Source organism: Trachypithecus francoisi, unplaced genomic scaffold (assembly GCF_009764315.1).
Source record: "Trachypithecus francoisi isolate TF-2019V2 unplaced genomic scaffold, Tfra_2.0 Lachesis_group7, whole genome shotgun sequence".
NCBI lineage: Eukaryota > Metazoa > Chordata > Mammalia > Primates > Cercopithecidae > Trachypithecus > Trachypithecus francoisi.
In genome coordinates, this window is record NW_022681472.1 from 32539100 (window position 1) to 32611188 (window position 72089).

At 38.2% G+C, this 72089-nt stretch overlaps 1 protein-coding gene, 1 long non-coding RNA gene and 1 pseudogene across 2 annotated transcripts; 1 reads left to right on the forward strand and 2 right to left on the reverse strand.

Moving 5' to 3' along the window:
• Window positions 1-14403: 14403 nt before the first annotated feature.
• Window positions 14404-32246, reverse strand: PEX2 (peroxisomal biogenesis factor 2). The gene is made up of 3 exons (XM_033202297.1): window positions 32032-32246; window positions 18119-18262; window positions 14404-16517 (listed from the first exon to the last, which is right to left on the reverse strand). Exon 3 carries the CDS (start codon window positions 16498-16500, stop codon window positions 15583-15585), a length of 918 nt encoding a protein of 305 aa, XP_033058188.1. The 5' UTR covers window positions 16501-16517; window positions 18119-18262; window positions 32032-32246; the 3' UTR covers window positions 14404-15582.
• Window positions 32247-32709: 463 nt separating this feature from the next.
• Window positions 32710-39908, forward strand: LOC117078810. The gene is made up of 2 exons (XR_004435169.1): window positions 32710-32992; window positions 39129-39908. It is a non-coding gene; the product is annotated as an uncharacterized LOC117078810 (long non-coding RNA).
• Window positions 39909-45998: 6090 nt separating this feature from the next.
• On the reverse strand, window positions 45999-46350 carry LOC117079042 (annotated as a pseudogene).
• Window positions 46351-72089: the final 25739 nt, after the last annotated feature.

Consider the following 72089-nt stretch of genomic DNA (forward strand, 5'->3'; position numbering starts at 1 on the left):
GTATTTTTGAAGCAAGTAATTATAATTTCATTTAGTGAAAAAGAACTGAAGTATTTTATTATTTCTGGTGACTAGAAAGGCACTCTTACAAATTGGTGTGGATTTAAAATAGAGGCTGTCAGGAGAGGATGATATTTTCTGTGTATGGTGAGATATATTTACCAAGGAACCATTCTGAAAACCTCAAGAACAGTAAAGACTTAAGTTCCAATAATTCAGAATTGTGACTATTTACTTTATATATTTTCTTGAGACACAGTCTTGCTCTGTCGCCAAGGCTGGAGTGCACTGGTTCGATATTGGCTCACTGCAACCTCCGCCTCCCAAGTTCAAGCGTTTTTCCTGCCTTAGCCTCCCATGTAGCTGAGAATAAAAGTGTGCACCACGAAGGCCCACCTAAGTTTTGCATTTTTAGTAGAGATGGGGTTTTGCCATGTTGGCCAGGCTGGTCTCGAACTCCTGACCTCAGGTGATCCACCCACCTCGGCCTCCCAGAGTGCTGGGATTACAGGCGTGAGCCACCATGCCTGGCCAATTGTGACTATTTATATTAGGTCTCAGTGGAGATTCAAGTTTGCATTGTCTCATTGGCAGCCAAACCATAACAATACTCAGAAATGTCAACATTTTTGTGTTGATATCTGGAAGAAACACAAAATCCTAGATTCTTAGTTGTGGAAATACAGTTACTTTACACGCTTAGGCAGTTGACAATATTCAATATTCATGTCACTTGTTCAGATCTGGTGTATTGGCTCTAGATTTTTAAAGTAACTAAAATACATTTTTTTTTTTTTTTTTTAATTTAGAAACACTGTACAAATATTTTGGAAAAGGAAGTAGGAACTTTTATTCCTTTTTGCCTACATACTTCTAAGTGATTAAAATGCACATATTACACGGAGTCAGATATTTAATATGTAATTTAAGACATATGAAATAATTCAGACTTTCTACAGTTGTGATTGGCTATAAAGGCAGGCTTTATTTAATGCAAAAATAGGTACTATAGTAATTTAGAATCTTTTACCTCCTAAATTATCTCACATCAAAAGACTTGTTTACGACTTGTGAAGATGGTTTATCTTTAGATTAACTGAAACAAAACTGGCCATGAGATTTTAAAGAAATAACCTGTTTGGGTCTTATTAAAAATAATTATATGCTCATTGTAGAAAATTTGGGAAATACAGAAAAACATGAAGAAAATCAAAATTTGATTACCGAGAGGTATTTGTTGTTAGTAAGACATATTATGTGCCTATTTATCTCATTGGTGAGATCATATTGTACTTAATTTAGTATCCTATTTATTTAATTTAGTATTACATTATGAGGACTTTCTCATGTAATTAAAAATATTCATAAATATTTCTGCATGAAATTCTTTCCCGTTGTATTTATATTGCATTACTTTAGTCAACTAAATTGCTACACTCTTTATTTCCCTATTGTTGAGCATTTATGTTGTTTCACATCTTTCTTTATTATGAATAGTCTGGCACTAAACATTACCATTTCCTTCAGATAGATCTCTTGAAGTAAATAAATATAAACATGTCCACATCCACCTGATTTTGAAAATCAGTTTTACTTAACTAAGTATATATACAATTTATTGGTTCTGAGGTTTCACCATAGACATAAGTTGAACCTGGTAATGAGAATAACTAATGAGAAGGGAAGTGAACTACCTACAGAATACTACACTTAGGGACCTCCTGGCCTCAAGAGTGACTTCTCTCAACCTTGTTTGACTTTTTATAGTTTCCAGAATAACAACTCAATTCAGGATTAGGTAAAAGACATTATACAAAATGGTGCTTACTTTATTTTTTCCCCAACATTTTAAACCCATAAGCTTTTTTTTTTTTGGAAAAAAGCGGAAATAAGAGACTACCTGGAAACATGAAGGCATATTCTCATATTCTGTCTTGTTTCATGATTTACATACTCTTTGAAAGATAAAAGAAATAGATATAAGAAAAGTTGATTTTGCTCCCCTCAAGATGGGGGATTAGAGACTTTTAGTACATCTCAGCCACCTGGAAATAGCAAGACAGTGCATAAAGACCAACTCTGTGAGCTTTAATTCAAAAAGGGAAATAGGAATCCATCAAAATTGTGAAGGACACCCCAGATTCTATCAGTGTCCAGCTGATAAAAATGAGTGACCCCCAGTATATGAAAGAGGCAGAGGGCCTCCCTCTGAAACTCACCTTTCCACTGCAGATTCAAGAAACCCAGGCCAAGGGAGAGTACTTTGTTTCTCCCAAAGCCAAGAGCTAATTTGGGGAAAGGCTTGGAGACTTTGTGAGGAAAAGACATTGGGAAAAGCTGCAGGCATTTTCCCACACCCAGGACTGACAGCAGAATGCCATTTTTGATCAGGGTGCATACAAAGTCTCAGTCATTCTTTGGTGACCTAGCAGCACAGCCATGCACACATTGTAGTATCAGGCCAGAGACTGGAGCACTTGCTCTGGAGCAGAGTAGGGACTCCACAGCCAGAATTGTGGAAAGTGCCTCAGCAGGAGGTACTGGAATTATGCTCTCCCCTGTTGCAGGCCTGAGGTGGGAGGAGATCTGGTACAGCTGCAGTTTCTCCTGGATGAGAAGACTTGCAGCCAGGGCCAGCTTGGCAACCTGGAACTAGTCTGCCTGTGTTACTGCTGGGTGCCCCTCCCTGCTCCTTTGAGATTGTGGTGCAGTGGGGCCTGTTCCACTCCACCCCCAGGCAAAAATCTAGGCATCTGGAGCACCTACTTGCCTGGACCAGTAGCTTGGCTATCCCATCCTTCATGGATGTAGATTGTGGTGGAATAGGGCCCTTTCTGCTCCATCCCCAGGCAGATCTCCAGCTATTCAGAGCACTCCCTTGCCTGAATCAACAGCCTGAGCTGTCCCACCCTTCCAATGCATAGATCATGGTGTGGGGGGTAGTGGTGGGGGCCATGTTAATATACAGGCAGATCTCCAGAGATTAGGAGCACATGCTCCCCTGTTCAGCAACTTAAACTGCCTCATGCTTTCTAGGCAAAGATCATGATACAGTGGGGCCCTCCCTGCTCCACATATAGGCAGATTCCCAGGCATTTGGAGTATCTGCTCACCTGGACCAGAAGCCTGAGCTGGCCCACTCCTCCTGGGCAGAGACTCTGGTACAGTGAGGCCCTCTCTGCTCCCTACCCAGGCAGATCTCCAGGCATGTGGAGCACCCACTCTCATGGACAGGGAGTTTAGGCTGCCCCTATGCCCTGTGCAGAGAACCTGGGGCTGAGGAAGTTTCCAAGCTCCATGCCTAGGCATGCCTCTGGGCACCTGGTGACTCGTCAATAGATTCTCCCTTGGTCTTCTGCATGTGCATGCCATCAAGGGGGCTGCAGGCAGACCTGTCTAGTCCAGCCCCGCCCATCTTGGCCCCCACCCCTTTGGGGCTAAGGAGGGAACTCAGATACCTGTGTACTCTGTGAATAAGCCCACTGCCTGAGGCAACAGAGCTTCTCCAGTATACAATGATCAAGTATATATCCAGCTGTGTTGTTCCAAACTGGCTCTTACCCATGAGCACTATCTACTGGCTCTTAGGTTGAATTGCACAGCCCAATATAAAACCTGACAACAGAAGTGCCTAGTAGGGCAATAGAAGTAAAGCCAGAAGATCCTACACAGCATTCTCTACAGTGATACCACTTAGGGAGAGCAGGAAAGGGAAAGTAGGGAAAAAAAAAATTTATAGGGCAAGAAAGAAAAAGAAAAAATCTTACCCCCACACAAATAACTACAAAAATTAGAAACACCAATGTCTCCAGATGAGAAGCAATCAGCAAAAGAATTCTGGCACCATAAAAAAAAAAATCCAAATGCAGTGACATCACCAACATTATCTCTCCAGCAATGGTCCCTAACCAAAATGGAAACTCAGTAATGACAGATAAAAAATTCAAAGCATGAATTACAAGGAAGCTCACCAAGATCTAAGACAAGGTTGAAAATCAACACAAAGCAACTTCCAAAGCACTCTAGAAAATGGAGAAGGAAATAAACATCTTAAAAAGAAATCAATTAGGCCTTTTGGAATTAAAAACTCACTTAAGAAAATACAGCTGAAAGTTTTAATGCTAGACTAGACAAAGCAAAAAAACAAAAACAAAAACAAAAAACAAAAAACAAACCAGAAAAAAGAAAAAAAGAATTTCAAGGCTTGAAGACCAGTCTTTTGAACTAACTCAATCAAATAAAACTTAAAAAAAAAAAAGGCCGGGCGCGGTGGCTCAAGCCTGTAATCCCAGCACTTTGGGAGGCCGAGACGGGCGGATCACGAGGTCAGGAGATCGAGACCATCCTGATTAACACGGTGAGACCCCGTCTCTACTAAAAATACAAAAAAAAACTAGCTGGGCGACGTGGCGGGCGCCTGTAGTCCCAGCTACTCGGGAGGCTGAGGCAGGAGAATGGCGTAAACCCGGGAGGTGGAGCTTGCAGTGAGCTGAGATCTGGCCACTGCACTCCAGTCCGGGCGACAGAGCGAGACTCCGCCTCAAAAAAAAAAAAAAAAAAAAAAATTTGTAGATGAACAGTCTTCAACAAATACGAGGTTAGTTAAAGTGACCAAACCTATGAATTATTGGCATTCCTAAGAGATGGAGGAAAAGGAAACCTAGAAAACATATTTGAGGGAAGAAAAATTCCCCTAATGTTGTTAGACAGGCAGACATCCAGATACAAGAAATCCAGAGAATACTTGTAAGATGCTACACAAAATGAACACTGCTAAGGCATATAGCCACCTGACTGTCCAAGGTCAAAGCTAAAGAAAAAACGTTAAAGGCAGCTAGAGAAAAAGGTCAGATCACATACAAAGGGGACCCCATCAGGCTAACAGCAGACTTCTCAACAGAATCCTCATAAGGCAAGAGACATTGGGAGCCTATTTTTGGCATTCTTCAAAAAAAAGGATTTCCAACCAAGAATTTCATATCCTATTATACTATGTTTAATAAGTGAAGGAGAAATAAAATTTTTTTCCAGAGAAGCAAACACTAGTGAAACTTGTTACCACTAGACCAGTTTTTTCCAAGAGATCCTTAAGAAGTTCTAAAAATGAAAATGAAAGAGCAATACCTGCTACCACAAAACATACCTAAATACACAGCCACAAACCTAAAGCAATCACACAATAGAATCTACAAAGAAACCAACTAACAACTACATGATAGGATCAAAACCTCACATATAGATATTAACCTTAAATGTAAATGGTCTAAACACCCTACTTAAATGGCACAGAGTGGCAAGCTGGATAGAAAAAAAAACATCCATCTGTTGTCTTCAAGAGATCCATCTCACATATAACGATATCCATAGGCTCAAAGTCAAGGGTTAGAGAAGATCTATCATACAAGTAGAAGAGAAAAAAGACCAGGGCTTACTATTCTTATATCAGATAAAACAGACTTTAAACCAACAATAGTAAAAAAAGACAAAGAAGGTCATTACATAGTGATAAAGGGTTCAATTCAACAAGAAAACTTAACTATCCTAAATATATACAAACCCACCATTGGAGCAACCTGATTCATAAATCAAGTATTTCTAGACTTATATAAAGATGCAAACAGCCACCCAATAATAGTGAGAAACTTTTAACACCCCACTGACAGCATCAGATCATCGAGGAAGAAAATTAACAAAGAAATTCTGGACTTATAACCAATAGAACCTCATAGATATCTACAGAATACGCCACCTATCAACTACAGATATACATTCTTTGTTATCTGTGACAGAACACACTCCAAGATTGACCATATGTGCAGCCTTAAAGCAAGTTTGAATAAATTTTAAAAAATCAATATAATACCACCAATCACACTCTTGGACTACAGTTGACTAAAAAGAGAACTCAATACCAAAATGATCTCTCAAAACCACACAATTAAATTAAACAACTTGGAAATTAAACAACTTGTTTCTGAATAACTTTTGGATAAACAACAAAATTAAGACAGAAATAAAAAACTTCGTTGAAATAAATGAAAACAGAGACATATCATGCCAAAATATTTGGGATGCTGCAAAAGCCGAGTTAAGAGGAAAGTTTATAGTGCTAAATGTCTACCTTAAAAAGTTAGAAAGATCTCAGATTAACAATGTAACATCAAAACTAGAGGAACCAGAAAAACAAGAACAAATTAAATCCAAAGCTAGCAGAAGAAAAGAAATAACTAAAATTAAAGTGAAAATGAAACTGAGACTCAAAAATCCATACAAGGAATAAATGAAACCAAAAGTTAGATACCTGAAAGGATAAACAAGATTGATAGGCTGCTAGCTAGATTAACAGCCTGCCCCTCTCTCTCTCTGAGAAAGATCCAAATAAGTATAACCAGAAATGACAAAGGGACATTACAACCCATCCTACAGAAATACAAAAGATTCTCAGAGACTACTATGAAAAACTGCACACAAACTACAAAATCTAGAGAAAAGGGATAAATTCCTGGAAACATGCAGTCTCCCAAGATTGAATAAGGAAGAAATTGAAACTGTGAACAGACCAATATCAGTTCCGAAACTGAATGACTAATAATAAAACAAACAAACAAACAAACAAACAAAAACCCTACCAACCAAAAATAGCCTTTGATCAGACAGATTTACAGCTGAATTCTACCAGATGTACAAAGATGAGCTGGTACCATTCCTACTGAAAGTATTTCAAAAAATTGAGGAAGAGGGACTCCTCCCCAACTCATTCTATGAAGTCAGCCTCCACCTGATTCCGAAACCTGGCAAAGATATAACAACAACAACAACAAACTATAGGCCAATATCCCTGATGAACATAGATGCAAAAATCCCCAACAAAATTACTAGTAAACTAAATACAGAAGCATATCAAAAGTTAATTCATGATGATCAAGTAGGCTTCATTCTTGAGATGCAAGGTTTTTAAACCTATGCAAATCAGTAAATGTGATTCACCACCTAAACAGAATTAAAAATAAAAACCATATGACTAACTCAATAGACACAGAAAAAGCTTTTGGTAAAATTAGACATCCTTTCATTATAAAAATCCTCAAGAAGGAAAATACCTCAAAATAGTGAGAGCCACTATGACAAAACCATATTCAACATCATACTGAATAGGCAAAACCTGGAAGCATTCCCCTGAGAACTGGAACAAGTCAAGGATGCCTATTCTCACCACTCCTGTTCAATACAGTATTGGAAGTCCTTGCCAGAGCAATCAGGCAAGAGAAAGAAAAGACATCTAAATAGGAAAAGAAGAGTGAAACTATTATCTCTTTGCTGATGATACAATTCTACAATTAGAAAACCCTAAAGTCTCTGTCAAAAGGTTCCTGGAACTGACAAGAGACTTCAGCAAAGTTTCGGTATACAAAATCAATGTGCAAAACTCAGTAGTATTTCTATACACCATAACATTCAAGCTGAGCACCAAATCAAGACTACAATCCCATTTATAATAGATGCAAAAAATAAAAATAAAAATAAAAAACCTAGGAATATATCTAACCAAGGAGCTGAAAGAGCTCTACAAGAACTGCAAAACACGGCTGAAAGAAATCACAGGTGATACAAATAAATGAAAACACATTCCATGCTCCTGGATAAGAAGAATCAATGTTTGCTAAAAAGGTCATACTGCCCAAAGCAATTTATAGATTCAATACTACTCCTATTGAGCTACCAATGTCATTTTTTAATAGAACTAGAAAAAGGTATTCTAAAGTTCATAGGGAACAACAACAATAAAAGAGCCCAAATAGCCAAAGCAATTCTCAGCAAAATGAACAAAGCTGGAGGCATCACATTACTTGACGTCGAACTACATTATAAGGTGATGGTAACCAAAAGAACGTGGTACTGGTACAAAAACAGACACATAGACCAATGGAACAGAACAGAGAGCCAAAAAGTAAAGTCACACATCCACACTAATTCTTTGACAAAGTTGGCAACAATAAACAATGGGGAAAGGATTTCCTATTCAATAAATGGTGCTGAGAAAGTTGTCTAGCCATGTGCGGAAAAATGAAACTGAACCCCTACCTTTCACCATATACAAAAATTAACTCAATATGGATTAAAGATTTAAATGTAAGACCTCAAACTCTTAAGAATCCTATAAGAAAACCTAGGAAACACCATTCTGGATATCAGCTTTGGGCAAGAATTTATGACTAAGTCCACAAAAGCAATTGCAACAAAAACAAAAATTGACAAGTGGGACCTAATTAAACCGAAGAGCTTCTGCACAACAAAAGAACTGTTAACAGAGTATGCAGAAAATCTACAGAATGGGAGAAGATATTTGTAAACTATGCATCCAACAAAGTTCTAATATCCAGAATCTATGAACTTAAATAAATCAACATGTAAAAAAACCCATTACAAATGGAAAAAAATATATAAACAGATACTTCTCAAAAGAAACTATACAAGCAGTCAACGAACATATGAAAAAATATTCCAAATCACTAATCACAGAAATGCAAATCAAAACCACAATGAGATATCATCTCACACCAGTCTGAATGGCTATTACTAAAAAGTCAAAAAACAACAGGTGCTGGCAAGGCTGTGGAGAAATGGGAATGCTTATCATACATTGTTGATGAAAATGTACATTAGTTCAGACCCTGTGGAAAGCATTTTGGAGATTTCTCCAAGAACTTAAAACAGAACTCCCATTTGACTAAGCAATCTCATTAGTGGGTATATACGCAAAAGAAAATAAGTCATTCTACAAAAAGACACATGCACTCCCATGTTCACTGCAGCATTATTCACAATAGCAGAGACATGAAATCAACTTAGGTGCCCAGCAACAGTGGACTGGATAAAGAAAATGTGGCACATATACACCATGGGACACAATGCAGCCATAAAAAGGAACAAAATCATGTTATTTGCAGCAACATGGATGCAGCTGAAGGCCGTTTTCCTAAGTGAGTTAGTGCAGGAACAAAAAACCAAATGCCACATGTTCTCACTTGTAAGTGGGAGCTAAACAATGGGTATTCACAGACATAAAGATGGCAATAATAGACACTGGGGACTACTAGGTGGGGAGACACAAAGAGGGTGCGAATTGGAAAAAAAAACTATTGGGTACTATACTCCGTTCCCTGGGTGACAGGATCCACTGTATTCCAAACCTTAGCATCATGCAACATATGCAGATAACAAATCTGCACATGGTACCCCCTAAACGAAGTAAAAGTTGAATTTTTTTTTTTTTTTGACAGAGTCTCACTCTGTTGCCCAGACTGGAGTGTAGTGGCATGATCTCGGCTCACTGCAGCTTCCGCCTCCCGTGTTTATGTGATTCTCCTGCCTCAGCCTTCCGAGTAGCTGGGAGTACAGGCATGTATCACCAAACTCGGCTTTTTTTCTTTTTCGTAGAGATGGGGTTTTGCCATGTTGGCCAAGTTGGTCTTCAACTCCTGGTCTGAAGTGACCCACCTGCCTTGGCCTCCCAAAGTGCTGGGATTGCAGGTGTGAGCCACCGTGCCCAGACTGAAATTACTTTTCTACCAAAGAAAAATATTTGCTAACTTATTTGTCGTGATGACTATAAATGTACACTACATAGTAGTTCTAGCTGCAGAGGACCACAGGTCATCAGTTCTTTATACAACATGGCCAATTGGTTTGGCTAAAAGGCATGTTTAGAACTGTTTTCTTGCTGAAAATATCTTGTCTTAAACAGTAACACTTACTGAATGTTTTTGCTAAAATTGAATGTTTCAAATAAATCAAACTTTTGCCTTTAAGTGCCAACCCATTTTGAAGGCTTCTCAAACAGAGCAATACTAATTTCTCTGCCTTCTTAACCAAACCATACAGAACACAGGGTAGATTTCGTTGATGATTCAAGGTCATTTTTTAAAACCACAATTACCATTCACGGTTAGTCCTCAGAGCCTGTGTGTCCCTACTCTAAATGATACCAGATTAAAGTCTTTTTTAAGTTTTTCTTCTTTGATATCAAGTTGTTCATTATTGCTTGTTATGGTAAACCATGCTTGCTTTTACCAGTTTTCCTCTTCTCTTTTGTCTGTTATTTTTAATCTGTTGGTGAAAATTGTTTAGAATTATATTCAAAATAAAGCAGCCTCTAACTGGGGACTTGAGAAACTCCCACGAGTATAGTTTTGGTGATAGAATCTATTAAAATGTACTTAGGTTTCTTCAAGCTTTATTTCAGGTTGCAGACCATTTCAGTGATACTGTTAATAGGAGTAACAATCATGGCTCATGTTGACTATCAGCAATAGCCTTTGACCTGGTTTTCTTGCTTTGACTCATACCTCTGCACAAATTATCCAGAGTGATCCCTTAAAAATGTAAATCTGATCATGTCACATCTCTGCTTAAAATCTTCCTCTGGCCTCCTCAGACCTGGAATAAATTCAGGTATTGTCCCCTTGGCTTGCATGACCTCACCTAACCTACCTCATTTCCAGCCTCTTTCTGGTTCACTGGGATTTTTTGCGGTTCCTCAAAGAGGTAACAGATTCTCATCTCAGAGATCGGGCGCCAGCCATTTCCTTATCCTAGCTCCCCTTTTCTGCTTGGCTTTCTCCCTGTTTCCTTCAGATTTCTTTTTAAATTTCACCTCAGAGAGGCCTTCCACAAGCACACAATTCAATACAGCAACCCCTTTCACTCCCCATTTCTCAGTCTATTTTCTTCAGAGTACTATTAACATTTGAAATTACCTTTATCATCCCTCTAAGAAAGTCAACTCCATGAGAGCAGGGGTTTTGTGGTATTCATGAATGCATTCCCTGAGTACAGAAAAGGAATGTTTGCAAGGGCTCAATAGATATTTTTTGAGAGAATGCTTTATTTAATTCCCATTAGAATTCTAAGAGGTAGACATCATTGAATGTCCATTTCATAGGTGAACAAATTGAATCTTAAAGAAGTTAAATAAACTTGTCCCAAATCCAGTCACTAAATACTGAAAGCAGGGGAGCTGAGAGCAAAGTAGTAGGACATACCTTGTGTGAGCTCTGATTGATAGCTGAGTAATTTAGATATGATCACTGAAGTCGCTTGGGTACTTTAAATACAAAAGTAGCAAGCTTGATTTGAGAGCAAGTGCATAGGAGAGAAAACAAAAATGTTAAGCGTAAATGTTTTTATTTTCCCAAGGAAGAACATTTGTAACTGATGGTTACCTACCTGAGGCTAACATGGAAACATATCATGTTGCTAAATCCCACCCAGTTTTCCTAAAGCTTGAGCCTGGAGGCTGCTGGGGAGTAGAAACAGTTGCACCAAAGGTAGAGCAACTCTTCTGGCAGTATCCAGAGAGGCAGAGACTGAATAGAGTTCCTGGGGGCTGACATAGCAACTTGGCCAGGAAGTCTGGTATCTGCAGTGGGGCAGAGATACTCAAGAGACACCTGGGTGTATCAGTCAGTCATAAATCTATTGTTTATAAACTGAACACTACCTGGCATTAGTGTGTTGTCAAGTGTATTATATGCAAGAAAAACAACAGAAAAAGGCAACTATAAAGGAAAAAATGGACAGTATTAGATGTGGTACACACCAAGATATACCACCCAGTTCCTTCTGCAAGGATGGACATGGTGCCCAGCTGTGGAGTGTGGTCAGTGGACTGCCTCCAGCTGTTGGATATGCTTCCGCGACAGAGCTACCATGCTTGAGATCACAACCTTCCCAGAGCTGCCCACACCCAGTGACTGAGAGAAGTGTAGGTAAAAAGGCCTATTTACTTTGGCCTAATTTAAACATTCTGACAGATGACACTAGCTCAGAGCTCTCCTCTGGGTTGGCCAACTTTTTTCAGGCCTGCTTTAGAGCACTCCCATTTCTTCTGCCTATTCCTGCTTTTTTGCTCTTTCCCTTCACAGGTATGGATCCGTGAGAGTTACACATAAAAATCTCTTGTACTTCAGACGGCTTTCAGTGCCAGCTTCTGCAGAACCCTATCTGTGACCTTAGGTTTATTCAGCTAATAAAACGTTTCTATTGCTACACTAGAACTAAAAGGCTCTGGCTATCTAGTGATGAACAAAACAGTCATGGTCTCTGAACTCATGGGGATTATCACCTAGTAGAGGTGGCAGATGTTAAATAAAAATGAAAAATAATAAAAACTTATTTTCACTAAGTGCCATTAAAGTCTATGGAAAAAAATAACCTCCTCAATACTCACAAGTCTATCAGCTAGCATATATGTGAAGTACTGTTTTCATGTTAAGATTTTGACAATACGGGTAACAACCACTTAGAAGTTACTCTATCACCACCCTGGCTAACACGGTGAAACCCCGTCTCTACTAAAAAAAATACAGAAAACTAGCCGGGCGAGGTGGCGGGCGCCTGTAGTCCCAGCTACTCGGGAGGCTGAGGCAGGAGAATGGCGTAAACCCGGGAGGCGGAGCTTGCAGTGAGCTGAGATCCGGCCACTGCACTCCAGCCTGGGCAACAGAGCGAAACTCCGTCTCAACAAAAAAAAAAAAAAAAAAAGAAGTTACTCTATCAAAATAATATAACAAAATTGTTGATACAACAAAATTTTGTTGACTTTATTAATCCTTTCAAATCTGCAATGTTGAGGAATCATCCAGTTACTTATGAATGTCCTTATCAAACTAGATCACTGGTAAAATGAGACTGCATGTGGACTTTTGAAATGAGTAAGGCAAATGTAGACTCTAACTAGTAGAGATCTATCTGCCAGCATCCACTCTTCTAAGAACACCTCAGTTTCCTGTGGTGAACAGCCTCCTCCAGGACTCCTTTCGGTTCATGTGGTATATGGGAGGAGTGTCACCTACATTTAAGTAACCAGGAACAGTATTTTCCATCCCCTAGCTATAGTGGTTGGTTCAGGAATGTGCACATAATCCAAGGCAGACCAGTAACAGTGAGCTCCTGGACTTTAGCTGGAACCATTAGGCAAGAGTATCTCATGCCTGTGGGATCAGAAAACTAGCAGAATATAAGCCTTAAGCTTCTAGCGGCCATCATTCTGTGTGAGAATGAAACTGACTCAGAATAAATACTGACAACAGCAAAGGAAAGCACTACTATTATATCCTATTTAGTATGTGTCAGGTATTGTTTTAAGAGCTTTATTTACACTAAACATGTAATCCTTACAATGTACAGATGTGCAGAGATGTGGCACATTGTCCTAGGTTATATACAAGTGGGATTTGCATTCTAGCAGGATCTGTGTCCCTCATGCCATGTAGACTCATCATAAAAATGAGAGCCAAGGGCTAAAGCCTGTCTCAAAGAGAACCATCTGAGCACCTACATCCAGATTGGGCCTGCAGTGTGCAGCTGGACTCTTCACTTAATGAACTCAGATTCATCATTGCATTATTCACAACAGAAAGTGAAAAGAACCTAAAAACTCTATGACGGTGGTTAAATAATAACAGGAATAGGAATACGATGGCATATGCATAGCCTTTTGAAAATATATTATGGCCGGCTGCAGTGGCTCATGCCTGTAATCCCACAACTTTGGGAGGCCAGGGTAGCAGGACTGCTTGAGCCCAGAAGTTCAAGACCAGCCTGGGCAATAAAGTGAGACCTCATCTCTACAAAAAATCAGCCAGGCATGGTGGCATGGGCCTGTGGTCCCAGCAACTTGGGAGGCTTAGATGGGAGGATCACTTGAGCCCCAGGAGGGAAAGGCTGCAGTTAGCCATGATCGCACCACTGCACTCCAACCTGGGTGACTGGGTGAGACCCTTTCTCACCAAAAAAAAAAAAAAAGACGTTTGTATATATTTTTATTTTATTTTATTTAGAAACGACCTCAAACTCCTGGGCTCAGCCTCCCTAAATAGGGAGCCTGAGATTACAGGCATGAGCCATTGTGCTCAGCCCTAAAATATTTTTGAAGAATATTTATGCAGATGAAAAAATGCTATTTTTCAAAAATAACAAAATTGCATATTCATTATAATTTTGTAGATAAGAAATGTATGTGCAACAAATCTACAAATACAGCAAAATATAGTGATGATCTCTCTCAAAAAATTGTGGGAGAGCTGATTTTATATTTTTTCCTGAATTGTTGATGTTTTCTACAATAATGTTTTAAAATTACAGGAGGCAAAAGAAGGAAAATTCTTAAGATGTAAAATACTCTTAACTCAAACTACAAAACTTCTTCGGTATCTTACGCTAAATTGAATCTAAATTAAACTTACAGTTCATTCAATCATAGAATGTAAACTCCACGAAGGTAACTTTCTTTTTCCTGCTTAATGTAGTGTTGTGCCTCCAATGGCTACGTCAGTACCTGGCACCTGAGTGCTCTTCAATGAAAGATGAAGAGAAAAATGAACTGGCAGTGTATTTCCACCATACTAGCAAGACATTTATTTAAAAACATTTAAAAACTGTTTTTTAAAAAAATTCTAGTTAAGACTTGATATAATTCAATGTTCAAGCTAATAATTCTATATAATTTTAAGAGTCTAAATTTATTTTTAAGTAAAAAAATGCAGAGAAAAGGAGTGAACGATACAGAATTATCTTGATATGCGCTGCTGTATTATTACCATGCTAAAGACCTCTTTTGTTTCAATAAAACTATCAATATTTACTGAGAATGAGAGCTCTGAATCAAAGGCAAGAGAAAGAGACCTGTAAATAGTGCTCTTCGTACTAGTTGCCCCCAGTTGTTCCCAGGCCTCACTTCCAAGCTGCCTTAAGTAATTTTTACTTTCTGAATATAAAGAAGCCAACTGTGGAGGGAGGGGTCAGACAGCTGAGGACTGAACTTCTTAAAAATTGGCTTCGGAGAAAAGCGTAACATTACAACTGAGGTGCACTGGCTCACGCCTGTAATCCCAGCACTTTGGGAGGCCGAGGTGGGTAGACCATGAAGTCAGGAGATCGAGACCATCCTGGCTAACATGGTGAAACTAAAAATACAAAAATTAGCTGGGCATCGTGGCACGCACCTGTAGTCCCAGCCACTCGGGAGGCTGAGGCAGGAGAATTGCTTGAACACGGGAGGCGGAGGTTGCAGTGAGCAGAGATTGCACCACTGCACTCCAGCCTGGGTGATAAGAGCGGGACACGGTCTCAAAAAAAAAAAAAAAAAATTACAACTGAGGCATCAGGTCTTAAGGTTTAAAACAACAGTCTTATAGTTGTCACATTATCATATTATGTCATCTCTGAAAATAAATGCACACTCATCCCAGAGTCTCCAAAATCTTTATCTTTAGAATCCAACCTCGTTTTAAGTAGTAGTAAAATGAAGGAGCATTGTTAGTAGTCACCTAACTAAAAAAAGCTGTCCATTATTCTTGACATTAAAAACTGAATGCAACGATTTAAATAACATTTCCATAATGTATTTAGAATCACATGGTTTCTAGTGATCAGAATTTAGTCATGACTGGAAAGGAGCAGAAGACAGTGGCTAGGCAGCACATTCCTTATAAAGGATACATAAAAGGTTTACTTAGGATGACTAATATTCAGAATTTAAACATGGTGCATTTTTTTCCTCAGAGGAAGCAATTTTAGTTTCTAAAGAGCATTTACTTCTGACATCTCAATTCCTGATTTCAGTGGCTGCAGACTGTGCACTTCTGTGCCACACTTAGGGCAAGTAAAGTACATGTCAAATAAGAAACTACTCTTAGCACAGAAATAACAGAAAATATGCTCACATCCTATGGTGTGAGGCATGGTGGGCCACTCTCCACAAAGAGAGCATTCTTTGCCACTGGTGGCTAATGTATTGTCACTATTAGGTGCACCAGTAAGAGGGATACACCATGAAGACAGCTTGGCTTTCAACTTCTGGACACTGATAAGTGGTAAGAGAAAAATCAGAAATTCAGCAAAACCATGCCAGAGAAGTTCCCTATTCATGTATTCAAAGCCAACTTCACGTATGTTTTGAGGCTTGCAAAATACAGAATGAATGCCTAGGAGACGTTCTGTCAAAGTTGCAAACTTTCCCCTCTGAAGGAAAATCAAAAAATTAATCAGTCCACCTAATTTCAAAAGTCCAACCACAAAATTCACACACTGCTTGACTTTCCCAAATGATGCTAAATGATGGTTTCGAAACAAATCATAGCATCGTTCTTCTAACCACCTCCCACCAATTGTACAAACAGCATACCAGATTTTTTGATTTTTACTGGGTGGCTGATATCTCAGGTTAGGGGAAAAATCATTTTTGTACTGAATATTCAAAACTGACTGTCCCACTGTGGCATTTTTGGAGTAGATGGTGAATCTCCACAAGAAGAGCCATAAGCACGCTTTCACCTCTGGCTCAAAGCGAGCTAATAGCCCAGGTTTAAATCCATGAAAGCACTGAGTAAACTGGGACCAAACTAGCTGCTCCAGGGCCTTGTTTAGTTCAAGCGCATCCAACTGGCTTATTCTTAGCACTCTGTTTGCACTCTTTGCATTCTCTTTTCTGGAAGCCATGTCTTCTCTAAAGGTCTCTAGGAAAAAACACAATTGAAGAACATTAACAAAGAGTTGCAATCTTGTACAACCCCCTCAACTTATGCCTGGAACTATCATACACAAATTACACAGGCTACATAAGAGAAGAGCCTTTCAGTAGTCTAAAACAGTACAGCGGATAATCATTTCTTACTTGAAACTTCTGTCTCATCTCTCAGAGCCTTTCTTTCTCCCCCTGCCTTTTTTATTATTAATTTCTTTTTCTTTTTCCTTGGCCCTCCTCATCAAAGAAATAACAAAACAAAACAAAACAAAACAAAACAAAATCTGTACCCTCTTTCCACAAATATACTTCTAAGCAATACTCTTTGGTCAGATATTCTAGCAGGGAGATACTAAAATCCTGAAGTTAACAGAAAGGAGGCTGAATAACATGACTAATGAAGAGATATTGGAAGGTAATAAATACAACAACTATATAGAACATTGTAATAGATGGTTAAGTCAAGACTTCAGTTTATTTTCCAGCACTTCTACTGACTCCAAAGGTGTTATTTTTCAGCAAGTCATTTAATCTTTCTCAAATACATTTTATATGTGTAAAGGAAGTTAAAAAGAAAAATAAATGAACAATACATGGTTACTATTCTATCACACTATTGCAGAAAATAAAAGTATGAAGGAACAAGAATGCAGAAATATCATTATTAACGTACTAAAAATGTATACATCATACAGTACTCTAAGAAAGCTATGATATAAAAATATATACCACAATAATGTCATAAATACACTAAGGAAACAAATTGGTGCTAAAGGCAAAAAACCTTAAATGAAATGTAAGAGCTGATTAATGGTTAGCTAGGTACAGCTTACTGATTAAATACACATATATCACTGATTCAATACACATATACGCATTTTGTGCAAGCTGATATAATTAAAACACCAAGTCACTGCTATAATCCAGTATACAAACCAGTTCAGATATTTTAAATATTATTAACTGGCAAATCCACCCATTACCAAAAAAAATACATCATTACATTGCACACTTTGAATATATACCATTTTTACTTGCCAATTATACTCCAATAAAGCTAGGGGGAAAAAAACACAAAAAAATTAAAATGGGCTATCACCACACTGGGCTTGGTTATCATGTCTAGGCCTTTAAAAGGCCAATACACTAACAGAAAGAACAGTTATTGAAGGAGGCATGGATCCTGCCGGAGCTCACCGCCACGCTCTGGTCATGTATTCTTTGACAAGTCATTTCCCTGACCCTGACCTATGCCTTGGTTTCTTCACTGATAAAACAAAGGGCTGGAGATAAAACAACTTTCAAAGTCTTTTCACATTCTATTCTGTTATGGTTTTTAGTAAAAATATGATAAACACAATTTATTAGAAGGTAAAATAAACTTGTACTTCTTGAAATTGGGAGTATCTTTGACAACCGAAGATGTTTTCGAGAGGGAAGTTCTAAATTTACCCATGCATCCTAGAAGACTTAGTGGCAGAAGACTACATGTTTAACAAGTTCAAGTCCAAGAAACAAAAATGATCATTGAATAATAGGTTGTTTGGTGCTATTTTTCTCTCAAACCAGATATACAACAGGAATGCTTCTCACCATAAATGCCAATGATCTTCTGGGCAGATCTCACGGTTTTCCCCTTCCTGCAGCTCTCTCAAGACTGGACAGCCTATAGCTATGGCAGTGGGAATTTTTGCTCCAAGTTCTTCTGTGAAACCCTTGCCTCATACTTGCCAGAAGCTACACACAAAAAAGAATAAAGTTAGAAAGGGAGTTCCCTTTCCTCACTCTACAAATCAAATCCATTGCCAAGGACTGCTGATACGTGGTCCAAAATTTTTCCTAATCCATCTGTCACTCCCTATCCTCCGCAAACCTTTTCCTGAATTCTGGCTGCTCTCTTCTCTCATGGATTCTATCAAATTGGTCTACCTTACCTTCTGCCTCCTTCAGTGCATTCCCCACAATGCCAATGTTCTAACACACAAACCTCCCCAAATCCACTCCCAGCTTGCTTTCCTTCTTTACGCATCATATTGAGTCAAAAAGTATCCCCTTTTTTTGTTCACCGGTAGACTTCACTGTCTTTTCCCTTTGTGTGGAACAGTCTGTTTCCAATCTTTAACTGAAAACTCATACTAAGTTTTTAAGTACTGGCTTAGACATCACTTCCTTCTGACTCCAAATTTGGGTAGCTGCCCATCGAGTTGTTCCCTTGGCATGCTATTCTTTCTCTTTCTTGGCCTCTATCTACTGTACATAAACTACTTATAAATTATTTATTTCCTCCACTAGAGGATAAGCACTGTTGTAAAGATTATTTGAGCCTTATCACAGTTGAATCAGAACAACTATCTCAGTTCCTGGTATACAGAAGGCACTCTATAAGCACTAGATAAATGAATAAATGAACAGGATGAAAGTCTGGGATGTGTGAAGGATAGAAAATATAAATTCCCATCTATTACCCTTTAAAACTATTTCAAATTACCATATCCAGAAAGATGATTATTACTAATTTCACTAATTTCAACATGTTTACTGTGCATCTGTTATTTACCTGTTAATGTGAGAGCTAGTGATATAAAGGTACAACAGACACTGTCTCAACCCTTGTGGAGCCTATAGTCTACTGTGGAATGAGAGAGAAAAGTAAGGGTGTGCTATATAAAATAAACAAGTGATTACAATAAGGTGTGATCAGTGATCTGCAAGGGAAAATTCAGGGCACTATGGTTACAACTATACTTCAGAAGGTCAGAGAAGGCTTCCTGGGAAAGGAAATACCTAAGCAGCCACCTGAAGTATTAGCCTGTCAGCCTGGTAAAGGAGGGTAAGAATATTATTGCCAATGGTGGGAAGAGTAGGTACTAAGGACTAGAGGTGCACAGATGAGATAAGGCTGGAAAGAAGCAGGAGACAGGTCCTAAAGGCCCTAGAAGCCAAGCTGAGGAGGCTGTATTTTATGAAGAAAATAATGGGAAGCCCTCAATAGTGGTACGCAAAGAACTAATAAGATTCACATTTTAGACTGCTTGTTCTGACCACTCTGAGGAAAGAATGGATTCGAGGCTGAGAGAAAAGCTGGAAACATAGAGACTAGTTAACAGGTTGTTAAAATGATCTGGTGAGAAACTAATGATGGCCTAAATTAGAAAAGTATCAGTGGGGACAGAGAGAAAAGGGTATCTTTGAAAGCGATGAGGTGGTAGAATTGACACCATCTGGAGAGAAATAAGCCAAGAAAAACTGACTTAAGTAATTGAGTGATAGGGATCCAAGTCCCTGAAACAAGAAATACATGAGGCAATACAGGTTTGAACAGAAAGATAATAAATATATGCAATGTTAAAGATCTGAGGCTCCTATGAGACATCTAAGTGGAAAAGTTCAGTAGGCAGTTTTATAAATATGACAGAAAAAATCTGGGTAGAATTTTAGAAGTCTGATGCCCCTCTGGTAAAACTAACCTATTTTAAATCTACTTGATCTATGTAAGTGCTAAAATCAAGAAGGCAGTGATTCAAAACAAGATAGATCTTGTCTATTTGTAACACATTCAACTTTCTTTGTAACAACATAATCTTATTCTGTTAGTTTTTAACTGCTAACATATATTTGTCTATGATAAAGATACATATATCTCTGGACTTCTAATCCGTCTAAACTGTGGTCTTCACCATCACAGTCCTGTGGTCTCTCCTCCAGTCTAGTGGTTTTCAAACTTGTGAGTTCATCGGAATCACATAAGAAAACAGACATACCTCAGAGACACTCTAGGTTAGGTTTCAGACCACTGCAATAAAGTAATATCACAATAAAGTAAGTTACACAACTTTTTTGGTTTTCCAATGCATATAAAACTTGTATTTTCACTATACTGCAATCAATTAAGTGTGCAATAGCACTGTGCCTTAAAAACAATGTACATACCTTAATTAAAAAGTACTTGATTGCTAAAAAATGCTAACAACCATCTGAGCCCTCAGTGAGTTGTTATCTTTTTGATAGTGGAGGGTCCTGCCTTGATGTTAATGCCTGCTGACTGATCCTGCTGAAGGCTGGGGTGGTTGTGGCAATATCTTATGACAACAACAAAATTTGCTGCATGGATTGACTCATTTCATCAAAGATTTCTCTGTAGCATGCAAAGTTTTCTAAAGGATAGCATTTTACCAAAAGTAAACCTTCTTTCAAAACTGCAGTCAATAGTCTCAAACCCTGTCACTGCTTTATCAATTAAGTTTATGGGATATTCTAAATCCTTTGCTATCTTTTCAACGTTTACAGCATTTCCCCAGGTGTAGACTCCATCTTAAGAAACCACTTTCTTTGTTTATCCACAACAAGCAACTCACTGGGTGGAGTGGCTCATGCCTATAATTCCAGACCTTTAGGAGGCCAAGGGAGGATTGTTGGGCAACATAGGGAGACACTGTCTCTATAAAAATTAAAAAAAAAAAAAAAAGTAGCCAGGCATGCTGGCATGCACCTGTAGCCCTAGCTACTAAGGGGAGGCTGAGGCGGGAGAGTTGCTTGAGCTCAGGAGATTGAGAGGCTGCAGTGAGCTGACTGTGCTATTGTACACGAGCCTGAGTGACAGAGCACATGATCTTCATTTCAAAAAAAAAAAAAAAAAAGAGGGGAAGCAACTCATCGATTCAAGTTCTATTATGAGATTGTAGCAAATCAGTCACACCTTTAGGCTCCACTCTAATTCTAGTTCTCTTGCTGTTTCTACCACATCTGTAGTTATTTCCTCCACTGAAGTCTTGAACTCCTCAAAGTCATCCACAATGGTTAGAATCAACTTCTTACAAACTCCTGTTCATGTCGATATGTTGACCTTCTCTCATGAATCATGTTCTTAATGGTACACAGAATGGCGAATCTTTTCCAGAAGGTTTTCAATTTACTTTGCCCAGATCCATCAGAGAAACTGCTGTTGGCAACTACAGCCTTATGGAATGTAGTTCTTAAAAAATAAGATATAAAAGTCAAAATTACTCCTTGATCCACAGGGTGCAGAATGAATGCTGTGATAGCAGGCATGAAAACATTAATCTCCTTGTACATCTTCATCAGAGCTCCTGGGTGACTAAGGTGCATATCGATGAGCAGTAATATTTTGAAATACTTTATTTTGAGCAGGTCTCACCTGTGTGCTTAAAATATTCAGTAAACCATGCTGCAAACAGATGTACTGTCATCCAGGCTTTGTTTTTTTTTTTATTTATAAAGTACAGACAAAGTAGTTCTAGCGTAATTCTTAAGGGTCTTCGAATTTTTAGAATGGTAAATAAGCACTGGCTTCAACTTAAAAGCCATCAGCTACATTAGCCCCCAACAGGGGAGTCAGTCTGTCCTTTGAAGCTTTGAAGCCACACATTGGCTTCTCCTCTCTAGCTATCAAAGTGTTACATGGCATTTTCTTCCAACATAAGGCTTTTGTCTACCTTGAAAATACATTGTCCGGCCTAGCCACCTTCATAAATTATTTAGCTAGAGCTTCTGGATAACTTGCTGCAGCTCTGATGTCAGCATTTGCTGCTTCAGCTTGCATGTTTATATTAAAAAAGATGGTTATTTCCTTGAATCTCATGAACCAACCTCTGCTAGCTTCCACCTCTTCTTCTGCAGATTCCTCACCTCTCTTAAAGAATTGAAGAGAGTTAGGAACTTGCTCTGGATTAGGCTTTGGCTTAAGGGAATTTTGTGGCTGGTCTGATCTTCTATCTAGACCATTAAAACTTTTTCCACATCATCAGCAACAAGGCTGCTTACTTTCTTTAATTCATGTGTTTCCTGGAGGAGCACTTTTAATTTCCTTCAAGAACTTTTCCTTTGCATTCACAACTTGGCTGTTTGGTATAAGAGGTCTATCTTTTGGCCTGTGTTGGCTTCTGACATGCCTTCCTCACTAAGCTTAATCCCTGCTAGATTTTGATTTAAAGTGAGAGATGTACAACCCTTCCTTTCACTTGAACACTTGTTCGAGTGAAAGGGCCATTGTAGGCTTTTGTAGGCTTATTTTAATCGGCCTAATTTCAACACTGTTGTGTCTCAGGGAATAGGCAAGTCGGTCGAACAGTCAGAAAACACAATATTTATTAAGTTCACCATCTTATATGGATACCAGTTCTTAGTGTTTAATGAAGGAGTCTATCATGTGCCCCAGAATATAAGTTCACCATCTTATATGGAAACAGTTCTTGGTGCCCCAGAATATTTATTAAGTTCACCATCTTATATAGATACAGTTCGTGGTGCCCCAGAACAGTTACAATAGTAATAACAAAGATCACTGATCACAGGTCACCATTATGAATATCATAATAAAAAAAAGTCTGCAAGAATTACCTTAATGTTACAGAGAGACACAAAGTTGAGTACATGCTGTTGGAAAAAAATTGTTCAGGTAGACTTGACTCAGGTTTGCTACAAAACCTTTAATTTGTAAAAGCAGTATCTGCAAACCGGAAGAAAGCACAGTAAAATATAATGAGGTATGAACTAGGCTATACCAAGTAGGCTTGTGTAAGTACATTCTATGATGTTCGCACAATGATGAAATCATCAAACTATGCATTTCTCAGAATGTATCCTCTTGATAAGCAAAGCATAACTGCATCTCTTTCTCAGGTTCCTTAGTGATATTTAGTGAGCAACTGCTCAGAGGGAGTGGTTTCTCAGAAGAATCATATATTTCAAGTCTCTTGTTTTTGGAGGAATCACACTTAAAAACATTTGGTGAAAATAGGAATTTTTAATGACTTCCAGAAAAGGAGACCTAAAACAGTCTTTAACCAATACAATATTTAACAATACTTATTATCAAAAAATTCTTTCTTATCCCTTCTGTTACAGTTTAACATTTTTTTCTTTCTTCTTTTTCTCCCCAGGTCTGGCCTCAGTGTAGATTAGGAACAGCTGGGCTTGCGCTCCCCGCTACGTAAGACTCTTTAATAGACCAAAAGACTATGATTAAACTGTTCTTCAGCCTTTGCTCTTTCAGATGAATAATTTCTCTATTTTTTGTTTTAGGTTTTATTTTCCAAGATTTTAGTCATTTTTGTGACTTCTTTTTGTTGTAAACATAGAACAGACACTGTCTATTACACATCATAGTTCATTAAAGTGGAATACTTCTCCCAGGCTCTACATTCTTCTTTAGGCATCTGTCATAGAGTGGAAAAAGCAGATTTAAAATCAAACAGGCCTGGGCCCAAGTTCTAGCTCTGCCACTTACTTGCTATGTGATCTTAAAAAAATTCATTAGCCTCGGATTCTTCTCCTAAAAGTTGGAAATAACAGCTACCTCACAAAGTTGTTGAGATTAAATCAGATAATGTTATGAAAGTGGTTTGGAAGCCATAAAGCAGTATTATTTATTACATTATTGTTGCTTTGGCTAGGGATGGGCATGAAAAGTAACAGGCCCCAAACTAATTTTGGCAAATCTCATTTCAAAAAACTGAAACCTTCACTATTAGTCATAGTAATGCCTCAAACAACCTGTATCAAAATGTTTTTCCAGGAAATATTGACATCATTAAGACATAAATTGTGGCAGTTAAACCACGAACATGATGTCACCTTTCTGTGTGCATGTGGGAGGGGCCAGGCAGGAGTGGGCAGACATATGGTTCAGTGGAACTCATTGTCCACTTAACTCGCACCTTGTCCGAAAGGATATGACAGTGTGGACTCAGAAAAGAGATGGGTTCCCACATGACCTGCTCCCGTGATTATTTAGCCCCATCAACATAGTTGTGCCTGTTATCTTAAAATAAAGTAACCTCATGAATGCACACTTAGAATATTTGACGCTAGGGTGCTTTGCTGCACAGAACATGGTACAGGCAGTCCAACACAAGCACACAACCTTGTGTTCATCACCAGCATCTTACATTCAGTTCTTCTCATCGCATGCACTCCCACCCCACCCCTCTCTTTCTGGCAGGTACAGCTATTCTATAATACTCTCTAGAAAAGGGCAGCCAAGGAGTAGAAAAAAATGATGAAATCAAAATAACAAGAAATTCAACTAACCCAATTATGGAATCTTCTTCCCTCTACAGCGGTACAACATTTGTTATAATAGGTATGAAGCACAAATGCCACAAACGACTTTATATTACATAAAATTATTCCCAATATAGTGTAAGCAGTTTATGTTTTAGTGAATTCTAATTCTCTGACAAATGGTTATTCAATGTAACCAATACATATTGGACACCTACCAAATACAAGGCATTCTCCTAGGTACCAGAGATTGAATCTAAGTATTTAACTATCAGCTAACTTCCTTTTATTGAAGCATTTTAAAAGACATAGAAAATCAGGACTGGCCATTGATCTCTGAAGTGAAGAATGGATCCCAAAACACAAAAACATTATAAAGGATCACAAAACTTCCCAGGCAGAAAAGAGGAAAATGGTATGTAAGGTAAGGGAACAGGTTGTGTGAAAGCACAGAAATGTGCAAGCTCCTGACCATAGCCTAGCTGGGACATATGGAGACAGGTTGCAGCATGAGCTTCATCCTTGGTTATTTAACTCCCATCAATGTGGCTAAATCTGTTATCTGGAAGCAGACAAGTCATCTTCCACGACCAAAGCAGGCCAGCAGGAGAGACTGACTGAAGTGTCAACCTAGCCACATTGTAAAAAGAACCTGTGTTAAGGAAATTGTATTGATTCTGTGGGCATGAATAATCATTGAAGAGAAGAGACATAATGGGATATACATTTCAAAAGATTAATCTGATGGCAGAGTTCAATAAAACTGAAGAAAAGAAAAACTGCCGTTCTGGGAGACCAGATTTATAGGATTCCTGCAACAATTCAGGGGCCTACCTATGATGCTAACAATTTCCTGGAAAAGTCAAAGTAATTTAACTTACTTAAGAACCATGGAAATCAAGAGGAAGACTATACTATCCCTTCACATTTTTGGGTCAAAAATTCCCAATGCCTTTGGTAAACTAGTACTTTCCTGACTTCTGTTACAAGGATTGCCAGTACCCATGCCCAACCACTGGTAAGTCTATTTTGACTTTACTTTCAAGAATTTAAGTAAGTTTAACAATTTCTATATTATTGGTTATTGTAAAATAGTATTTAGTTTTATAAATGTAAGCTCAAACTTGAATATTTTTAAAAATTACAAGCTAACTCCTTTTTTAAAAAAGTAGGAATTGCTTTGAATTGAAACCATCACCATTAAATTTAATTCTAATTGATTTTTCCAAAATGTCAAACCAAACAATGCTTTTTTCTATTCTATCTTTTCATACACAATCCTACCAGCCACCCACTCCTGCAACTCTTGAACTACACTAACTTTAAGATTCCAAAATGCTAACCCAGGGGAGGGGAGAGATACATTTATTGGTTATGCAAAGAGATATATAAAAATATGTAACTAAAATTATAATTGTCACTAAATAATCTTAGTGTTTAGTGAAGGATTCTACCATGTTAAGGATATGTGAAAAAGATGCGTAAGGAAAAATCAAGACCAGATAAAAAGTATAGCATCTACTAGAGTTAGTGTGATTAACTTGTCACATAAATATGTTTAAGACAAAATGATCTAGTACTAAAAACTATTAAAAGGGTCTCCTGCTGACATTTTATCACTAAACATGTCACACTGCTATTCTTTCACAGAAAAAGACAACTAAAAATTATTTACTAAGAGCAGCAATATATAACCTTATCCCTTAAATAACTCATGCTTTCCTTTTATGTTTTTCATACCCCAAAATAAAAACTTTGCCATCTATATCACATTCCAAAAACTAAACAAATGACTATATCTCACTGAGGAAGAAGGAATTTTTCAGGATGTATTTTATAGTTTTATTGAGTATAGTACAAATTATGAATGAATATATTTTCTTTAAAAACATGTTATTGACAGAAATCTATCAATAATAATGTGGGTATTGTCAAGGGCCTGTCAATATTAACGTAATTATGATTAAGGGGATAACATGGATTTTAGCTATAATACCATGTAACATCTCCTACATCGCTGCTATCAATACACACATTATTATTGACCTGTTTCAAGACTCTCAGTATTAGATGTATTACCATTAGGCATATTTGTCAATGCATACTGCCTACAAAAATTCTGCATTTAAATTTACAGTCCTGTAAACTTTGTCAGCAGAAACATGTGATTCTCAAGTAATCTGTACGGTGTCATACCCACTCATGCACCCCCTGCCAGGCTATTCTTTTCCATCTCCACAATAATAAACTAAGTTTTAGAATGAAAATGTCACTGCCACACTATCTTAAATGTTCTAGCAATCAAAGTGGATGAGACCACATTTGTTGTTTTCTCTTTCTGAAAATGTTAAACTTAGCATTTCGTATTATGAGGTTATATGAATAAAATTCTAAGACTAGACATCTTAAGTTTTGAACCTATAACCTACCATTTTATTTTCTTTGTATAGTCAGATAGATTTACTGTCCACTGTATTGAAATCAATACTAATAAATGGGACATGCATCAAAGAGGGATTTAACTGGACACCGATTCCCAGAACACATTTCAAATATGGGCAAAAGAAAAAAGGCTATGGTTGAAGCCCATTAGAATACTGTGACCTCTGGCACTGTGAACAGGCCTAACAACTCTAAGTTCAAATCCCACTTCTGCCACAGACTTGCTAAGTGCCTTGTCACTACTTTCTTGTTCTTCTCTTTCATCATACATAAACTAAGTTTTAACAGTTTATAGACATCTGATGTTGTAAATTCCAGTTGTGCTCATTTGGGTATAGCCAAGATACGTGAAATTTTAAAACTGTGTTATGTCCAATAGACCTCTAAATTACTTTTAACTTCAACGAACATTGCCTCATCAAAATCCAAATAGGATTTTTCTTTTTGAAGTGGTAGTGGGTACATGACAAAACACTTCTAAAATGTATCTGAAAGATAAACTTCAAAGTTGCACATATTTCTCAAAAATATGGACAATGGTTAAGTAACCTGCCCCAGAAGAGGGAAAAATACCTTTTTTTCCCCATTTGGGGAGAAGAGGAAACTCAACACAACTCAAGACTATATTGAGTCTTAAACAATCAACTGAGTGCCTTACTTATCTCATATACAATATAGTTATTCAAGTATCTAAAACTAGCACAAAATACTTTTTTAAAACCTAAGAAAAGAATTTCCAATACTTGGGCCTAGCTTTATAAGTATATTTTTAAGATAACAGCATGGCACTCATATTTTTCTTTTCTTTCAGAAACCTGATACTTCTGAGTCTGAGAATGCTTATTGTAAAAATAAAGAACAGATGTTGAAACGAATATTGGGGAAAGCAGAGTTAAACTGCCTCTGATTAGGTCTGTATTCTAGCCCAGGTTCACGAACAGATTGTGTGACTCTAGACAAGTCATTTTATTACACTACATTCTTCATTGGTTAAAAAAAAAAAAAAAAAAAAAGCAACTGTAAATTTACCTACCTATCTAGAATCCTTACATAAACTGTTTTAGGAAATCTTGGAAGGGAAAGGGAAAAAAATAAAAGAACAGTTATTTCTAATTGCAAAAGAGCAATATAGGACATGAGGAATAGAGAAATCAGAGCAGGACACAGGAGACAGAGACAGTATTCATAGAGAGTAACAGTGAACCACTAAGGAAGATAATCCCAATGAACTTGTTTACAACCAGAGAAAACACATAACACCAGTTACTGAATGCTAACAAGTGACTACTATAGCTAATTACCAGGTACAAATTTAAATATTAAATCATTTAATCCTTATAATACTAACAAAGATGTTCTGTTATTACTTCTGTTCTAAAACAAGAAAATTAAGGCGCAAAGAGATTAGATGACTTGTGTAAAATCCCATGACCAGAGGGGGCAGAACCAGCTCCAAACCAGTGTCCTATACTGACAATGTGGTGATGGACCCAAAAGTTAGATTAACACTTTAGGATGGTACCACAGGTCACACAGATGGGGCTACCTTAAAGAGGCCAAGTACTAAGAGTATAGGCATAAACTATGGGAAAAATACTAGTGCAAGTATGAACAAACAAGACACATATGAAATGTATGAGCAGCTAGATCTTTAAATACTCTATAAATTTAAAAACAGCCTTTAGAATCTAATTGCTTAAGAATTCTAAATGACTTGAAAATAACTGAAACAAACATTTAATTGCACATTTTATGGTACAAGAGAATGCAGAAATATCCCCAAAGGAACAAACAGCCATTAGCAATGGAATAGGAGGAACTACCATGTGATATATATCATGTACAAGGCACTATAACTTTTCTTTACATTCTTTATTTCATTTAATCTCACAACACATAAGTACAGTATTATCATCTCCATTTTAAGAAGACAAAAACTAAGGCTTGAGAAGATTAACAACCCATCTAAAGTCAAGCTGGTAATTAGTAAATTTATGGTAAACATTAGAAAAACTGTAGCACATACAAAATACACTTAGTAGAATGGATATTTGCTAAGCTTGAATCAAATTTAATCCCACAGAACTTAAAAGAAATCTTTTTCCCTTTCAAGATCATTCAGAAGACCAGACTGCCAGTTAAGCTGTCAGGACTGTAGACGGGGAAAGAAATTAAAGGAATGAGGTACAGTTCTCCTTGTTGCTTGGGATGTATCTTGTCTACATTCCCTCTCCCTGCCTCTCTATACATGTGGTCAAAGGACCAGTCTAAGGACCATGTCAAATCTGAACAAAGGCAATAGATTAGTGAAAAACCCAAGGTGTTAACATTAACTATTATGAACACACACATGCAAGGTAGAGACAATGCCAACTCATTCATCTAACACTAAAAGACAAGTGGGCCGAGGTGGGCGGATAGCCTGAGGTCAGGAGTTCAAGACCAGTCTGGCCAACATGGTGAAATCCTGTCTCTACTAAAAATACAATAATTAGCCGGGCATGGTGGTGCGCACCTGTAATCCCAGCTATTCGGGAGGCTGAGGCAGGAGAATTGCTTGAACTTGGGAGATGGAGGCTACAGTGAGCTGAGATCATGCCACTGCACTCCAGCCTGGGCAACAGAGCCAGACTCCGTTTCAAAAAAAAGAAAAGTGGTTAGGAATCATCAAAATAAAATTACACTGAAGTTCTTGGTTTTTGTTTTACTAGTAAGAAGAAAGAAAACATAACTTGGATGGAATTTGATCCCATCTTATTGACAGGCAGTAAGAAGGGAGATCTCTGATGAAAAGAAAATATATTAAATTGAGTAAGAAGCAACACAGAACAAGGTATTTTTGTTGTATAGATGGGAATATGTTAGGAAGAAGATTAATATCTCACAGGGAGAAAGGCAGAGGATACTAGACATCCCTTCCTTGCCTCCACTTCCATGTAAAGAAACCACAGGGCTAGGTTTTAAAGAGCAGGATTACAGACATAGGGCAAATGGAGCAATTTAGGGCTTTTCTCCTGAGGTTTCTTGTACATTCCAAAGGAAGGGAAAAGGAACATGAAACATTTACAAACTGTTATCCCTTCATAGCAAAGAGGTACAGAGAACATCCAATTTGCTTCTAGGCTGTCCAACTCAGATCATCAAAAGAGGAAAAACATGAAATAATTCAAGAGAGAACTTCTGGCCAGAAATAAAGATTATGCATATTCACACATTTTCCTTATGCTATAGGAACCTGAGCATGTGGACGGTGTGCAAGAGGGAAAGAAACTTACAATTATTTGAAGTTGTGAGGAAAACATGGGGCTAGGACTGAGAACTTTTAATCGATGTGATGATGAGCAAGCCTGCAAATACCGTTAACGTTTAGCTACCAAATATGTAAAAGGGAAAATATTTGTCCTCCCTACGGCAAGAATCATTATGTGCATCAAATATACGCAAAACTTTATGGCTAAAATAAAAGGATATGAGGAAGACAGAATAATAAATTCTAATTTTGATCATAAAGAAAACAATTTCAAATTTGTATTTATAAAATAAATTTCAACAGAGTAGGGACATATTTTTAGCTTTTAGAAATAAATTAGCTGTGATTATATTATTTTTTAAAACTGTAATAAACGTACATTGAGTACAAATGAATATCCAAAAAAAACAAACAAACAGAATTTTACTGCTAGAAGAAAAGGCAGATCATCTCGTTTAAGATACAAATTTAATCTTCTTAACAAGAACCTTGTTATTCAAGCGGAACACATAAATAGCTGCTCTTGTTAAAATAAACCTGAGGGTGGGCTTGCTTTGTCTCTCCCTGCATGGCTCCAGAAAATTTCTACACAAGTTCTCCTATGGAACAGTTTTAAAACCCCAGCTTGAGTACTAACACTAATTTTTAAAAATAAGGAGAATAGGACCAAGAGGTAAAACCGTACCAAGGCAACCAGAGTCAGGACTAGAATCCAACTGTCTTGATTTAGTCTAATATTCTTTAGTCTGATAGTCTAGTATTCACTCCATGTCCTGTTACTTATATTTTTTTTAAAGAAAAAATATGAAGGTTTTTTTTTTTTAATTCTGTAAATAGTTCTTTCAAGTATCTTCCTGGCTCAAGATCACTCAACTGTAATCTTTCTGGAAACAAGTAATTAATAATATAGGTGAGATCAGGTAAGTTAAAAGAGTCACCCCAAGTTCACTCTGTTCAGGATTAAGTAAAGGTAACACTTTAGGGGAAGATGTTTAGACTACAAGTTGTGGTGCTGAGAGCGCCCCAGTATCATCTAATTGCCCGAAACTTCAAGATAAAATATTTCCGAGGGGCATCATGGAAGTTTAACAGAATGTGTTAGACTTGAACGTTCAAGTCTTGCTCATTTTGCTAAAAGAGCTTTCACTAAATGTGGGAAATGTGAAAAATAGTACCTCAATAAATAACGATTTTTAAGAACCCAGAAAAAAAAAGTTAACGTTTCTCATATTCAGACTTCTTATCAAAAGACAATGTGAAATATAACTAATTTACCGCAAGCAATTTTATCAGAAACGTTTAACTCTTCCCCCATAAGAAAATCAAACAGCTTTTACGTACGCTTTCAACAATGTTAGAAAACTAAGCATACTCAAATTTTTTGTACCACATATAACACTTTACATGAACTTTCAGATATTAAGTAAAGCTTGGATCCTCAATTCTTTACAAAGCCGTTTATAAGAGGTAAATATCCTCACAACCGCCAAGTGAGAGAAAGATTTCAAAGTTCGTCTGTTAAGTCACTATGTGGAATGCAGAGGGGCTCAACTGCAGCTGTGTGTTTATTTTTAATGGCGCGATCCTAAAAACATCTTTTGGAATTTAGGTTTGCTTCACTGCCTTTCCCGAAATTCAGAAGCTTTGATTTGCCTCTTCCAGGAAGACAGGAAGCCAATAAACAGGGAAAAAAAGCAAACGGCGACAATTACAAGGTCGTGAAACTCCACGACCTCCCAGCTGAAAACAAGATCTCGGGTTTGCACTCCGGCTCTCTGGGGCAGACACTGACCTTGGGAGTCTGCGAAACGCCCACGCTCCACGTAACTTTCTCTGAAACATTCTCTGGAAAGCTTGTCTTTTCCTAGCAGAATCTGGATTACCAAGGCTTCCGGAACTCGCAGGCTTCCGGAGCGACGCAGGAGCCGGAAGTGGCTAAAAAAAAAGAAAAAGAAAAAGTTACACCAACGAGAACTGCGCTTTAGCGGCGCTGCGGAAGGCCGGGGATGGCCAAACAGCCGCGAACGCCGACAAGCCGAAGAACCGAAGGGACGAAAAGCCGAAGCGGACACTCGCGCGCGGTGATTGGTCGGTTGGCCGGATGAACTCTGTCTCTGATTGGCAGGAGAGTCACGAACCGGTCAGCCCCGGGTCAGGGAGGCTACAAGTGTCAAGGGGCCTAGGGGAAGCCGGGGCTTTGTGAGGGCAGGGCTTTCTCTGCTTGCGGACGTCACGAAGGGCCTCTGGCAAGGGTCACCGGATGTCGGCGAGACGCCTCCGTGCCTCTGGGGTTCCTTGTTCGCTGTCGGAGGAGGACTGGCTGAGGGATGGCCTGGTGGGGAGGGAACCCTCTGGCAGGTGGCTGCGTCGGGCCTAGGGCAGTTGCGCGGCGCTTGGAGACCTGCCCGCCCTCGGGGCCTGTGTGCACAGGGAGGATAGCTTGTTGATCTGCAGGCTCAGGAAGCCAGGTAGCTGGCCCGTCAGTCATCTGCCCTGCAAAGCGCTCCCGGGAGACCCCGTTGAGCGGACCGGATGCGCTCTCGCCTTCGGGGCAGCGCGCGTCTGGCCTCAGGTTTCCCGCCCTGGGAGGCCCTCAGATCTCCCCGGTAACGCTTAGGAATTCGGACAGCCAGGTCGCCTACCCCTTGGGGAGTCGAGGCAGAGCTTCTGGGAATGGGCTCTGAGGGAAGAATACTCACCAGGCAGTGACATATAGCCGGCGTTGAGGATCGCCACTGCCATCTGGATCTGTGGTATGAATGGCTGTGTCTCTCTGGAGAGTTAGTTCTAAGGTTTGAAGGATGGTAGGCGCTTTAGGATTCCAGCAAGTAGCAGGGTTTAAGAACGTCTTAGTTCTTGCCTCCAGTCTCGACTCTCCGTGCCTACAAGGAGCACTCACTTATACGAAAGCTCTGTTAGACAATCGAGGAAGAGCGTATACTGTAGAACCACAATTATTAGGTTTTTTTTTTTTTTTTTTTTTGCTTGTATTTTTATTTCAGAAACTACCCATGGAACAGATTTGCTAAAATAAAAGTTAATGAACTCTAATGCTATCCAAATTGTGAAACAGTGGTACAAATTGAGACAGAGTAGAAGCTATAAGTTGATAGGGTATGTAGTTTACTTAGGGGTTTGGGAGTGGATTTTCTAGAGCTGCAGCTGTCCATTATAGTAGTCACTGACCACCTGAAAAGTGACTAGTCTGAACTGAGGTCTTATAAGTGTAGAACATGCACCAGATTTCTAAAGCATGGTCTGAAAAGAAAAAGAATATAAAATATTTCATTAATTTTATATTGATTACATGTCAAAATGAGAATGTTTTGGAAAATTTTAAATTACGTGGTTTCCATCATATTTCTATGGATACTGCTGTTCTAGAGAGTAAAAATCTCGCTGAAGAAGAGTAGGCCTTTCGTTTAGCAATTGTGAAGAAAACCAACCACGCTGCACCTCTCAGGTAGCCTACACATATGCTGTGCTTCACTTAATTTTTGAGAGGGACAGGGTAAAGTACTCACAAAGACTTGACATAGAGGACATTTTCAGAATGCAAACTCTGGTTCATAGAGCCTTGTGTATGTCATGTGCACATCACACAGTAGTGAATGAAAATAATAAAGATATCAAGAAACTTGAAACATACTTAATCTCATTCAGAATGCGGGGAAGCATATAACACTTAACATTCTGTTGAAAATGTTTAAAATAAGTTTTGGATTTTAATGTTTAACCTGTAGATACAGTATACCTTGTTAGTTTTCCCATGAGCTAGTGAGCTGAGGTTCTAGGGAAGCTTTGTTTCCAGTTTTTTAAAGATATATTTATTTTTCAATCATTTATTTAACAAAAGCTTTCTGAGGCCCAGGAGTTTTGCTAGGCAGTGTTGATAAAAATGTGAAAACAGAAAACAGACACAGCTCTTACTCTCTCAGAGCTAATTCATATAAATTCAGAGGCAGTGAATAAGTAAATAATAACCAAGACAGAATATTTTGCTTCTTACTAAATGCTTACCTCTGTAAATGCAAAACATGAGTTATTTTAAACCTAGAATTTATATATTCCTAGTGACATGTTAAGAGCCTTTATTAGAACTTGGCTGTGGACTTAAAAAGTATTAGGAAAAAAAACAAAGTTAATTTGTTCATTAACTATGAGAAGTTAAAAATTAAAATTGAATTTTTTTACCTTTATATAGAAAAGAGGAAAATATTTTCTAATAGCATTTTATATCCTCTTTAGCCTTTTAGCAACTTTTAGATTCTAAGAATTTAACAATAAAAATGTAAATACGACATTGATTTATGTCTCTAATATAGTTTTAAAATGCTGACTTTAAGAAGTTAAATTTATTCTAGAATATTATGTAGTTCCTAAATCAATATGTTTGAGTCTTTTAGGAAAAAGTTAAGTGTGAATCTTTTATTAGTTTACTATTAATACTATTTCTGTAACAAAGTTAGAAGCTCGAACCACCACCAGTTTGTTACCTTACAGTTCGGTAGGTCAGAAGTCCAACGTGGTTCTCAATGGCCTAAAATCAAGGTATCCACAGGACTGTGTTCCTTTCTAGAGAGTTAAGGGAAGAATCTGATTTTTTTTTTTGCTTATTCATGTTGTTGGACAAATTCAGTCCCTTGCTGTTGTAGCTGTTCTCCCTGTTTCTTTGCTGGCTGTCAGCTGAGAGCTGTTTCCAGCTTCTAGAGGCCACTCACATTCCTTAGTTATGGCCCTCTTTGTCTCCAGAGCCAGCAACAGTGGATTGAGACCCTTTCATCCTTCTAAATCTTCCTTTCCTCTTCTTCCATTGCTGTATCTCTCCAATTACAGCCTTTTAAGAATCCATTGATTAGACAGAATCTCCCCCTCTCAAGGTTCATAACTTTGATTACATCTGCAAAGTCCCTTTTGTGGTAATAATGTAACATATTCACAGCTTACAGGGTTTGGGGAATGGATATATTTAGGAGCCATTATTCTGCCTATCTCAGATCTCAATTGGGGCCATGCAGTATATCCAGTGTTTCATACCACTATTCTCAATACTTTATATTAGAATAATAATATTGATAATAGGTAAATTTTATTGGTTATATAATATGCTCAAGGTACTTTTCTGAGCCCTTTTACTAAATTTACTCATTTAATCCTCAGAACTACTCTAGGAGGCAAACACTGTTATTGTTCCCACTTACAGATGAGGAAACAGGTACTGAAAGCTGAAGTAAGTAGTCGAATTTCTCACAGCCATTAAATGGTGAAATGGAGATCTGAACCTAGGTAGTCTGGTTCCAGAGTCTATGCATGCTCTGAAGCTCAACATAATACAAATAATTTCTCCATATCTGGATTTAACCAAACACTTGTTGATGATACAGTGGCTATGAATTCCGGTTCTAACATCACATTATGGATTCAAATTCCACCTACCCATTACTGAATGACCCTGGGCAAGTTACTTGACCTCTCTGAGACTCAACAATAAACTGAATCAATGATAATATTTGAGAATTAAACAAATACTATATGTAAGGTAGTTAGAGCACTGCCTCTACATACAGTCATTCATAACAGTAGGGATACATTTTGAGAAGTGTGTCATTAGGCTATTTTGTTGTGTGAACATCATAGAGTGTACTTATACAAACCTAGATGATGTAGCCTACTACATACCTAAGCTATATGGGATAACCTTTTTCTCCTAGGCTACAAACCCGCGCAGCATGTTACTCTACTGAGTACTATAGGCCGTTGTAACACAATGGCAAGTATTTGTGTATCTAACCATGTCTAAACATAGAAAAATTGCAGTAAAAATACACTATTATAGTCTTAGGGACCACTGTTGTATATGTGGGCCATCCTTGACTGAAACATCATTATGCAGTGCAAGCAATAGCTAGCTGTAATTATTTGTGACAATTCAACTTTTAAAAACAGTATTTGTTATAAAAAGAAATGTTGCCTTTAGATATCAGTCTCTCTTGAAAATAAAAACTGAAAATTAAAATTTTAACTTTAATACACTACAATACTATCTCCTTTCTCAGACGCTGATTTCTCCTCACTCTAGGCTAGCATCTATCTTTCTAACCATGGTACCTTCACTGTTATCTGATCATGCATTCTAACTACTTTGTCCAGATTCTAGTATCTGCAGGCTGATGTTCAAACTCTCTAGAAGGGCACCAGGACTTTTCACACATTCCAGAGACTCTCTCTTGCCGTTCCTCTGCTGGGTATTTACATAGTCATCAATTGTAACTTCTCACTGCTGTCATTTGCTATTATTATTCTTTGAGGGAGACTTATGTGTGTGGAGGGGATTCTGGGGAGTATGGACAATGTCATATCCTGGGTTCCTGTCCATGATGCCTGCTAATACCACTCCAAATTCACTCTCTCTTTTAATAATCTTTCCTGCAATTGCTTTAATTCAAACCCTCATTATCCTTGCACTTTAAGCCATCTCTTAACAAATTGGTGGCTTCCAGCCTCACTACCCTTCAGGCTTACTATCCTTGCTTGCTGAAATGATCTCTAAACTGCAAAACTCTGTGTCTCCTCCTTCAAACCATTCAGTGTCCCCTCTGCCAGTTCCTACAAATATTTTTCTTTTTTCTGTGCCTCTTGGTAACAGCTACATGCTTCTACCATAACTTAAAAAGTATCACACAGCTGTTTATGTCAATACTTACCTTCCCTTCTAAATGAGGAACTCATGGAGAATAGGGCCATAAGAGATGGTTTTGCTTTAATGAATTTATATTATTTCATGAAAACATAAATTATTGTATTATTGTGTCATCTGTCTCTTGTCACTAATCTGTGAACTCTCTAAGGGGAGACTCATTGTTTTATTCATTTCTCTTTTTCCTCTATGCCTGTGGCATAGGAGGTACTTAGTAATTGGTCAACGAATGATTTGGGAAGAATAATCCAGAATATATACAATTTTTTAGTCTGCTTAAGTCTAAATAAATATATGAAACAAGGTATTGGGAATATATATGATTTCATTATGATTATTATATACAATTCACTTATGATTTTAGAAGAAGCACAATTCAAGTACTGTGGAGCCGGAGTGCCTGAGTTTGAATTCTAGCTCTGCCACTTACAAGCTTGGGGAAGTTTGCTTGGGAAAGCTCATCAAAATTGTATTTGTTCTTTGTCTGTAGAAGAAGAATGATAATAGTGACTGTCTTGTAAGTTAATAGAACTAAATGAATAATATTTATAACGTATCTATGACTTTAGACTCTATAATAGTATCTACCACATAGTAAATATTCTACAAGTGTTTGTTAAATAAAAACATAAGTTTTTATTCTCATTGCTTTTGATGATAGTTAATAGTCTTGAAATACAATGATTTAGAAAAAATAGTCGCATGCTTTGTAATGGTGTTTTGAACTACAAGTTTTTTTACTCAATGATTTTTAATATTGTACATTATAGAATGATCATATATATTCCTTCAACATTTAGAGAGTACCTGTGTGTGATCTCCCTCAGGACACACTTACATATTTTCTCTTTCTATTATTTTTCTGTTGCCATTATACCAAATTGCCACAAACTTAGTTGCTTTAAACAATGTAAATGTATTATATTCTTGTTCTGTAGATCAGAAGTCCAACAATCATCTCACCGACCTAAGATCAAGTTGACAGCAAGGTAGCACTCTTTACTGGAGAGTGCAGGCTAGAATCTGTTTTCTTCCCTTTTCTCGTTTTGGAGGCTGTCCACATTCATTGGCTCTTGGCCCCCTTCTTCTGCCTTCAAAGCCTGCAATGTTGCATCTCTCTAATCATTCTGGCATAATCACACGTGTTTCTCTGACCACAGCCAGGAATGGTTCTCTGCTTTTTTTTTTTTTTTTGAGACGGAGTCTCGCTCTGTCGCCCAGGCTGGAGTACAGTGGCCGGATCTCAGCTCACTGCAAGCTCCGTCTCCCGGGTTTATGCCATTCTCCTGCCTCAGCCTCCCGAGTAGCTGGGACTACAGGCGCCCGCCACCTCGCCCGGCTAGTTTTTTGTATTTTTTAGTAGAGACGGGGTTTCACCGTGTTAGCCAGGATGGTCTCGATCTCCTGACCTCGTGATCCGCCCGTCTCGGCCTCCCAAAGTGCTGGGATTACAGGCTTGAGCCACCATGCCCGGCCGGTTCTCTGCTTTCTTGTGATAAAATTGAACCCACCTGGATAAACCATGTCAGTCTTCCCATTTCAGTAACCTTAACTTGATTACATGTGTAAAGTTCCTTTTCCTATGTAAAGTAATTTATTCACAAGTTCTGTGGATTGGACTATGGACCTCTTTGGGGGATATTATTCTGCCTACTATGCTCTTGTACTGTAAATGAGTCACTGTAGAAAGGTAATAGGTTGTACCTTCTGAAAATAAAGATAATGTTGGCGAGACTGTGAACAGTAGTGTCAGTATCATTTATGCCTCTACTGGTTGTTGAGAGCAAAGTTGGCTTAGGTACTGCAGGGCTCACTGATTATGTGTTTGTCTCCTAGGAGTTTTATTCTACTAGAGAGGGAAGAATACATTCATATTTGTTGTATATCTGCTGTGTCCTAGGTAGTCTACAATGAACTACAGATACATTAAGACCGTTTAATTTCTACAATAACTTTATGAGGTGTGGTAGGAGACCTTCTAAGATGACCCAGTGATCTCCATCACATAGCACTCACCCCTTTGTATAATCTCCCTCCTTTGAATGTAGGCTTGACCCAGTGACTCTACCAATGAACAGAGTAGGACAGTAGTGATATTACATCATTTCTGAGATTGGGTTCCAGAAAACTATGACTTTTCTCTTGCTTACACTGTCTCTCTTTTGCCCTCTTATTTGTTTGCTTTGGTGAAGCAAGCTGCAATGTGGTAAACTGCCTTTGAAAGAGACCCACATGTCAAGAAACTGAGCATCTCCTGTGGCCAACAGCCAGCAAGTAACTGAAGCCCTAAGACAAACGGCTCGTGCAAAACTAAATTCTGCCTACAACAAAAGCATGAATTGAGACGCAGATCCTTCCCTAGTTGATCCTTGAAATGCTTGCAGCTCTGTGGACATCTTGATTACAGCCTTGTGAGAAATTCTGAACCAGAGGACCTTGTATGCCTTACCCATAGGACTTAGAAGACAATAAATGTTTTTCAAAGAAGTAAGTTTGGGGATAATTTCTTATGCAGCAATAGATAATGAATAATAAAGTAAACACAGTTTTTTGGTATTGACTTCAAAAATGTTTGAAGATTTTGCTGTTATATAATTGTACATATTTATGGGGTACATGTGGTATTTTGATAATGCATATAATGTGTAATGATCAAATGGGGGTAATTTGAATATCCATAACCTCAAATGTTATTTAGTGGTATTGGGAACATTCCAAATCTGGTAGGTATTTTGAAATATACAAAAAGTTATTTATATATATAAATATATGTAATATATTTATTATATATTAATAATATATGCCATATATGTGTGTGTATGTATGTATGAATGCCATATATATACCATATATATTCATTATATATATATGGCATGTTTTCTTTTATACATTTATCCACTGATAAACACTTAGTTCCTTCCTTACCTTGGCTATTGTGAGTAGTGCTACAATAAACATGGGAATGTATATAATCTCTTTGATGCACTAATTTTCTTTCTTTTGGATATATACCTAGCAGTGGGAATGCAGGATCATATGGTGGATATATTTTTAGTTTTTTGAGGAACTTTCATACTGCTTTTTATAGTGGCTGTGCTAATTTACATTCCCCCCCAATGGTGTGTGAGTGTTCACATCCTTGCCAGTATTTATTATTTTTTGTCCTTTTGAAAATAGTCATTTTAACTGGAGTGAAGTGATATAATTGTGGCTTTAATTTGCATTTCCTTAAAGATTAGTGATGTCGGGCATGTTTTTTTCATATACCTGTTGGCCATTTATATGTATTCTTTTGTGAAGCATCTATTTAGATCATTTGTCCATTTGTAAATCAGATTATTTGTTTTTTTGCTATTGAGTTGTTTGAGTTTCTTATATGTTCTGGTTATTAATCCCTTGTTGGATGAATAGTTTGCAAATATTTTCTCCCATTCTGCAGGTTATCTCTTTATTGATTGTTTCCTTTGCTGTGCAGAAGCTTTGCTTTAGTATAGATAAGAAAACAAAAACTTGAAAAGATTAGGCAACTTCCTGGGTCACTTAATTATTAGTAGAAGCTCTCTCCACTGCAAATAATGATAATAGTAATAAAATTAAAGTATTTGTAGTTGCTTATGTTTATTGAGCACTTACTAGGTATTAGACACCTTTCAATGCATTTTATATGTTATAATCTTAGATTATTACAACTTTATAAAGTAGGTACTGTAATTATCTCATTTAATAAATGATGAAATTGGATTTAAGAGAGGTTAAAGTATATTCCCAAGATCCACAGTGAGCCAATAGATTGGCAAGATTTGAACTCCGGTTGTATGGCTCTTGAGTTCTCACTCTTAACACTATAATAAATTGTTCCCTAAAGATCCATGCTATGAAGCAAAAGGTGATGGTGCAGCAGGAAGATATGAAAGGTTGTAATTTGTCAGGCAGATGAGATTATCCCTGACCAAGTTATTACGAAATGCTGTGGCACTAGGAATGTATCCGACCTGGCTCTAGAAGGCTGGGTAGAATTTAAGATTCTGGCTGTTAGAGGAAAGAGCATAATCAGCTGAGTAAGATAGCTGGAGAAGCATGAGATGGAAGACACCAGCTCACAGCGACTAGAGCTGCATCCGGAAGAGGAAAAGTGGGAGATAAATTTAGAAAGCTGGTTTGGGGCCTGGAGATAGTTATGTAAAAAAAGGAAATGAATGTATTGTTTATTTAAAAAACTGATTCTTGAGGTTTGTGACTAGTAGTTTAAATCAACTACATCTTAAATGGTTTAGTGGCACTACTATAGAGATAATATTTGGGTAAAGTTGAAAGAGAGAATCTGATTTATAGATTGTATGAAAATATGAAATTTAGTTTCAGTACAGTACAAAAGAAAACTATGAATGTACACTGTAACTTTTGTGCGGTTAAACTTCTTGACACGTTAAAAATGTGTTAATTTTATATTTAGTTTCAGCAAAACTGCATGAATCATTATATATCAACATGTGCAGGCATTTTTTTCTTATAAAATTAGTTTTATTGGTGGTTACATTCAAAGAACATTAAGCATTCCACTAAAAACAAAGCTTATAGAAATGAAGAAAAAATATCATTATGATGGTGTTTTAGTTACCTGGGAGTAGGCCTTAAAAACACAAGTATTTTTTCCTCAAAACATTCAGATTCACTAGATGAAAATTTAATTTTGTAGGATGTCTGTACTGTTCAACTTTGATTATGGTGTGAGCTTTCAATTTAGACAATTTATCATTACATGGAGAGGAATTTTTTCTCTTAAGCCAGATTGAGTTTTCTTTCCAGGGAATAGATGAATCCAGGAGAAATCTTTCCACAGCTTATACCTAGCCAAAAGCAGTGGCCATGGAGGAGTGGACAGCTCATTGAATAATGACAAAAGGAAAATATGTAATATCTTTTCCTACAGTCTCTCTTTGACCTTGACATATCTCAAAATTCTCCTCTTCATAGATTAAAGCAGTTTACATTTCGACTCCTAAATTTGGGGGTTGGACTTCTGCTTCAAAACAGTACAAAGCAGGCAGTTGATAATATAAAATATATGCAGAGGCCTGACTGATTTGTCTCTGACAGTTGTGTGACCTTTGGAAGGTCTCTTAACTGTCAAGGCCCTCAGTTTCTTAATCTCTCATCTGTTTGACATGTCCTCTAAATTTTTTGTTTTGTTTTAATGGATTAGGATTCTACAGACCAATTTTTTATGGCTGCAGTTTCAACCTGATTGTGCAGTTAAACATGTGGGCTTTTGTGCTGTCTATTTGTTTTATTTGAAGTCATCTTTCCTATGTCTGCAGCTTTACAGAAATAACATAATTACATCCATAAGAGAAGCTAAGTCCTAAATTCCTAACCTAGCCCAAGTTTGGCTCCTATTCTTGCTAATTTTGATCTCAAAATTTAGGAGAGGCTACTCCCTCTACCTCATAGGCAGACAGATTCTGTACCATCCCTAGAGGAATGATCTTGAAGTCCTTTCATTTTAAAATATCTCCCTTTTCTGTATGTATTTAAGTGTTTGTACTATATATCTTACTGCCATAACAGAGGAAGCCAGTGAGGTAATGAGGAAAAAATATATGGCAATTATTTGACCTGACATCATTAACCTTAACAGCCTCAGCATCCAATACCTAGCTTCATCCCCAGCCCCTACGCTCCCACCCCTGGAAGACTGCAGTGACTCTTAGAAACAGGGCATTTCTTTGAAAAGAAACCTTTGGAACTCTGGATAGGGTATTTTGAACAAGAGTTCTTCACTCATTACTTCAGTTTCAGGATGAGTCTGAGGTCAATATTCTTATATCCCTCAAAAAACATGAGTAGAATAAAGGATTATATACATAACACTAGCATTTCATATGATTTCCAAACAGAAAGTATCCAGAAGTCCTGGTTTTTCTTGAGTTTCTGAATTAATGATTTTTTCCTCCTCATTTTAGAAGGATATAATGATTAAACATTGTTCCCAAGTACTTCTGGGCCATAGAAATTCTCTGACAGTTGGATAAAGAAGATTCTGTAGAGTTACAAGAACTGGGCTTGAAGTTAAGGAGACCTGATAGCTTACATCCACATACTCATTGAGTTGAGTGCCCTTGAGCAAATGATAGAACATCTGAGGACTTTAGTACCTCATGTGAAATGAAGAATATGGGCTAGATAAATTTAGTGAACTTTTACAATTCTAAATTTATGTGATTCTTTTTTTTTTTTTTTTTTTTTGAGACGGAGTCTCGCTCTGTCACCCAGGCTGGAGTGCAGTAGTACGACCTCCACTCACTGCAAGCTCCACCCCCAGGGTTCACGCAATTCTACCTCAGCCTCCCGAGTAGCTGGGACTACAGGCGCCCGCCACCACGCCCGGCTAATTTTTTGTATTTTTAGTAGTGACGGGGTTTCACAGTGTTAGCCAGGATGGTCTCGATCTCCAGACCTCGTGATCCACCCATCTTGGCCTCCCAAAGTGCTGGGATTACAGGCGTGAGCCACCGCCCCCGGCCTAAATTTATGTGATTCTAAAAGTAAGTTGCCAAATGTCTGTAGATACTTTGGATTACACCCAGGCACCAAGGCGAATGTCAACAGGTAGTGCTGCTTAGCTAGGCTTTGACATTATCCAGAGTAGTAGAGGGGGAAGCTTAATTCACTTGGTTTCCAAAATTCTGAAGGATGGGTTGCCCTGAGAATATAACTAGGCTAGTCTTTGCTACACCATCTTGAAGTGTTTTGTTTTATAATCAGTTTACAGATATTTAGTAACTTTAAGGTGACTTTTAGCCATTATTACATAAAGACATATAAAATCTATGATTTCTTTACTTATTCCTTTTAAATCCTATTATTTAAAAATTATCCTTGTTAGAAAATCTTACTAAGGTTTATTAATCCAATGGCAATCAATGAAATAAGATTTCATTGATTGTACTGAATGTATGACACTGTATTAGTCACTTTGGGAGGAATAAACATGTATGGGAACGTGCTTGCCCTTAGTTTGTATGTTAGGAGAAGAGAAAAGTCACTAAGAAATAAAAATATGAAGAAGAATGAAAGAATCAAAATGCCCAGGACATTTTGCAGAAGAATGGAATTATTCTAAAAGAAATAATGTATCCTTTGGATTTTTAATGAAATAATTTTGGGAGTACTTTTTAAAATTAAAGATTATTTTACTTAGAAGCAGATTGAAATCTTTCTTTTTCCAGCCTGCAGAGCTCTCTTTAAAGATAAATGTTGCAGTGGTATTTTTAATTATTAAGGCTGGGCACTTATTTCCTTCTTACACTCACACACTTCCAGGGGGATTTGGAACATGGAAGAATTTCATAGCTATTTAGAGAAATGAGAACGTAGGTCTTTATAATTGCAAACGTTACTTTCCAGTTCTAAGTTCAGGCTCTATTCTCCATGGTATTGAATCTTCCAAGTTGTGATACATCAATATAATGTATGATCTCTGCCGAACATCCAAACATTTGTAAGTTTCTAGGATGGATGAAGGCAAGTTTGTTTCAGCTAGCTTTGTTATGGTTTACTTTTTTTCTAAGTGCTTAGTAACTCACCAATTAAATATATAATTTGGAAAATAAAATGTGATGATTTTTTTTTCTTTCACAAGTAACTGTAGCTCCAACACAAAGCAATACTAATGTAGTCTGACTGTCTATGGGCAGATTACCTGAAGCAATGTCTGAGCATGTTTAGTCATAAGCTTAAGACAGCTCGAAAATGTTCATTTTGGAAAATAATGATTTCTGCTCGCCTATCAGAACCTCAAACTACATATGTGCTTGAGCATCGTTTAGTGAAGGTAATTTTTTTTTTAGACATGGTCATTTTATTTAATAACAATACATATACCATGTTATCACTATAAAATGTAAATTCAGGTTAGACAAGAGAATTTCACAAGGTAAAGCATTCTGTAGTATATAAAAATGTGGATACACTGTCTGACCAAACCAGCTTGCTCATAAAACATTAATTAATTATATTATAGGTAATTTGTTTAGTTTAATGTTTACAATTCTTATGGAGAAAATAAGCAAAACACACATTTATTTATTTATTTATTTAGAGACAAGGTCTCCCTTTGTTGCCCAGTGCAGTGGTGTGCAGTGGTATGATCTCGGCTCATTGCATCCTCTGCTTCCCAGGCTCAAGCAATTCTCCTGCCTCAGCCACCCAAGTAGCTGGGACTACCAGTGTGCACCACCATCCCTGGCTAATTTTTGTGTTCTTAGTAGAGATAGGGTTTAATTATGTTGCCCAGACTGGTCTCGACCTCCTACACTCAAGAAATCCACTCACCTCGGCATCCCAATGTGCTGGGATTACAGGCATAAGTCACCATACACAGCCAGCAATGCACACATTTAGAAAGTGTTTATTTACCTTTCCATGAGTGCTTAAAATACAAATTTCTATTTCAAGATGATATTTAAAAATTATTCTAATATAACAGTAGCAAAAATATAATTCTACAATTACAAAAGGACTAAACTAGAATCCATAAGTTATTCTCATTGTTTATAATTACGATTCTTTAATAAATACTACTAGTATGCAGCTCTACTGTAAGCTTTCTAGATTTGGTTTAAACACATAAACACACACACTTTCAGCTGTGGGAGGCTTTACAGATTCGATTCCATGTGCTTTCTAGACAGAGCTCTAAAAGAGCCAGCCAGTCCACAAGACAGATAGATAAAAAGTTAAATTAACTGGGGCAAATAGGACTCATATAAAATCCAAAACGTGAGATTCTGCAGCAAACTGGGAGTACTTCAGGGTTGGCCTGCTGTCTTTTTTAGAACTAATTTCACCTCGATAGTTTAAGAAGGTGGACATTTTAACACTATCAAGTGCATTTAGGTGACATGTTTCTTTTGTGTTAACTTGACTCCCCTGAATGACCTAGTTAGTAAACTAGTCACGAATAGTTCGATCACCAGGCCAATTAAGCCTGCAAGAAAGGAAGCCAATATTCAAAATGCCGTGTTACCATCTGAACCTACTCAAATAGTTTATTTTTAACATTAATATGTAACTTCAGTAATGAGATGTCTAACTAAAGCAAGCTCCTCCAACAAGACCAAGACAGCTTCACTTCTTCTAAGGCTTAGGATTGCCCAGAATTCCTAATACATGGAATAGCCCAAGAGTCGTTTCTCCTACAACGAAGCCTTGGGCTGCCACACGCATGTGGATCAGATGAAGGGACATTTTAGTATTTCCTCTGCTCTTTGATTTGTATAATCTATATGCAACAATTGCTGCAAAACCTGCCAATCCAATGGGGATGAATGATACGTCTTTAGCTTTTCTAATAAGTTTGGATCCCTGATCTTTATCATATGAAGAAAGGGAAGCATCTATGTCTGTTGACATAGTGACTGCTTTAAGAATCTCCCTAGAGCGAGCAAACCCCTCACACGCCAGCTGCCTCAAAGCTAAATATTTCTTAAGTATTGTCATATATAATTTTTAAAATAATGCTAATTTATAATAATGTACTATAGGTGACTCAGATTTCTGATTAAAGGTAGGCTATTTCCCTCTATTTTATAAAATAATAGTAATGGTTAATAGTACCAAACATCTGCCATACACTATTCTAAGTGTTTTACATTTATTAATCTTCATTCACTTTACATTTGCAACAGCCCCATGTAGCAGGCATCTTATTACCACATTTCCATTTTACAGATGAACAAACTGAGACACAGAGAAATTAAATAAATTACCCCAGATCAAAAAGTTTATAGGGCCAGAATGTAATGTCAGGCACCCTGCTCCTGGCATTAGTGCTTTAATTACTATATGCTCTCATTATGACAATCTGTGCTTCAGCTCCCTTCATTTAGACATGGAGCCACATTCTAAACTTGAGCACCTGCAGCCAAAATCTCTTTTTCGGTTAATCACTCAATACTGAATGCATGAAATGGAAAGAAGTCAAATAACTAGCTTATAGTCAGAACTGGCTACATTATTTGCAGGACTAAGTCCATAAAGAAACTGCTTATTCAAAAAGTAGGAAAAAAAATACATAATTAAATATACTAAAATATAAAACTTTTCCTTTATTTTATAATCTTTCTCCTGTCATGATAGTTTTTGTTTGCCATTTAGTGTCATCTTAAGAAAGGAAAATTAAAATTTAAAATGATTAGCATACATTTTACCATTCATCTGTGTATTGTACGATACCTATTTTTAAATGCAAATATGGGAGTATTTAATTTGTATGTGGAATCACCAAAATTCCACCATGGTTTTATTTATTTATTTTTTTGTAGTTTACACATGAATATCTTTTTTTTCCTTACCCAAACAGTGGAAACTGTGTAAACTAACTCAACTGCTTTTATTTTACTTCTTGATATGCATACATTCTACCAACATTCTCTACCTTCAGCTTACTGATGAGTGATGAAAGACAGAAAGAAAATGAAATATGGGTTGTCCTGTTTTTTTCTTTCCTCCTTTGTCATCATTTTCAATGTAAGTAAGTCATTAATACAGGAAACTAATATGCATAAGAAAGTATGATAAGTTTCCTTGGTTGTTCATGTTTCTTAGAACACTATTGTTTTCTTTCTGTGTTTGAAGCAAGCTCTGTTTTGAATTAAAATCATGGCCTTTTGGGGCTATCAGTGCCTTTGCTTCCTCAGTAGTGGACATAAGACACCGACCTTGAATACTTGATTTGATTCTCTGTGAACTTCCACTTAGCATGGGTCCACCAGAATCCTGTGCTCCTGGACATCATGAACACTGTGTGAATTGGGAACTAAGGAATAGAACAGGGCAAGATACTTGCATTTTGCTTTGTATCTCCTCTGTTCCCATGTATATTCCCCTGAAACACTGGACTTCACTTATGAATATGTTTAATTATGAATTTGTTGGCAATTTCAACATGGCAATAGCAGATCCTTTTTGAGTGCAAGGCACTGTGTGACTACACAGGTCCTACACCTCTGAAGTGGGCCCTGCTCGGGGCCATTAGATGAATTGAAAGCTGGATTGGCCTCACACCATTTTTTCCAGTCAACCCTAAACATGGTACTAAAGATAGAAAGAATTGGCCTAGGAGGGTTAGGTGTGATCACAGGTGATCAAGCCAAGGTGAGATTGACTTCCAAAGAATACTTGCCCTTTGACCAAGAACTCTTAAATATCCAGTCCCTAGTTATATCTGGCAGCCAGTAGAAGTGGTGAGGACTGCTTCTGAACAGGGCGTGGGTTACCTGTGTGGAGAGGTTCTGAAGTATCTTCTAGCATAGTTGAAATGGTAGATCTTTCTACAGAAGGGAAAGGTGGCAACTTCTACACACCAAGAGAATCCAGAGAGGGTTGCAGAGTCAACATCCTCAGGAAAATCCAGATAGCACTGTCACAGTTATCAAAATCTGTAGTTTTCCTTCCTAGGACTCTGACCTTCACATAGCAAACCTGATTTGACTGAGTTTTCAATCATCTTTGGAACTCTGCAACTCTCACAATTAGTTGTCCTAGCCATTTGATTGTCTCTCTCTCTCTCTTTTTTTTTTTTGTGATGGAGTTTCGCTTTTGTTGCTCAGGCTGGAGTGCAATGGCATGATATCGGCTCACTGCAACCTCTGCCTCCTGGGTTCGAGTGATTCTCCTGCCTCAGACTGCCGAGTAGCTGGGATTACGGGCATGTGCCACCAAGCCTAGGTAATTTTGTATTTTTAGTAGAGATAGGGTTTTCCATGTGGGTCAGGCTGGTCTCGACCTCCTGACCTCAGGTGATCCACCCACCTCAGCCTCCCAAAGTGCTGGGATTACAGGCGTGAGCCACTGTACCTAGCCGAGTATTCCTCTCTTTTAATATGCTACTGCCATCCAAGCTCTGTGGTTCTCACACTTAGCCATTAATCACATATTAATGTCAGGCAATCTTACGCTATCCTTCTGAAGCACCTAATTTCAACAAGGCAGTAACCAGCCAATTTCACTGTGTTGGCAGGCATGATTATCCTATGTATCTCATATGCCAGCATCATGGCACCTTCCTCAGCATTCCCTTTCACTAGGACATTTTTAAAGGTCATTATCAGCAAAATGATTAGCCACTGAACTTCACCTTGTGCCAGGGGCTATTCGTCTCCTACCTGCCTATCAGAGCAGTGTCCACTTTTCCACTGAGTGGTTGGTAGGCCAGTGCCAAATCTTCGTCTTGCTCCTATTTTCTTAAACCAAACTTACTCCCACTTATTTTAGTTTAGATCCTCCAAAATGCAAATGCTTAGGCAAAATTAAGCATGTAAGGATTTTAGTAGAGCAAACACCTGCAGGCAAAGAAATAGGGAGAGAGTTAGACAAGGGTGGGAAAGCCAGTAGACTGTGAATGAGGGAGAGCAGGAGAGAGAGTGTGTTGAGGAAAGGTGCCTAAGCTGCTTTACAGAGGAAGGTAGGCTCAGCAAAGCTGCTAAGATTGGTCTAAAAAGGGGTACCGGGTATCCCAGGAACATTTCTGTTGTAGGATTCCAACTCTCCCTCACACAGTCTTTGGTGAAGAGCAGGACATGACAGGCATGACCTCTACTCCAAGGCAATGAAGGGTGTATCACTGGAGCCCCTCTAGGTCAAGTGTGCTCCCTGTATTAAAACCTGCACACACATTCTCATGGCCTTCACAGACCCTCACACTGTTTATCTAGTAGGACTTTACAATTGTTAATAATTGTTGACTGCTCTGGGTCTTCCAAATGGAAAGTTTATTGTGACGATCCTGTTTCTGTTCCATCACTGTAGATGTACATCATTGGACACAGATAAACCTTTTGTTCATAAGTCTCATGGGAAAAAGGCACCACATTGAGACCAGTTGCAGAAATCTATCCAAGCTTTAAGGTCTGTGTCAGTTAGCATTTGCTGCATCACAAAAAACCACAAAATGTTGCCAGTGTGTAATAGATATTTATTTAGCTCAAGTGTCTACAGGTCAGTAACATTCAGCTGATTTGGGTTGGGCTCTGCTGCACAACTCTGCTCCAAGCCTTAGTCCAGCTGGACGTGGGTCTTCATTGAAGTTTGGGCTCAGGTCTGTCCACATGTGTTCAATGGAGGCCCAGCCAACAGGGAGCTCTTCTCATGGTGAAGAAAGAGATATAAGACAATGTGCCCAGCTACTAACCACATGTCAATTCCCTGCTTGTGGTCTCTCTTCTAGCGGTCTTTTGGCCAAGGCAAATTAACAAAGCTAAGGCGAAAGTCAAGGAGAGAGGCATGGCAGGAGGGATGGGAGAGAGGGCCTTTAAACAGTAGTCTATCACAATGCTCTTTCCAGCAAAGACAGACTAGCCATATGCGTTGGTAGGAAAACCAACTTGGATACCTCCCCTGACACACAATGCCCATCAGCATGGGCCTTACACCATTCTTTGGCATACAGGAGAGGATGATGCTCCCAAGTGTGGAGGGCATATCAGAACCAACCAGGGGGATATTCTGAAGTGTTTCCTTTTTTATCTCTTGCTGTGTGAGAAACACTTTGTAGTGAGCCACTATTATCCATTCACTAAGCATATACAGACTAAACAACCACATATGACAGACTCAAGGTGGGGCCCTGAGGAGACAGGGAAGATCCAGCCCCTGCCCTTATGTGGTATAGTAAAAAAGATAGACATTAGGAAAAAATAATAATGATTAAGCAAATATTTAATTACAATTGAGGTAAGTGAAATAAGGAAAAAGTAACAGGGAAAACTGAGTTTGCCTGACTGATGAGGAAAGATTACCTAAGAAAGAGATATCTGAACTGTGATCTGAAGAATGAACAGTAGATGCCTCAGTTTGATGAGTTAGAAGTTGAGGTAGAAGATTCCAGAATGGGGTTCCAAGAAGAAGGAACAGCAGGAGTGGTGGTCCTGGGACCATCTCATTCTGTCACCTATGCTGGAGTGCAATGGTGCGATCTTGGCTTGCTGCAACCTCCGCCTCTTGGGTTAAAGCTATTCTCCTGCCTCAGCCTCCCAAGTAGCTGGGATTACAGGCGGGCACCACCACGCCTGGCTAATTTTTATATTTTCAATAGAAACGGCATTTTACGATGTTGATCAGCTGGTCTGAAACTCCTGACCTCAGGTGATCTGCCCCCCTCGGCCTCCCAAAGTGCTGGGATTACAGGCATAAGCCACTGTGTCCCAGCCCATCAGTCAATTTTCAAGTCTGGAACCCACTGGCTGAAGAGGTGACTGGGTCCTTAAGAGGAAGCCCTCTTGAACTCTCTGACATTTATATACCATGACAATCACCTCATCTTTCCCCAAAAGTAATTACATGGACTTGGGAAATAGTACACTGGGTAGAGGGGAATAGCAGAATATTTGAGGACTATTGGACTCAAGGTCTGAGTTGATATCAAAGCCAGTGACCCAAAGTGTCATCATGGCCTCCTGTTGAGGTGGAGTTATGGAGGACAGGTAGTAAATGAAGACTAACTAAAATTCATGTCACAGTGAGTCCACTTGTCCCAATGACCCACTCAATGATCATTTTTCCAGTCCCCAAGTATATAATCAGAATTGATATACCAGGCAATTGAATTCTCACATTGGCTCTGTGGAGAAAAACCTATTATAATAGGGGAAACTAAAGAGAAAACTTTGAAATTCCCTCTCCCTAACCCCCAGCCAAGATAGTAAATCAAAACAATATTTTATCCCAGTGGAGATGGTGGAGATAAGTGGCACTATTAAAGAGCTAGATGATATAGGAGTAATGGTCTCTGTCACATATCAATTTAATGCCATTCTGGCCCCTGCAGCAACCAGATTGATCCAGGAAAACAGCTGTAGACTAATGCAGGCTAAACAAGTAGTAGCCATGATTGCAGCCGCTGCTCCAGATTTGGCACTGTTGCTAAAACAGATCAACAAGGCCTCACGTACATGAATGTAGCCAGTGATTTGGCAAATGTGTTATTTTTCATTCCAATGATAAAAGGAAATCAGAAACAGTTCTCATTTGTATGGGTCAGATGACAAGGAGGAAGAAAAAGTTCAAGTTTGAATTATCAGTGGATTGGGTAGGTAATGAGTGTCAGCTAGAAATAGAATATAACTTTATTACTGTCTCTCTACAGACAGTGGAGGCAGCAAATCTTCCCAATGGAAAAACAAACAAACAAGCAAACAAATGAAAACAAACTAGTGTACTTGGTAATCTACTTTGTGTGGAAGGAGAAATAGCCTGAGGTGAGAATATTCATAGATTCCCAGTCAGTAGACTGGCCAGCAGCCAGGTGGTCTTCAGGGGTCTGGAAGGAAAATGACTGAAAGGCTGGAGATAAGGAGACCTGGAGGAGAGGCGTGTGGATAAATGTATGGGAGTGTGAACAAAGTGCAAATTGTTCTTTATCCTTAATGTCCACCAGAAGACACTGATCGCAGAAGAGGCACTAGGAAACCAAGTACATAAAATCACTTGACCAGGGCTGGGTGCGGTGGCTCACACCTGTAATCCCAGCACTTTGGGATGCCCAGGCAGGCGGATCGCCTGATGTCAGGAGTTTGAGACCAGCCTGGCCAACGTGGTGAAACCCCATCTCTACTAAAAATACAAAAATTAGCCAGGAGTGGTGGCAAGCTCCTGTAATCCCAGCTACTTGGGAGGCTGAGATGGGAGAATCACTTGAACCTGGAAGGTGGTGGTTGCAGTGAGCCGAGATTGTGTCACTGCACTCCAGCCTGGGTGACAGAGCTAGACTCTGCCTCAAAAAGAAATAACTTGACCAGGTGATATGAGTCAATGCCGGCCACCCTAGAACTGACATGGTGGGCACAAGAATGAAGCAGCCACAGAGGGAGAGACAGGCTATTTATGGGACCAACAGTGTGGACTCCCACTTTGGCCCAAGGACAACTCCCCAGTGGGTTTGCTAGTGAATGGCAGTCTAGATTGCTTCCACCTAACCTTCTTTTCTCTTCTTCAATCAGGGACAGACTTGTATCATTGTCTGACAGACTCTCAGAGCCTTATTGGACTCCCTTCCTATTTCCTTTCACATAGGAATTTTCCCTAATAAAATCATTTCATGTTTGTTTCTGTCTTGGAATCTGCTTCTTGCAAGACCTTGTCTCACATAGTTTCCTAACCTAGGAATGCAGAAATGTGCTTTGATTAGGCTCCATTTCTATTCCCTGAAATTAGCTCCCTTCTCTTCTGTTTTCTGTGACCCTTAGCTCTGGTTTTCTTCTGTGTCAGGCTCCATGACCACACCTGAAGAGGGCATCGGAGAATGAGTACTGAGTAGTTTACTTTTTTTCTTTTCTTTTTTTTTTTGAGATGAAGTCTCTCTCTTATCCCCCAGTCTGGAGTGCAATGGCACGATCTCAGCTCACTACAACCTCCGCCTCCCAGGTTCAGGTGATTCTCCTGCCTCAGCCTCCTGAGTAGCTGGGATTACAGGTGCGTACCACCATGCCCAGCTAATTTTTTGTATTTTAGGTAGAGACGGGGTTTCACCATGTTGGCCAGGCTGGTCTTGAACTCCTGACCTCAGGTGATCTGCCTGCGTTGGTCTCCCAAAGTGCTGGGATTACAGGCGTGAGCCACCGCACCCAGCCCTGAGTAGCTTTCTTAGCGCCTGCTTTCTGCTTCTGAATGTTAGGCGCCCAAAGGACATATTAAGTAACAAATGACCACAATCTCTTTTTCTTCAGGTAAGTGATAGTACAATTCTCTCAAAACAGTTTTGTATCTAACTCTGGTTAGCACAGTTTTCCAATTGTACACCCATGATTCTTTTTGAAAGATATCCCTCTCTTTAGACTTAATTGTTAGTAACTTAAAAGTCCAATCTTCTGTGGAAGAGCCACTTCAGATATCTTTCATTGAGCTATTTTGACCAATGGAAAAAATTTACTTCATTCTGTTGTAGAATATTTACTCACATAATACCACACTGACCCTCATCCAGTTTGCCTGTTTGCTCAGTTTTTGTTTTCTAGAATCCTCATGCTTCTTTTAGGCTTCATTTTCCCACTTGAAGTGTTGCTACTTGACCATGTTTTCTATGTTAGAAACACCATGTTTCAGACAATGCTGTTAATTGAACCTTCACACACTTCCTGGATTCCAAATCTTCATTTTCCCTCTTGTGCTTTTTCAAAATTTCCACAAACAAACCAGAGATCTTTATCATTTCCACACTTTTCCCCATTTTCTTTAGTTTACTTTGCTTGAAACTCACTCATTTGTTTTTTCACTTCTACTAAACCAATAGAAAAGAAGAACAAGGACCATAGCTCTAGACACTTTAACATGTAAGTATCAAGGAGAAAAAGAGGAACCAAGTGAAACTGAGAAGGATCAACCAACAAAGAAGGGGAAAAAACCAAGAAAGTGGGGTGTCCTAGATGCCAAGTGGAGAAAAGAGCAATTGTCCTCCATGTAGTTGAGGACATCTCATTTATCATGAGATGAAGACTGAAAATTGACCATTTGCTTTAGCCACACAGGTCACTAGTGACTTGGGGTAGAGTTGTTTGGGTGGAGTGATAAGGTTGGTGCCTAATTGCAATGGGTTTAAGAGGAGATGGAATCTGTGTCTTGTTCTTCATTAGGTAAATAAATTTCTCCCCCCTCACCCTGTTTCTTCAGTTCTGCATCTCTGCCAATCATCTCAGTCAAAACTGAACCATCCCAGTAGCGAGAGCTGCAAAGGAGGTTTCCTTAGAAAGTAGGAGAGATGGTTATTATATCTATTTTAATACGTTGTCTTCATCTCATTCATTGGTCTGATCTGCTTGTAAAACCCCTGAAACCATGATTGTATTTTACCTCACCACTTAGCATCAAGGTTAACACTAAGTAGTTTTAATTTTGGAGGCAGTTTGCTTACCCTTCTAATTCAGAGTGTTTTTCTTCCTATCAAATCACATGCCAGCTGGAACTAGGATTTAAGGGGCTGAAATTATCAGATTTTGTTTCAAGGCAGTTAGAAAAAGAATAGAGTTGGTGGGAGTCTTGGGTTCTATCCCTGATTCTAAAATAATTGTGTGATTCAGTCAAGTTCTTAGCTGTAAGAGTATCTGGGCAAATTACTAAGAAAATGTTAGCTCTGAAATGAAAGAGTCTTTCAGGTTTCCCATATCCGTAAAAGTCAATACCTTATTGCCCTCAGCTCTTTAGACAATTTTAAAAAATCAACATATTCTTCCTAAATGTCTGAGGAGGCACATAATATTATTCATTTTTTAGATATTTGGAAATGGAAGCTAAGAGAGTGTAGGTGATCTACCATGTTTTAAAGTTGATAAGAAGGAGAACAATTTATGATTGCAAGCCGTGAAGCCAAATGGCCTGTGTCTGCAATCATGGCTCTGTAACTTACTAGCTGTATGACCTTGGACAGCAACCTAAATCCTGAGACTCAGTTACTTTAACGGTGTAATGGTACTAAGGCCAGCATTTACCTATGGACCACTGAGGGCATTAACTGTGATAATCCAGGTAAAATGCTTTAATATTCCTCAGCGTGCAGTATGTCTTTAATAAGTATTAATTCAGAATGAAATGTATTTCCTTTTCTCTTCGGTATCGGTCTGCCACTTGCATCTAAAGTATATACCAATTGCCTATCTGGTCTTTTAAACCACATTTTTGTTTTGGAATTCTACTTGTTGGGTTATCTGACAAACTAAAACAGTTTCTAAGGAACAAATTAGTATAAAAGTAAGAGGAATTTTGTCATTTTCTATCACTTTCCAATATCAAAACTAACAAATCAAGGCAGCTCAAATTTGAAAATGTGTAGAGAGGAAGATCACCACTAAACCACTTCATTTATTTTCTCTTTCAAAAATATATATTTTTAAAACAGCAAGATAAAAAAAGGAAAATTGCATTAGAAAAAAGGCTGTTACCCTACTACATTTCCCCCAGTGATTGATTGTATTTTCTCCCAGGAATTGAAGAAAAGGGGAAGAGAATATGAGGGTTGATTGCATCAAAAGTGTGACACGAATAAAAGAATCAAGAAATCACATATGTCTGCACAGAAGTCAACTAATAAATCAAAAGCATGTTCTTAGCTAAGTCAGATGTTTCTTTGAAACAGCATATGGTGCAATTCCAATATACTCTATATTCAGCTACCTAACAGGCTGTCTTGTTGCTTTCAACTAGTGAGAAATATGGCAGCACAAATGTTTATAAGGCTGGTAAAACATTTTAACTTTATTTTATGCCCTGATTAGCTATTGCTGGCCTGGCAATTACATTGTAAAACCTAAAATCATAAATGAAGAAAATAACCTGTTGGCAGGCGTGAACACTGATTGTTACAACGTCCTATATTAAACCTGTTCATAGTTTCTTTTTAGTAGTTATTTTGATGTAAAATTTAACAAGTTTTCTTTTATCCCATATCAAGACTGTATTTTAAAAAGTTATGGATTTAGATTTCTGCATCATTTGTAGAATTTAGTCATAAAATTGACATTTTTCATCATAATTTTAACCAAATCAAATCCTCATGATGGAATCATGCCTTAATCAGGAAAGAATGAAGATTATAACCCTTAAAATATTATGATGGTAGTATCTTGCTATAAAGAATAAATAAATCTTAGTATAATTGAAGAAAAGTAGTTCACATGGATTTTTACACTTTCAAATACTCAAAAGTTTGTGACTAAGTGAAGGTTACTCTTTGAAATACTAAAAAGTTTGTGACTATGTGAAGGTGGCTGTGGGTGAATGTAACTTTGTAACCAAAGGAGAAACTACTATCATTAATTGACAATAGTAGAAGAAATAATTTTCAGTGAATCATTATGCTCTCAATTTTTTTCAGGATTATCTTTAATTGCCATTATAAGGTTAATGGGAGTCAATGTCAAATCTGAAAACTGTATTATAACCCCATACATACCTTGACCCCAAAATGCAACCACTCATAGTTTTTGGTCATTGGTAACAAGTGGGACAGTCTTGAACGGTAAATTGTTGAGCCCTGTATTTTATCAGACCCAAAAAAGAAGGAGAGTTGGAGGATATCAGTGAAAGGGTAATTTTGGAATAGAAAAGTGATAATGGAGACATTGGTATAATTTTATATCCAGCCCTTTTACTCTCTAAATATGCAAGTTATTATGAATGAATACTCAAGATCACATTCAGCAGCGTCCATGGAGCACATGAGAAGTAAGAGTGAACTCTTTCGTACCTGTGTAGATACTTAAGTGTTCTGAGTGGGTCCTACAGGTACTTTGCCAGGATTCTGAAAACCATGTTTTTCTGCTTATTTCTTCTTATCATTAGCCTTACTCATTATTTCCCAAGGCCACTAATTCTGTATTTAGTGTCTGTTCATAGCATATAGCTAATATTAGTAACTTATTAGGGCGTGGTGCTGTCATTAATAGCAAAACAACTAATGGAAATGTTATGCTAAAACTCTACATGATCAGATGTTGGTGGGACTAGTTATATGTTGTAGAAGATATTACTTGTGTGATTTTTCTTCCCCTCAGTTTCCTAAATAATATAGTTGAAAAGAAAAGAAGAAAGAAAACGGCACTAGTGAAGTGTTTCCTCTGTGATAGATACTTGGCACACATTGTCATAATCATTTTCCCAGTGATCCAAGCCCAAGACCGATTCTGTTCATCGTTGAAAAATATTAAAAAGCTTTGCCACAATAACTTGCTGACTCAGCATCAGGCCATCCACCTGAATGGCCTTGCCCATTGCTTGTGCACCACTTGTAATAAATAACTGGTGCTGTCAAGCCTTTGACTAAAAATGTGACCTTTCCCTGGCTCCTACTTAATTTCTCCATAACTTATCCTTGTCATTGAATCTTATCCAGCTTTACCTAATACCAAACTCCTGAATGCTTTTGCAATTTCTTCTGTTTGCATGTACAGACTTCTTGTTGCTTGTAGCTGCTTTCTACTGGTAGTTGGGTTCCATCTTCAGGAGCTGCTGCTCCAGGCTGGATTCCCTGACTGCTTACATTTCTTTGTTTGCTGTAATTCCCTAACATGCCACATGTGGATTCAGAATTACTCTGCCTACTTTGAGATCCATCCCTAGTAGCCTCCTCTTTTTATTCTTGTCGGCCTAACTTTACTGTCTGACCTTTGCTGTGTGCTATGGTTCTTTCATTATAAGAACAAGGAAGGACAGTATGTGCCGAGGGACCGGAAACATGGCAGTGGTGAAAAATCTGAACTTTGAAGTTTTCTCTGCTTTGGAACTGTTCTGGAGAGATTCTTCCATTTATTTATTTATGTTTTCCTTTCTAATTGTATGGAGAAAGGATTTGTGAAGTCTTGATTAATTTGAAGCTAGTGGGTATGTCATCTCACAGGTAGTGATTTTGGCAACTATTTTGAGTTTATCCACATGTCAGTAGCTATAATTGCAAGCTTCTTTCTTGTTAATTCCTGGAGTTGCCTATCTTCTTCCCCTGCTGTAAAATTTTGTCCCTCTCTGAAACAGAACACATTTTTTTTCCTGATATGCAAAGCACACTCATTAATTTCTCACTTAGTGATGATTCATTAATCATAGAAGGGCATGTAAGCGCAGTAAAAGCAACTCCTTTAATTTAACTTAATTTAACAAACATTTATTGAGTGTTTAATGTGCAAAGCAAAGCGCAAAGCATGAGACCCAAAGAGACCTAGTTTGGGTGATATGTAAATTATTTTTCATCAGGATAAGTGTTTAATAAACTTTTCTGAATCAAATCTAATTGGCAGAGACTTTATTAGGGCTTTCAGTTTAGATAATAAGTTCTAAGATAAACTGTTTAGTAATACACTTAAAGAAACATGCTTAGAATGTTTCCATAGAGAATTAAATAACTATTTTGGGAGGTAACTAATCTGCAGTTCATATTCCACTAAAAATGGTGCCTAGTCAATATTAAAACCTGCAAAAAACCACTGGTTATGCTTTCCTTGTGTGCACTATTTCTTCTTTGTAGATTCCATTATGTAGGAATAATACAGGGCTATAATCAGAAAAACAGAGAAGAGATGATATTTAAGCAAAACTAAGACACAGTGTGAAGTGGTTATTTTAATTAAATTAATTATATGTTAAATTGCAAAATCATGAAACATTAGGAAAGATGACAACCTGGGGATCAATCCAATTTCAATCATTTTACAGGTAAGGAGGCTGAAATCCAGGGAGAAGATGTGATTTGCCTACGGTTGCACAACTAACTGGAATTAGAAACCAGCTTGTGGTTTGTATCTGAAGTAGTTAATCATGACTCTTTGGATGGTAAGAAATGGAAAACAGTTCAAGCTAACTTTTGGAAAATCTTGGGTCGTGCCATTAAGAAGTCAGTGGATTGCAGTCATGGCTTGATCTAGGGGTATCAATGCTTGTAGTTTCATTCACTTCTCTCTCTCTCTCTCCATCTCCAGAATTGGCTTCATTCTCTAGTGGCCTCATTTACTTCTCCTGGGGACAGGCTTCACTCAAAACAACAAAAACAATGGTTTCATAGCCTACTAAATTAGAAAAAATGTTAATTTTTTAAAGTTTCATGTAATTAAAAATAATATATTTGAAACTTGACTTAATAATAACTTAACACTTCTGGAATGTTGCAAAAAAGTGGGAGATATTGATGAGGAAATTGTTTGCTATATTGTATCTTACTGCAAACATTGAGTAATTTTTGTCAGCATACTATACTCTTCTCTTTCCATAAACTTGCCCCGATGTTTCAAACATATCCACTAATAATTAGCAAACTCACCTTTCATACTCTGTCTTCACCCCTCTTATTCTCAACTGTAAAAATCCAGGTAAATAGCATAAAAATCATATATACATGAAATACATAGGTAGCATAGGTACCATATATACTATATATAGGTTTTTGGGAAATGGGAAGTATTTGGTTACATACGTTTTTTAGTGGTTATTTGTGAGATTTTGGTGCACTCATGACCTGAACAGTATACACTGAACACAATTTGTAGCCTTTTATCACTCAATTCCTTCCCAACCCTTTCTCCTGAGTCCAAATTCCATTATATCATTCTTATGCCTTTGCATCCTCGTAGCTTAGCTCCCACTTATGAGTGAGAGCATGTGATGTTTGTTTGATTTTTCATTCCTAAGTTACTTCACTTAGAGTAATCGTCTCCAATCCCATCTAGGTTGCTGTAAATGCTGTTAACTCGTTACTTTTTATTGCTGACTAGTATTCCATCTCATATATATATATATATATATATCCATCATATATATGATGTAATGGTATATATGAGATATATGATTTGTGATATATATGTGTGTGTATATATACACATGTGTATATATATATGCATATATATACATATCTCACAGTTTATCCACTTGATTGATAGGCATTTCAGCTATTTTCATATTTTGCAATTATAAATCGTGCTGCTATAAACATGCGTGCACAAGTATCTTTTCCTTATAATGACATATTTTCCTCTGGGTAGATACCCAGTACTGGGATTGCTGGATCAAATGGTATTTCTACTTTTCATTCTTTAAGGAATCTCCATACTGTTCTCCATACTGGTTGTACTAGTTTACATTCCCACCATTAGTGTAGAAGTGTTCCCTTTTCACTGCATCCACACCAACATCTATTATTTTTATGATTTTTTGATTATGGCTATTCTTTTGGGAGTAAGGTGGTATCGCATGATCCTCTCAATAGATGCAGAAAAAGCACTTAACAAAATTCAACATCCCTTTATGATTAAAACCTTCAGCAAAATTTGCATACAGGGGACAAACATCAATGTAATAAAAGCCATCTATGAGAAACCCACGCCAACCTAATACTGCATAGGGAAAAGTTGAAAGCATTCACTCTGAGAACTGGAACAAGACAAGGATGCACACTCTCACCACTTCTATTCAATATGGTACTGGAAGTCCTAGCCAGAGCAGTCAGACAAGAGAAAGAAAGAAAGGGCATCCAAATTGGAAAAGAGGGAGAGAAACGGTCGCCATTTGATGATATGATTGTATGCTGAGAAAACCTTCAAGACTCCTCTGAAAAGCTCCTAGAACTGAAAAATAAATTCAGCAAAGTTTCAGGATACAAAATTAATTTACACAAATCAGTTGCTCTACTATACAACAACAGCGACCAAGCCGAGAATGAAATTAAGAACACGGCCGGGTGTGGTGGCTCAAGCCTGTAATCCCAGCACTTTGGGAGGCCGAGATGGGTGGATCACGAGGTGAGGAGATCGAGACCATCCTGGCTAACATGGTGAAACCCCGTCTCTACTAAAAACAAAAATACAAAAAAAAACTAGCCAGACGAGGTGGCGGGCACCTGTAGTCCCAGCTACTCGGGAAGCTGAGGCAGGAGAATGGCATGAACCTGGGAGGCGGAGCTTGCAGTGAACTGAGATCCAGCCACTGCACTCCAGCCTGGGTGACAGAGCGAGACTCCGTCTCAAAAAAAAAAAAAAAAAGAAAAATTAAGAACACAACTCCTTTTACAATAGCTTCAAAAAAATGAAAAATATAAGAATACTTAGGAATATATCTAACCAAGAAGGTGAAAGACCTCTACAAGGAAAACTACAAAACACTTCCAAAAGAAATCATAGACTACACAGACAAATAGAAACATCCCGTGGTCATGGATGGGTAGAATCAATATTGTGAAAATGACTATACTGCTAAAAGCAATCTCCAAATTCAATGCAATTTCCATCAAAATACCACAGTTATTCTTCACAGAACTAGAAAAACAATCCTAAAATTCATTTGGAACCAAAAAAAAGCTCCCATAGCAAAAGCAAGACTAAGCAAAAAGAACAAATCTGGAGGCATCACATTATGTAATTTCAAACTATACTATAAGGCTATAGTCACCAAAACAGCATGGTACCAATATAAAAAAAAAAAACCACATAGACCAGTGGAATAGCATAGAGAACCCAGAATACAGCCAAATACTTACAGCCAACTGATCTTTGACAAAGTTAACAAAAATATAAAGTTGGGAAAGAACACCCTATTCAACAAATGGTGCTGGGATAATTGGCAAGCCATGTGTAGGAGAAGGAAACTGGATCTTCATCTCTTACTTTATACTGAAATCAACTAAAGATGGATCAAGGACTTAAATCTATGACCTGGAACTATAAAAATTCTAGAAAATAACATCAGAAAAACCCTTCTAGATATTGACTTAGGTAAAGATCTCATGGCCAAGAACCCAAAAGCAAATGCAACAAAAGCAAAGATAAATAAGTAGGACTTAATTAAACTAAATAGTTTTTGCATGGTAAAAGGAGAGTAAACAGACAACCCAGAGAGTGGGCGAAATCTTCACCATCTATACATTTGACAAAGGACTAATATCCAGAATGTACAAGGGAATCAAATAAATTAACAAGAAAATAATAAACTATCCCTTCAAAAAGTGGGCTAAGAACATTAATGGACAATTCTCAAAAGAAAATATACTAATGACCGACAAAAATAAGAAAAAAAATGCTCAACAGCACTAATTATCAGTGAAATGCAAAGAAAAATATCTTATTAAAAAAAGTTCATTGCCAAGACAATCCTAAGCCAAAAGAACAAAGCTGGAGGCATCATGCTACCTGACTTCAAACTACACTAAAAGGCTACAGTAACCAAAACAGCATGATACTGGTACCAAAATAGAGATATAGATCAATGGAACAGAACAGATCCCTCAGAAATAATACCACACATCTACAGCCATCTGATCTTTGACAAACCTGGCAAAAACAAGAAATGGGGAAAGGATTCCCTGTTTAATAAATGATGCTGGGAAAATTGACTAGCCATAAGTAGAAAGCTGAAACTGGATCCTTTCCTTACTCCTTATACAAAGATTAATTCAAGATGGATTAGAGACTTAAATGTTAGACCTAATACCATAAAAACCCTAGAAGAAAACCTAGGTAGTACCATTCAGGACATAGGCATGGGCAAGGACTTCATGTCTAAAACACCAAAAGCAACGGCAACAAAAGCCAAAATTGACAAATGGGATCTAATTAAATAAAGAGCTTCTGCACAGCAAAAGAAACTACCATCAGAGTGAACAGGCAACCTACAGAATGGGAGAAAATCCAGAACCTATAAAGAACTTAATCAAATTTACAAGAAAAAACAAACAACCCTATCAAAAACTGGGCAAAGGATATGAACAGACACTTCTCAAAAGAAAGCATTCATACAGCCAACAGACACGTGAAAAAATTCTCATCATCACTTGCCATCAGAGAAATGCAAATCAACACCACAATGAGATACCATCTCACACCAGTTAGAATGGCAATCATTAAAAAGTCAGGAAACAACAGGTGCCGGAAAGGGTGTGGAGAAATAGGAACACTTTTTTTTTTTTTTTTTGGCTCTCACATGATCTATTTTCTTTTTTTTTTATTTTTTTTTATTTTTTTTATTATTATACTTTAGGTTCTAGGGTACATGTGCATAACGTGCAGGTTTGTTACATATGTATACTTGTGCCATGTTGGTGTGCTGCACCCATCAACTCGTCAGCACCCATCAATTCATCATTTGTATCATGTATAACTCCCAATGCAATCCCTCCCCCCTCCCCCCTCCCCATGATAGGCCCCGGTGTGTGATGTTTCCCTTCCCGAGTCCAAGTGATCTCATTGTTCAGTTCCCACCTATGAGTGAGAACATGCGGTATTTGGTTTTCTGTTCTTGTGATAGTTTGCTAAGAATGATGGTTTCCAGCTGCATCCATGTCCCTACAAAGGACGCAAACTCATCCTTTTTTTATGGCTGCATAGTATTCCATGGTGTATATGTGCCACATTTTCTTAATCCAGTCTGTCACAGATGGACATTTGAGTTGATTCCAAGTCTTTGCTATTGTGAATAGTGCCGCAATAAACATACATGTGCATGTGTCTTTATAGCAGAATGATTTATAATCCTTTAGGTATATACCCAGTAGTGGGACGGCTGGGTCATATGGTATATCTAGTTCTAGATCCTTGAGAAACTGCCATACTGTTTTCCATAATGGTTGAACTAGTTTACAATCCCACCAACAGTGTAAAAGTGTTCCTATTTCTCCACATCCTCTCCAACACCTGTTGTTTCCTGACTTTTTAATGATCACCATTCTAACTGAGGTGAGATGGTATCTCATTGTGGTTTTGATTTGCATTTCTCTGATGGCGAGTGATGATGAGCATTTTTTCACGTGTCTGTTGGCTGTATGAATGTCTTCTTTTGAGAAATGTCTGTTCATATCCTTTGCCCACTTTTTATGGGGTTGTTTGTTTTTTTCTTGTATATTTGTTTGAGTTCTTTGTAGATTCTGGATATTAGCCCTTTGTCAGATGAGTAGATTGCAAAAATTTTCTCCCATTCTGTAGGTTGCCTGTTCATTCTGATGGTAGTTTCTCTTGCTGTGCAGAAGCTCTTTAGTTTAATTAGATCCCATTTGTGAATTTTGGCTTTTGCTGCCGTTGCTTTTGGTGTTTTAGACATGAAGTCCTTGCCCATGCCTATGTCCTGAATGGTACTACCTAGGTTTTCTTCTAGGGTTTTTATGGAATTAGGTCTAACATTTAAGTCTCTAATCCATCTTGAATTAATCTTTGTATAAGGAGTAAGGAAAGGATCCAGTTTCAGCTTTCTACTTATGGCTAGTCAACTTTCCCAGCACCATGTATTAAATAGGGAATCCTTTCCCCATTTCTTGTTTCTCTCAGGTTTGTCAAAGATCAGATGGCTGTAGATGTGTGGTATTATTTCTGAGGACTCTGTTCCATTGGTCTATATCTCTGTTTTGGTACCAGTATCATGCTGTGTTAGTTACTGTAGCCTTGTAGTATAGTTTGAAGTCAGGAAGCGTGATGCCTCCAGCTTTGTCCTTTTGACTTAGGATTGTTTTGGCAATGCGGGCTCTTTTTTGGTTCCATATGAACTTTAAAGAAGTTTTTTCCAATTCTGTGAAGAAACTCATTGGTAGCTTGATGGGGATGGCATTGAATCTATAAATTATCTTGGGCAGTATGGCCATTTTCACGATATTGATTCTTCCTATCTATGAGCATGGTATATTCTTCCATTTGTTTCTCTCCTCTTTTATTTCACTGAGCAGTGGTTTGTAGTTCTCCTTGAAGAGGTCCTTTACATCCCTTGTAAGTTGGATTCCTAGGTATTTTATTCTCTTTGAAGCCATTGTGAATGGAAGTTCATTCATGATTTGGCTCTCTGTTTGTCTGTTACTGGTGTATAAGATTGCTTGTGATTTTTGCACATTAATTTTGTATCCTGAGACTTTGCTGAAGTTGCTTATCAGCTTAAGGAGATTTTGGGCTGAGACAATGGGGTTTTCTAAATATACAATCATGTCATCTGCAAACAGGGACAATTTGAGTTCTTCTTTTCCTAACTGTATAGCCTTGATTTCTTTCTCTTGCCTGATTGCCCTAGCCAGAACTTCCAAGACTCTGTTGAATAGGAGTGGTGAGAGAGGGCATCCCTGTCTTGTGCCAGTTTTCAAAGGGAATTTTTCCAGTTTTTGCCCATTTAGTATGATACTGGCTGTGGGTTTGTCATAAATAGCTCTTATTATTTTGAGGTACGTTCCATCAATACCGAATTTATTGAGCGTTTTTAGCATGAAGGGCTGTTGAATTTTGTCAAAAGCCTTTTCTGCATCTATTGAGATAATCATGTGGTTCTTGTCTTTGGTTCTGTTTATATGCTAGATTATGTTTATTGATTTGTGAATGTTGAACCAGCCTTGCATCCCAGGGATGAAGCCCACTTGATCATGGTGGATAAGCTTTTTGATGTGCTGCTGGATCTGGTTTGCCAGTATTTTATTGAGGATTTTTGCATCGATGTTGATCAGGGATATTGGTCTAAAATTCTCTTTTTTTGTTGTGTCTCTGCCAGGCTTTGGTATCAGGATGATGTTGGCCTCATAAAATGAGTTAAGGAGGATTCCCTCTTTTTCAATTGATTGGAATAGTTTCAGAAGGAATGGTACCAGCTCCTCCTTGTACCTCTGGTAGAATTCAGCTGTGAATCCATCTGGTCCTGGACTTTTTTTGGTTGGTAGACTATTAATAATTGCCTCAATTTTAGAGCCTGCTATTGGTCTATTCAGGGATTCAACTTCTTCCTGGTTTAGTCTTGGAAGAGTGTAAGTGTCCAGGAAATTATCCATTTCTTCTAGATTTTCTAGTTGATTTGCATAGAGGTGTTTATAGTATTCTCTGATGGTAGTTTGTATTTCTGTGGGGTCGGTGGTGATATCCCCTTTATCATTTTTTATGGCGTCTATTTGATTCCTCTCTCTTTTCTTCTTTATTAGTCTTGCTGGCGGTCTCTCAATTTTGTTGATCTTTTCAAAAAACCAACTCCTGGATTCATTGATTTTTTGGAGGGTTTTTTGTGTCTCTATCTCCTTCAGTTCTGCTCTGATCTTAATTATTTCTTGCCTTCTGCTAGCTTTTGAATGTGTTTGCTCTTGCCTCTCTAGTTCTTTTAATTGTGATGTTAGAGTGTCCATTTTAGATCTTTCCTGCTTTCTCTTGTGGACGTTTAGTGCTATAAATTTCCCTCTACACACTGCTTTAAATGTGTCCCAGAGATTCTGGTATGTTGTATCTTTGTTCTCATTGGTTTCAAAGAACATCTTTATTTCTGCCTTCATTTTGGTATGTACCCAGTAGTCATTCAGGAGCAGGTTGTTCAGTTTCCATGTAGTTGAGCGTTTTGATTGAGTTTCTTAGTCCTGAGTTCTAGTTTGATTGCACTGTGGTTTGAGAGACAGTTTGTTATAATTTCTGTTCTTTGACATTTTCTGAGGAGTGCTTTCCTTCCAATTATGTGGTCAATTTTGGAATAAGTGCGATGTGGTGCTGAGAAGAATGTATATTCTGTTGATTTGGAGTGGAGAGTCTATAGATGTCTATTAGGTCCGCTTGGTGCAGAGATGAGTTCAATTCCTGGATATCCTTGTTAACTTTCTGTCTCGTTGATCTGTCTAATGTTGACAGTGGAGTGTTGAAGTCTCCAATTATTATTGTATGGGAGTCTAAGTCTCTTTGTAAGTCTCTAAGGACTTGCTTTATGAATCTGGGTGCTCCTGTATTGGGTGCATATATATTTAGGATAGTTAACTCTTCCTGTTGATTTGATCCCTTTACCATTATGTAATGGCCTTCTTTGTCTCTTTTGATCTTTGATGGTTTAAAGTCTGTTTTATCAGAGACTAGGATTGCAACCCCTGCTTTTTTTTGTTCTCCATTTGCTTGATAGATCTTCCTCCATCCCTTTATTTTGAGCCTATGTATGTTTCTGCATGTGAGATGGGTCTCCTGAATACAGCAGACTGATGGTTCTTGACTCTTTATCCAATTTGCCAGTCTGTGTCTTTTAATTGGAGCATTTAGTCCATTTTCATTTAAGATTAATATTGTTATGTGTGAACTTGATCCTGCCATTATGATATTAACTGGTTATTTTGCTCGTTAGTTGATGCAGTTTCTTCCTAGCCTCGATGGTCTTTACATTTTGGCATGTTTTTGCAATGGCTGCTACTGGTTGTTCCTTTCCATGTTTAGAGCTTCCTTCAGGGTCTCTTGTAAGGCAGGCCTGGTAGTGACAAAATCTCTAAGCATTTGCTTATCTGTAAAGGATTTTATTTCTCCTTCACTTATGAAACTTAGTTTGGCTGGATATGAATTCTGGGTTTAATATTCTTTTCTTTAAGAACATTGAATATTGGCCCCCACTCTCTTCTGGCTTGTAGAGTTTCTGCCGAGAGGTCTGCTGTTAGTCTGAGGGCTTCCCTTTGTGGGTAACTGACCTTTCTCTCTGGCTGCCCTTAAGATTTTTTCCTTCATTTCAACTTGGTGAATCTGGCAATTATGTGTCTTGGAGTTGCTCTTCTGGAGGAGTATCTTTGTGGCGTTCTCTGTATTCCTGAATTTGAATGTTGGCCTGCCTTACTAGGTTGGGGAAGTTCTCCTGGATGATATCCTGAAGAGTGTTTTCCAACTTGGTTCCATTTTCCCCCTCACTTTCAGGCACCCCAATCAGACGTAGATTTGGTCTTTTTACATGATCCCATACTTCTTGCAGGCTTTGTTCATTTCTTTTTCTTCTTTTTTCTTTTGGTTTCTCTTCTCACTTCATTTCATTCATTTGATCCTCAATCGCTGATATTCTTTCTTCCAGTTGATCGAGTCGGTTACTGAAGCTTGTGCATTTGTCACGTATTTTCGTGTCATGGTTTTCATCTCTGTCATTTCGTTTATGACCTTCTCTGCATTAATTAGTCTAGCTGTCAATTCTTCCACTCTTTTTTAAGATTTTTTAGTTTCTTTGCGCTGGGTACGTAATTCCTCCTTTAGCTCTGAGAAGTTTGATGGACTGAAGCCTTCTTCTCTCATCTCGTCAAAGTCATTCTCTGACCAGCTTTGATCTGTTGCTGGCAATGAGCTGCGCTCCTTTGCAGGGGGAGATGCGCTCTTATTTTTTGAATTTCCAGCTTTTCTGCCCTGCTTTTTCCCTATCTTTGTGGTTTTATCTGCCTCTGGTCTTTGATGATGGTGACGTACTGATGGGGTTGTGGTATAGGTGTTCTTCCTGTTTGATAGTTTTCCTTCTAACAGTCAGGACCCTCAGCTGTAGGTCTGTTGGAGATTGCTTCAGGTCCACTCCAGATCCTGTTTGCCTGGGTATCAGCAGCAGAGGTTGCAGAAGATAGAATATTGCTGAACAGCGAGTGTATCTGTCTGATTCTTACTTTGGAAGCTTCCTCTCAGGGGTGTACTCCACCCTATGAGGTGTGGGGTGTCAGACTGCCCCTAGTGGGGGATGTCTCCCAGTTAGGCTACTCAGGGGTCAGGGACCCACTTGAGCAGGCAGTCTGTCCCTTCTCAGATCTCAGCCTCCGTGTTGGGAGAGCCACTGCTCTCTTCAAAGCTGACAGACAGAGTCGTTTGCGTCTGCAGAGGTTCCTGCTGCTTTTGTTGTTGTTGTTGTTAACTGTGCCCTGTCCCCTGAGGTGGAGTCTACAGAGACCGGCAGGTTTCCTTGAGCTGCTGTGAGCTCCACCCAGTTTGAGCTTCCCAGTGGCTTTGTTTACCTACTTAAGCCTCAGCAATGGCAGGCGCCCCTCCCCCAGCCTCGCTGCTGCCTTGCGGTTAGATGGCAGACTGCTGTGTTAGCAATGAGGGAGGCTCCGTGGGCGTGGGACCCTCCTGGCCAGGTGTGGGATATATTCTCCTGGTGTGCCCATTTGCTTAAAGCGCAGTATTGGGGTGGGAGTCACCCGATTTTCCAGGTGTTGTGTGTCTCAGTTCCCCTGGCTAGGAAAAGTGATTCCCTTCCCCCTTGCTCTTCCCAGGTGAGGCGATGCCTTGCCCTGCTTCAGCTCTCGCTGGTCGGGCTGCAGCAGCTGACCAGCACCGATTGTCCGGCACTCCCTAGTGAGATGACCCGAGTACCTCAGTTGAAAATGCAGAAATCACCGGTCTTCTGTGTCACTCGCACTGGGAGTTGGAGACTGAAGCTGTTCCTATTTGGCCATCTTGCTCCCATAGGAACACTTTTACACTGTTGATGGGACTGTAAACTAGTTCAACCATTGTGGAAAACAGTGTGGCGATTCCTCAAGGATCTAGAACTAGAAATTCCATTTGACCCAGCCATCTCATTACTGGGGATATGCCCAAAGGATTGTAAGTCATGCTGCTATTAAGACACATGCACACGTATGTTTTTTGCGGCACTATTCACAATAGCAAAGACTTGGAATCAACTCAAATGTCCATCAGTGACAGACTGGATTAAGAACATGTGGCACATATACACCATGGAATACTATGCAGCCATAAAAAAGGATGAATTTGTGTTCTTTGTAGGGACATGGATGCAGTTGGAAACCATCATTCTGAGCAAACTATCGCAAGAACAGAAAACCAAATACCGCATTTTCTCACTCATAGGTGGGAACTGAACAATGAGATCACTTGGACACAGGAAGGGAAACATCACACACCGGGTCCTATTGTGGGGAGGGGTAGGGGGTAGAGGGGAGGGATAGCATTAGGAGATATACCTAATGTAAATGACCAGTTAGTGGGTGCAGCACACCAACATGTCACATGTGTACATAGGTAACAAACCTGCAGGTTGTGCACATGTACCCTAGAACTTACAGTATAATAATAAAAAGAAATTAAAAAAAAAAGTTCACAGCCTGAGCAACATAGTGAGACCCCGTCTCTTAAAAAAAAAAAAAATAGCCAGGCATGGTGACACATGCCTGTAGTCTCAGCTAGCCTCAAAACTGAGGTGGGAGGATCAATTGAACGTGGGAGGAAGAAGCTGCAGTGACTTGTGATAGCATTACCGCACCCCAGCTTGGGTGACAGAGAAAGAATGTCAGAAAAAAAAATAGTTTAGGTGCCTTTGTATTTGTTTGATTCTTGTTTATGTTCATGCTAATTATATTGTAATAAATATTATTGATTTAATAAAGTAATGGGTAATTTGCTTAGAACTTCCCTACATACATTAAAAGCACTATTAGTTTTTTTTGAAATAAAGAAGTAAACACATTTTGAAAGTTCATCTTCTTTAATATAATTATTCTGTGCCTGCGTATGATCAAATTCAGTCATTATAGTTCAAGGCGTTACATACTCATTGAACCTTTATAAAGTGCTTTTTAGAATGAGTTGTCAAATGGGAACATACAAATATATGTTGACTCACACATTTATAAGCAAACAAACATCTGACCTGGAGACAAAGAAAACTAACAGTTCTCAACCACTTCTAGCCTTTATTGCTAATATTAATTCTACCTTTATAATGTAGATGTTATTCCAAGGTAAATTATTAAGTAATTAGCCTACTATAATATTAAGGAGGGAAGCTTAGTCTGATAGTACAGACTTTGGTTCTAGCTCTGCCTCTTACTTAAACTTTTCTAAGTCTCCATCCTCATTGGAAACTAGTGATAGTAATAGGATCTAAATATGTGCCAGACAGAAAGCAAACACCCACATTTGATTGCAAATCCCAGCCTGCTTTCTTTCATTCTTATTTTGTATACCTCAAGCTGGAGCATGCAAACCACTCTATTTCTCTCCACTCGCACACACATTTATGCACAAGGGAACGTGGCAGTTTGTCATAAGTAACAAGTCAAAAGATAAATAAAGCAAATCATCCTCCAGCACCATTTACATGCAAAAGTTTCTGAAGAAAGTTAAATAATTTAACTACTGAATAATTTACAGTGTTTTAAAGATCACAAGAAGCATAGATATATTATAGCTTCCCACTTCCCTAGTTCCTATGATTAATTTGAGTATTCTAGCCAGACCTTAGAAGCTCAATTCTGTGAGTTCCTCATTTTCAGTTATCATCACTCCTATTACCATGGTCATCTCACTCCATAGAAATTCTCTGGATCTGAAGGAATTTTGAATTCCTTTGCCTCTGAAAGATTAAGTTACAATATTTTATTCTCACCACAATCTCTTAAGTTTCCTAACTCATTCTTTGAGAGCTCTGTGTCTAGAAATCTGTTCTTTCTTCCTATTAGTCTCTTTTCTTTCTAGCCTCTGAGTGAGGCTTATGTTTTCTCAGAGTAGACTCTGTCAATGTCTCCAGTTCTCTTCACCTGTTATCTGCTACTGTCTGTGTGCTGTAACCTTCAATCTTTCTCCATCTACCCAAATTCTATATTCCACTAGAACTAAAAGTACTGGAAGTTCCATGAATGTGCCCTGCTGCTATGAGTTTTTGTTCCTTTGCTTGTGCCACTCTGTACTTGAAATGCCTGTCATACAAAGGTACATTTAATTGTAAAGTCTTTTGGTGACACATTTCTATGAAAACTTCCCCCTAGATTAAATATATTACTAATTTATTTGGTGCCCCACAGTGATCTGTATCCATTACAGCACAGCACACGTTACACTTGTTTTCATTTTTTTGATGTTTATATCTGCCTTCCATGGCTGTTTAATTTCTGTGGGCTCAGCGTCAGTGTAGTGCCTAACATGTAGTAAGTTAATAAGTATTTATTGGATACATTCTTTAAATGA

What these genes read in the sequence shown, in the direction of transcription:
- PEX2 (XM_033202297.1), bottom strand. Translation starts at nt 16,500, where the DNA reads ATGGCTTCCAGAAAAGAGAATGCAAAGAGTGCAAACAGAGTGCTAAGA.